The sequence below is a fragment of the Ailuropoda melanoleuca genome, chromosome 13 (genome assembly GCF_002007445.2).
Source record: "Ailuropoda melanoleuca isolate Jingjing chromosome 13, ASM200744v2, whole genome shotgun sequence".
NCBI lineage: Eukaryota > Metazoa > Chordata > Mammalia > Carnivora > Ursidae > Ailuropoda > Ailuropoda melanoleuca.
In genome coordinates, this window is record NC_048230.1 from 12,162,835 (window position 1) to 12,234,011 (window position 71,177).

The 71,177-nt window shown below is 50.1% G+C and overlaps 1 protein-coding gene across 1 annotated transcript; it reads left to right on the forward strand.

Annotated features, from left to right (window-relative positions):
* The first annotated feature begins 32,952 nt into the window (after nt 1-32,952).
* TBX4 (T-box transcription factor 4) lies at nt 32,953-58,493 on the forward strand. Its single transcript, XM_034641831.1, is given in 10 exon segments — nt 32,953-33,072; nt 33,074-33,099; nt 33,101-33,140; nt 33,925-34,019; nt 42,061-42,180; nt 43,477-43,624; nt 53,912-54,064; nt 55,024-55,099; nt 55,246-55,494; nt 57,831-58,493. Coding segments are annotated over 10 exon segments (1,647 nt in total). The 3' UTR covers nt 58,451-58,493.
* Nucleotides 58,494-71,177: the final 12,684 nt, after the last annotated feature.

The following is a 71,177-nucleotide window of genomic DNA, read 5'->3' on the forward strand; positions in this document are numbered from 1 at the left end:
TGGGGGATCCAGGCCTGCTTCCTGTGTCTCCATTCTAATTTCTGGCTAGGTCCTGCTGCCAGGCAATGACATGGAGGGAAGTGAATGACCATGTACTCTGGGCAGCCAGGGACCTGAGTTCAAATTTCAGCTGCCCCTCTCTCTCTGTGGCTTTGACCCCTTAAGCCTTATATGTCCTCATCTCTAAAAAAAAGACTTGTGTCTACTTATTCTGTAAAGGGCAAGAGGAAATGTGGCTTCCTGATTGCCACACAAAGAGGGTGGGGAATGGCATTGCTCAGGTTCACATACAACAAGCAGACCCAGGAGGAGGGACTGAACGCAAGGCAGTCCCCATTGTCTCATCCAGCTTCCCCTGGAGCTCCTTGCTCTCAGGATTCTGTGAGGTCCCAAGGAAGCATGGCCCGGTCCCCTCCTTCAGGTTGCCCATAGGCAGGCATAGGATAGAACAGGGCAGACGGCACCTGGCTGGCTCAGTGGGCGGAACATGTGACTCTCGATCTCAGAGTTGTAAGTTCGAGCCCCTCATTGGGTATAGAGAGTTCTTAAAAATAAAATCTTTTGGGGAGCCTGGGTGGCACAGCAGTTAAGCGTCTGCCTTCGGCTCAGGGTGTGATCCCGGCGTTATGGGATCGAGCCCCGCATCAGGCTCCTCCGCTGGGAGCCTGCTTCTTCCTCTCCCATTCCCCCTGCTTGTGTTCCCTCTCTCGCTGGCTGTCTCTCTCTGTCAAATAAATAAATAAAATCTTAAAAAAAAAAAAAAGGAAAGGTTATCCTTTACAAAACTGTAACCCATCTCCGCCCTCCCCACTCCCCTCCTCCCCTCCTCTGACTGTTGTCATTACTGACATCTGACACACTATGCATTTTTTACTTTATTTATCGCCTCCCCTCATTCGAGCGTGACCTCTGTTTTGTTCATTGTGTTGTTCCCAGCACAGCGCCCAGCACATAGCACCTGCCTAACAAACGTTCGTTGAGTAACACACAACTGAAGACATGAATGGCACTGTGCTGGACACACAGGGGAGAGTATGGTGAAGCCTCAGAGGGGTGCCCCGAGTGTCACCGAGCTTGGACTCTGCCTCCACATGTCAGATCTGTGATGGCGGCTCAGCCCAGACCATTCATGCTCTCACCCTCACCAACCAGGTTAAGGGGGACCGAACCTCTTCCCTAAGCTAGACAGAACGTGTGGGAGGCAAGTTTGTCCACCATGCAGTCATTACAATAGGCCCACCTGTCAGATAGGACACTGTTGATAGACAAGGCAACAGTTTAGTCAAGGATTTGAAAGGTAGGAATTGGAGAGGGCGGTAGACTGTGACATCAGTGCCCTGCATCGGCCTTGTCTGTCCCCCTCCAGGACCCAGTCTGTCTCAGACCCTGGATGTGAGAGCTGCTTGACAGGAGAGGATGTTGGCTTTTCCCATGCCAGGAATGAGGGACAGACCATCCCAGCTGCAGAACCGACCCAATGGGTCTTCTATGGTCTCACCTCAGCTGGCCTCTGGGCACATTAGTCAGGAATCCTTCTGTGGCAAGAGACAGAAATCCAGTTCAAGCTGAAGAGAAGGAGCGGTTCACTGGAGCATATGGTACTTAGACGTTCAGGGGAGCGGGCAGCCAGTCTTCAGAATGCTGACGGCCAGAGACACACATGTCCTGGGCTCTCGTGCTCTTGGGCTCCTCTCTCATTTTTTTTCCTTTGCATGTCGATTTCATTCTTTCCTACCACAGATGGGCTTCTTCATGGGACAGGGAGCTTGGCTATGGAAATCAGCTTAGTGGCCCTGCTGCTCTCCTCAGAACAACCCAGAGAAACAGTTTGACTGGCCCAGCTGGGATCACATGCTCACTTCCTTCATACACCTGCACGAACAGTCCATTCCCATCTGCCACTGAGAAAACTAGGCAGGCTTGTTAGTGTCTCACAGGATGTCTGCTAGGTGCTAAGTACTTTGCAATATGATTTCTTCTAACCCACACGACTGCCCTGCAGAAAGATATACTGGTCAGGGCTTTTTTCGCTCCTACTGACAGAAGCCCAGCTCAAATTAGCTTAAGCCAAAAAGGGAATTTATTGTTCACATAACTGATAAAAACAGGAGTGGACTTTAGGCATAGCTGGATCCAGGGAGCCAGATGAGTCTGGGCTATCTCTCATTCACTCCAGCTCTTTTTTTTTAAGTTTATTTATTTTGGGGGGGGCATCTGGGTGGCTCAGTCAGTTAAGCATCTGCCTTTGACTCAGGTCATGATCCCAGGGTCCTGGGATTGAGCCCCACATCAGGCTTCTGCTCAGCAGGAAGCCTGCTTCTCCCTCTCCCTCTGTGCCTCCCCCTGCTCGTGCTCTCTCTCTTTCTCACTCTGCTCTCTCTCAAAAAGATAAATAAAATCTTTTTTTTAAAAGTTTATCTTTTTAAAAGTAATCTCCACATCCAATGTAGCACTCAAACTTATAAACCCAAGATCAAGAGACACATGCTTTTCCAACTGAGCCAGCCCCACATTAGCTTCAACTCTTTATAATTTTTTTTCTTTTTTAAGTAGGCTCCACACCCAGTGTGAGGCTGGAACTCAGGACCCTGAAATCAAGAGTCATATGCTCTACCGGCTGAGCCAGCAGTGTGCCCCTTAGCTCCAGCTCTTAACCTGACTCCCCTCTCTACTGGCTCAGGCACGTTCTGCCCTCACAGATGGAAAGATGCCCAAGGCATCCAAAGCCCAGATGGCCTTTACAGTTCTCGTACCAGAGAAGAGAGGGCCCTGCTCCATGTGTGCAGAGCAGACTACCTGGGGAGACTCTGACTGGCTCCCGTGAAGGTCACATACCTACTCAGTGGACAGAGGAAAGGCAGCTCTAATTGGCCAGGCCAGGTCACATGCCCACCCCTGCAGCCAGAAGATAGGATAGACCTATGGGCAGTGGTGCCACCAGAAGTGGGAAGGAGCAAACAGATTGCATGGCCAGCTATCGTTGGCATAATTTTCCTATTGTACAGATTAGAAAACTGAGACATACGGAGATTAGGAAACTTTTCAGGGCTCTATGTACCAGAGATTCAGCTGGGATTCAAACCTATGTCTGTCCGCTCTTCCCAGAACATTATCCTGCCCCATCTTATTTTATTTTATTTTTATTTTTTAAGTATTTATTTGTTTATTTATTGGGGGGAATGTTGTGGAGCAGAGGGAGAGAGAATCTCAAGTGGACTCCACTCCCTGATGCAGGGCTCAATCTCTTGACCCTGAGATCATGACCTGAGCCGAAACCAAGAATAGGGCATTTAACCGACTGAGCCACCCAGGAGCCCCTGCCCCCTTTTAAAGTGATATTGAAACATCACCTGAACAAATAGATTCTTGTTGACAGCAATGTTGTTCCCAGAACTCCTCGCAGCAGCTGTCACAGAGAGGATGTCCTGGGAGGAAGGGGGTGGCCACATGCTCAGACTAAATTTTGTTACAAGCCCTGCTCCATGATTGAAAGAGCCTCTGAGGTCATCAACTCCTATCGCCATACTCAGTAATCCAGCACCTGGCCTCTGTTTGGACATTGCCCATGACAAGGAACTCACTGCCTCCCAGGGTAGGTAACTTATTCCAGATTTGAACTAGTCTAATGGTTAAAAACACCCCCAATGGTTCGATACAGAGCAGTTTGGGCTGGCTCCTGATTGTTTGTCTTCATTCATCTGTAGGAAAGCTTATAATGCAATTATAAGTGGAAGAGTAGACAGAAAGGTAGAGGGGGAGCCATCCAAATACTTGAAAGTTGTCATGCTCCCCTTCCTGTAACCCACCCAGTCATCTCTCCAATTTCCTTAACTGCTCTTCAGTAATGAGAAGATTAGTGAGAATATAATATCAATAATAATAAATTATTCTATCCCTAAGCACAGCATCTATAGTCTCAAGAGCCCTCTAGAAAAATGTGGGCCTCAGTGAGTAGAGCACAGAACACAGGGGCCTCTCTCCTGTACTGGTTTAAATAGAAGCCAGCATCACTTGGTTTTGGCAGCCGCGAAGCACTGTTGGCTTAAACTGGTTCTATGCGGTCTGCTGTTCAGCCACATCACCTCTCCATTGTGCACAGGTGACACTGACATTTTTTTAAATCAGAAGTGGTGGGTCAGCAGTGGCTCAATCATTAAATGTCTGACTCTTGATTTTGGCTCAGGTCATGATCTCAGGGTTGTGAGACAGAGCCCTGCATTGGGCTCCATGCTGGATGTGGAGCCTGCTTGGGATTCTCTCTCTCTCCCTCTGTCCCTCCCTCCACCCCTTTCTCCCTCCCTAANTTTCCCCCCCCCCAAAAAAAAAAAAAAAAAAAAAAGTGATGGGTCAATGGTGGGTTTTTTTTTGCAGAAATGAAAAAACCCATCTTAAAATTCATGTAGAATTTCAAGGAACCTTACATAGCCAAAAACAATCTTAAAAACGAAGAAAACTCATGTTTCCCAACTTCAAAACATGCTACAAAATTACAGTGATTAAAACAGTTGTATTGGCATTAGAATAGAGGTATAGACCAATGGGGTAGAACTGAGAGCCCAAAAATAAACCTTCACATCTGTGGTCAATTGATTTTCCACAACAGTGTTGAAACTATTCAATAAGAAAAGGACAGTCTTTTCAACAAATGGGGCTGGAAAAACTCGATATCCATATGCAAATAATGAAGTTAGACTTTTACCTCATATTGTATATAAAAATTACTCAAAATAGATCAAAGACCTAAATTTAAGAGCTAAAAATATAAAACTCTTAGAAGAAATCATGAGGGAAAATCTTCATGACTTTAGCTTTGGCAATGGTTTCTTCAATAGGATACCAAAGCACACGTGACAAAAGAAAAAAAAAATAAATTGGACTTCCCCAGAATTAAATACTTCTGTGTATCGAAAGACACTATCAGGAGAGTGAAAAGTCAACAAGCAGAATGGAAAAAAATCTTGCAAATCATATACCTGATAAGGGTTTAATATCCAGAACATATAAAGAACTCCTACAGCTCAGCAGCAGAGAGACAAACATGCAATTTAAAAATGGGCAAAGGAGAGGCACCTGGGTGGCTCAGTCGGTTAAGCATTTGACTTTTGATTTCGCTCAGGTTATGATCTCAGGGTGGTGAGATGGAGACCCCCCTGACAGGCTCCACTGAGTGCTAAGCATGGCGCCTGCTTAAGTTTCCCTCTCTTTCTCCCTCTGCCCCTCCCCTCCCGGCACACACATGTTCTCTTTCTCTCTCTAAAAAAAGTTTTTTAAATTAATTAATTAAAGGGGTACCTGGGTGGCTCAGTTGGTTAAACATCTGCCTTTGGCTCAGATCATGATCCCAGGGTCCTGGGATCGAGTCCCGCATGGGGCTCCCTGCTCAGTGGGGAGCCTGCTTCTCCCTCTGCCTCTGCTGCTCCCCCTGCTTGTGCTCTCTCTCTCTCTCTCCGTCAAATAAATAAATAAAATCTTTTTTAAAAAAAGCTTTAAAAAACTAATTAATTAAAATGGGCAAAGGATCTTGAATGGATACCAAAGAAGACATACAAATAACCAGAAAGCACATGAAAAAAAACCCTCAGCATTATTAGTCATTAGGGAAACGCCATTCAAAATCATATTAAATACTACTTCATACCTTAGGATGGCGAGAACTAAAACAAAGCAAAACAAAACACAACCAAGTGTTGGCAAAGATATGGAGAAATTGGAATGGTTGCATATGCGTTGGGAATCGAAAATGGTGCAGCCCCTGTATAAAACAGTTTGGCAGTCCTTCAGAAACTAAAGAATTACCTTATGGACCAGGAATTCTACCCCTGGGCATATACCCCTAAGAACTGAAAACAGGGTCTCAAACAGACACTTGCATACCCATGTTCATTACAGCATTATTCACAATAGTTGAAAGGTAGATACAGCCTGAGTGTCCATCAACAGATGAATGTATACATAAACTACGGTTCATATGTACAAGAGAATATTATTCAGCCATAAAAAGAAATGAAGGGGGCCCCTGGGTGGCTCAGTTCGTTAAGCATCTGCCTTGGGATCAGGTCATGATCCCAGGGTCCTGGGATCTAGTCCCACGCTGGGCTCTCTGCTCCGTCTCCCTGCCACTCCCCCTGCTTGTACTCTCTCTGTCAAATAAATAAATATTTAAAAAAAAGAAAAAAGAAAAAAGAAACGAAGTTCTGATGCCTGCTACAACATGGATAAAACTTGAAGGTATTTAACTAAGTGAAATAAGCTAGATACAAAGGGACAAATGTTGTATGATTCCCCTCCTAGAAAATATCTAGAATAGGAAAATTCTTAGAGACAGAAAGTAGGATAGAGGTTACCAGGGGCTGAGGGAAGGGGAAATGCGGAACTATTGCTTAACAGGTGTAGCTTCTGTTTAGGATGATGAAAATGCTTTGGAAATACATATTGCTGATGGTTGTACAAAATGTGAATGTACTTAATGTCACTGAACCGTACAATGAACAATTATTAAAATGGTAAATTTTACATCATCTATGTTTTACCACAATTAAAAAAATTTTACGTGATTAAAATGGCAATTTTTATGTTGTATATATTTTACCCCAGTTAAAAAAGGGGGGGGTCAGCAGTGCTACAAGTTCATAAAATACCTTGGAGGTGCACTTCAAAAAGGGTTTCTCTTCCTGTGGGTAAAATTGAGTGGAGTGTCTTCATTTCAGCTCCCATTTAGTCCCTCAACCTGTAAGATGCACTTGGGGAGCGAACAGACTGCACAAACATACACGATGACCACGTGCTTGATTTTAGACTTCATGTCTGTTGGGCAAGAGCCTGTTGAGTCTTCATTTTGTTATCCAGTGCGCTTGCCATCTCCCCCAGCTCTGTGACACCTACTGGACTGAGACTACGCCATCTTCCACACCATTGATTGAAAGGTCAAACTGGGCAGAACTCTGGGGCTCCTCATAGAGACCTCCTGCCAGATTTGCGCTGACCTGTCAGCTGACACGCTCAGAGCACGACCGTCCAACTGCCCCTCGTCCTACCTGTGCCTGGAGTACCTGAGGAACTCACCATCGTGCTGTGTCCTGCCTCCTTCCTCATCAGTTTCCTCCACATTTTCCCACATTGTCCTCAAAGATTTCTTAAGAAGTAGACCAAAGGCTTTACTGAACTCCACAGACAGGGTATCTCCTTCGTCTGCCAGTCTGGACAGCCTATTACGAAAGAAAATGAGATTATTTTGGCCTGCCTGGATCTTGGAGGGAGGGGGAATAACGCGGGGCAATGGTTTTCCAACTTGCGCATGCATGAGGACCTCCTGGAGGGTGACTGCTAGGCTCTGCCAACAGGGCTCAGAATCAGGAGGTCCGAGTGGGCCCCAGCACTTGCATTTCTAGTAAGTTCCCAGTGATGCTAAGGCTACTACTGGTCCAGGGACCACATTTTGAGAACCACTGATGTATGGGGACAAGAGCAAATGCTTTGATGTCAGGTAGACCAGTTTGAGCATCAATTTCTTTGAAATCAAGACAATAATCCCACCTCGTGGGGTAGCTATGAATTAAAGAGGGAATGCATGAAAACACTCAGCTTGTGCCTAGTACATAAGGGATCAATGAACATTGACTCCTAGTGATATGACTGGGAACGAATCGGTGCTGGCTGCTTTTCTGAACTGCTCACAGACCAGAGCTGGGTCACCCATATGCACACTGCTGTAGGGGTTGGTCAGTCACCGGTTCTCAGCTTTTCTTGGGTTCATCTGGGTAGTGGGTAGGTTTCAAAATTGGTCACCTGAAGAAAGCAGATGGATCACTAAGGAAGAATGAAGAGAAGAGTATACATCCTTCAGGTGGGAGGAAGGAGCCCTGGCTGAACTGGGGAAGGTCCCCTCTACCCACTGCGTCTCTCTTGCCTCTTAGCTCGTTACCTGTGCTGCTGTCAGAATCTTACTTTACGCGGCCCATTCACAGATACCAGGTGAAGAAGACAGGCGCCCAGCCTAGCCTGGCTTCCAGGCAGGGCAAACCCTTGACCCCGCCGGATGGGACTCCCAAAGCAGCCCCCAGCTGCAGGCCAGCCGCACCCTGCACATCCTTATCCCTGCCACACCTCAGATGCTGGGCTTTCTGCCCTCTTGTTGAGATGCATATTTCAAAACTGAGATGTCACCTCAGCTTCTATTCCCAAGATTCTGTGCTGGTTCCTGCCTGGTCCTCTTGCCTCAGTGGCAGTCCCCAGGCTCAAGGGTTGAACAGGACTGATGGACAGAGCCAGCCAGACAATAGATTCACCTGCTTCCACTGCTCCCTTTCTAAGCCCACAGGCCTGGACCTGAGAGGCCCCTCCCACTGCTTACACCCTGACCCCCAACTCTCCCAGGCCCTAAAAGATGTCCAAGAGCTCCAAGAACCATAGGGGCAGAGCCTTCCCTGGGAGGCACTTCTCCTCAACACCTGCCACAGGGAAAATGGTGCAGTAGTTCTGGGGCTGGACTGCTTCTTTGTTGTGTAACCATAGATACGTTCATGATGCTCCTGGTACCACGCTGGGTATCCTCCCTCCTTTGTCAGATTGAAGCTAATGATCTTACGTGCCTCAGAATTGCCAAGATTCAGTGGGATATTTTATGGCTAGTGTTTAGGACAGATCCTGACACATAGGAAACTCTTAATAAAATTGACTTTTATTACTATTCGTTCCTGGGCCAGAATTTTTTTTTTAAACGACTGGTATTTCACCTTTTGTAGTAGGTTCAATAATGTCTCCCCCTCCCAAAGGTATGTGAAGTCCTATCCCCTGGTAGCTGTGAATAGGACCTTATTTGGATAGGCTCAGTTAAATATCTCAAAGTGACAGCATCCCGGATTTAGAGAGGGCCCTAAATCTAATGACTGGTGTCCTTACAAGAGAAAGGACACAAAGAGAGACACGGAGGCAAGAAGGCCACATAAAGATTAGGTCTATGCTACCACAAGCCAAATTACTAGAGCCAGTAGATGCTGGAAAGAGGAAGGAAAGTTTCTCCTTTAGAATTTTCAGAGGTAGTGTGGCTCTACTCCCAGCTTGATTCCCAGCTCTGGTCTGCAGAACTTTGAGAGTCATGACTATACTTTATAAAAGCCACCAAGTCTGTGACGAGCTGTCATGGCAGCCCTGGGAAATGAATACACCTTTCTTTCTGATTGTCCAGAGGCCCTGCCCAGGCTCACTCTCTTGGATGGGTCTGTTCACGTTTCTCTCTCCTCCTAGCAGAAACCCCCACCTCTCAGGGAAATCTACCTGGGTGTTAAATGGGGGGGGGGATGATAATTTAGCTAAAAAGTCTTTCCCTCTGAGCATTAAAAACTTTCCCTTACACACCTACATTCCAAATGAAGCCTTCTTGGTGGAATGTGGGTCTGAAGGTTTACAAGGGCCCCTCGGTCTCCCTGGCTGGGCTGGCTCCCTCTGCAGAGTGCACTTCTGCCGAAACGCTGGCCACACCAAAAAGGGCTCATGAGAGGCCTCTCTGTCCTGCTTGGTCTGCAGGGCAGGCTTGCCACATCATTGTCCAAATAAAAGTTTATTGACTTAAGGGATGGGGGGAGGGCTTACTGATGTCCCTACTCTACCCTAGTCCTAGAAAATTCCATGAGAAGTGAAAACAGGTCCATACAGAGTTGTACACAAATGTCCAGAGAGGCTTTATTTACAACAGCTAACGCTGGAAACAATACAAATATCTATCAAAAGGTGACTGAATAAACAGACTGTGGTATATCCATACAATGGAATACAACTCGGCAATAAAAAGGACTGATCAACCCACGCGTATTGACACACCTCGAAGTCATTATGCTGAATGAAAGAAGCACAAAAGAATACACACTATACTATTCCACTTACATGTAATTCTAGAGAACGCAAATTAATCTTTTGTGACAGGAAGGCTAGAAGTTGCCTGGGGCTGGGGTGGAGGGGAGACTGGCTGCAAAGTGACAGGAGGGGACTCTTGAAGGTAACAGACATATTCTGCATCTCGACCATGGTCATGGTTACACTGATGTATATACATTTGTCAGAACTCGTCAAATTGATAGTTTAAATGGGCTCAGTTTATTGTGTATAAATTATAGCTCAATAAAGTTGATTAAAAAGAAAATTCTAGGGGCACCTGGGTGGCTCTGTCAATAACGCAGCCTGCTCTTGACTTTGGCTGGGGTCATGATCTTGGAGTCCTGGGATTGAGCCCCCTGTCTGGCCCCGGGCTCAGTGGGGTCTGCTGGAGGATTCTCTCCCTCTCCCTCTGCCCCTCCCCCTGCTTGCACTCAATCTCTCTCTCTCAAATAAATAAATAAATCCTTNGCCCCGGGCTCAGTGGGGTCTGCTGGAGGATTCTCTCCCTCTCCCTCTGCCCCTCCCCCTGCTTGCACTCAACCTCTCTCTCTCAAATAAATAAATAAATCCTTAAAAAAAAAAGAAAATTCTATGATGCTGTGGACTTTACAGACCACACCCTTTACTTCAGTAAAAATAGGATATGCGTCTTGCACGTGGAGAAGTCGATCTGAGAACTTATTTAGACAACAGGCAAGTATCGAACACCAGCGCAGGGTGGGCGTCTGGTTGCCACTGGTAAGTCCACAAGGCAGGGCGCGCCCTCAGGAGGCCCAAGGCTATAACACAGTTTGCCAAGTTCTCAGAGACGAGCTAAGATGAAAAGGATGTGCCAGGAGCAAAGAATAAGAATTTGGGGGGGCGCCTGGGTGGCACAGCGGTTAAGCGTCTGCCTTCGGCTCAGGGCGTGATCCCGGCGTTATGGGATCGAGCCCCACATCAGGCTCCTCCGTTATGAACCTGCTTCTTCCTCTCCCACTCCCCCTGCTTGTGTTCCCTCTCTCGCTGGCTGTCTCTAACTCTGTCAAATAAATAAATAAATAAATCTTTTTAAAAAAAGAATAAGAATTTGTGTCCCCAGTGCTTCCTTGCCAGAGACGCTTGTAACAAATAGTAAAAGCATCTGGGCCCCATCCTTGACTTACTCAGAATTGCTGAAAAGGCCTGAGAATCTTTATTTTTATCAAGTGTCCCAAGTAAATCTTCACATAAGGTGAATTTAGAGAAAGAGCTTGACTGGATCTCCATTTCAGGCATAGGTGGCAATCACTGTCTCCAGCCAATTAGAAGACTTTGAACTAGAAGGGCATGTGAAGGGCAACCCACCCACCTACCTACCTCTTGCCAATGAGAATCCACCAACTTCTCCTTCCTCTCTATTCCGAGAGTCTCAGCCTGAATGCCTGAAGTTCCCCTAATTAACTCTCTCCCCTTCAGAAGCTCCTGGCTTTTTGGTCCAATCTGGGAAAAACAGAAAAAAGCTCCCTGTCCCCAAATCCCGCCATCTTTCAGAAGGGTAAAGGTTTTATTAAGCAGTTCTGCAACTTGGGTCAAACATATTGGTCCTTTGATTAGACAGTGTTTCTGCTCCTCTGGCCTGAGAATTCAAGCCTAGTAAACCTAGTGAGCACATTCCCATGCTGAGAATGGTGGGTGCGAAGGTGTGCACGTGGTCACCATGCCCACGAGCACTTTCTACTCTGCAGGCAATCATTTTGTTTTCATGAGCAAAGCCCCAGCATAACAGAAGGATGTGTGGTGGCACTGGGGATACAACATTCAGAAAAGGTCTTTGTCACAGCTAGAGATCACCCAGTACTTCAGGGTAGCAGCTAGACGCCCTTCCCAAAGTTGGCCAGGTTCCTCCCCAGGATGCCAGGACTTTGGGCAGAGTTCAGGCCCTAGCTGCTGGAAAGAGGAAAACTGTCCTCTCCTTGAGAACATGCCATGGTGACCATATTTTAAAATCCTAAATCAGGACATTATGCCTGACAAAAAATTTGTGGATTGATTGATGTGAAAAGTCCCTTAATGGTATGTAAATCAAGTCACAGTTACATACTGAATAAAGTATATTTCTGGAAAAGAATGCAATCAAGGCAGCCCCTGTCCTGAAAAATCTAGGCCAGTGGTTTTAAACGGGAGTGATTTTTGACTCTCAAGGGACATTTGGCAATACTTGGAGACATTTTTGGTTTTTACCTCGGGTGGGAATGAGACCAGGAACGCTGCTGAACACCCTACAATGTGCAGGACCGCCCCACGACAAAGCACCGTCCAGCCCTGAACGTCAGCCTGTGTCCAGGCCGAGAAACCCTGGTCCAGGCTCTCTGGCGCTGTACCTGTGAACCCCATGGTGTAGGCCCTGGCATTGGTTTTTGTCCTACCTACTTCGGTCCTGGCCTTGACATTGTCATCAGAGGGGAGACACTTGGGACTCCTCCGCTCTCTTCTGCTTCCTCTCCTGTCGGCAGATGTAAGGAGACAACTGCCTTTGAAGCAGGGCCCAGGCACCTGCCCCAGCACGCTGAGAGTCAGGCAAGCTCTTGAGTCGGAATCTCCCACGAGGAGTGTCCAGAGCAGAGAGCAGCTGCAGCAAGGGGTAGGGAGGAACACTGGATTTGAAGGGGGACACTTGGGCTCTAGTTCTGCTTGACTCTGCCTCTGACTTTTTTCACTTAATGTCTGTGCCTCAGTTTCTTCATTCCTCCTCAGGGCAGCGGTGTCTGCTCTTGCCTTCCTCACAGGGCTGTTGTGAGGGTCAGGGGAGATGAAGGGCGTGACTGGGTTTTGGAAAACTCAAAGGTTAGGGAGCACCAACCCAGAGTAGTCTCCTGTGTGTGAGGACATAGGGGTTCCCCAGGTGGTCAGCAGGAGGCAAGAGGATAACTCCTGTGGGCTTACGAACAGCCAGGTACCACTGGAGCGTGGAGAAGGAGGGGATGGGGAGTGGCGGGCAACATGGTGCTGGGCAACACATGGAGCTTTCCTTTGAGGATCCTGCTTTCTTTTGTAGCCCTCACACAGAAGGGACAGGAGCTGTACAGCCGCATAGAAACCCAGAAGCTTTTAGGGGCACCTGGGTGGCTCAGTCAGTTAAGCGTCTATCTTCAGCTCAGGTCATGATCCCAGCGTCCTGGGATCGAGCCCCACGCTGGGCTCTCTGCTCAGCAGCAAGTCTGCTTCTCCTTCTCCCTCTGTGATCTCTCTCGCTCTCACTCTCTCTCAAATAAGTAAATAAAATCTTAAAAAAAAAAGTTCAGAAGTGTTTAGGAATTGAGGAGTTTGGAAAAGATTTTTTTCCACTTACAGAACTTTTCTCATTTCTCTTAATCTATAATCTTTGGCTATGGTTTTCTCTTCATGCACATGTGTGGGAGAAAACATCTAGTTTGTTCCCACAAGTTTTTGTTGTTAGGTATTTAATTTTGTTCCAATTAATGTTTATTACTGGACATTTCAGTTATTCCAAATTTGTGCTAATATGTACAACATAGAGAAGAAATAGCTACAAAAGAATTGGAAATTTTAAAAGTAGACTTAGGGGCACCTGCATGGCTCAGTCACCCAGTTAAGCATCTGACTCTTGGTTTCGGCTCAGGTGGTGATCTCAGGGTCGTGAGCCTGAGCCCCGTGTCAGACTCCGTGCTCAGCACGGGGTGTGCTTGAGATTCTCTCTCCCTCTGCCTCTGCCCCTCTGCCCCTCCCCGCACTCGTACTCATGCTCGTACTCGTACTCTCTCTCTCTAAAATAAATAAATAATAAATAAATAAATGCAATCTTTTTAAAAAGTCATTTAATAAATAAATAAAAAATAAAAGTAGATTTAAAACACCTTGAAAAGATGGACAGAAATGCTTAAAGATATCCAAAGGGTTGCAAAATCACTTGGAAAGGAACTATACATGTGAATACTTCCAAAACATCAGCTGTGGGTGTAAGTGTTCATCACTTCACCACCACGATGCGAATCACCCTGCACTGGGCCAGGTTAGAGCGCGCTCCAACATCCCTTTCCCCAGGCTAACTTCGTACAGCACATGTGACCCCTGGACTCTTGAACTACATGGAGGTTAGGGGTGCTCACCCTTGCATAGTCGAAAATCTACCAATAACTTTTGCCTCCCCCCAAAAACTTAACTATTAATTACCTACTGTTGGCCAGAAGGCTTACTGATAACATAGTCAGTTAACACATATATTTTTTTAAGATTTTGTTTATTTATTTGAGAGGGAGAGAGGGAGCACAAGCAGGGGGGAGCGGCAGGCAGAGGGAGAAGCAGACTCCCCGCTGAGCAGGGAGCCTAAAGCGGGGCTCGATCCCAGGCCCCTGGGATCATGACCTGAGCTGAAGGCAGATGCTTAACCCACTGAACCACCCAGGCACCCCCGCCTATTTTGCTTGTTATATATACTATATATTGTAGTTTTACAATAAAGTAAGCTAAAGAAAATGTTGCTAAGAAAATTGTAAGGAAGAGAAGATAGATTTAGAGCATTGTGCTGTATTTATCAAAGAAAAACAAATCCACGTACAAGTGGACATGCACAGTTCAAATTCGTGTTAAAGGTCAACTATATCAGTATGCATGTGTGTGTGCATTTTTTTTTCAAGGAGGCAGTGGACTCTAGTGGCCATATTTTCTGCCCAGAAGTTAGAAAGAGACCCTTACTGACCGGCAGTATAACTCTGGGGCTATTACTCACCTTCTCTTGGCTTCAGTTTTCTCATGTGTAAGAGCTGGATAATAACGACGGGATGTCAAAGGGACAGCAAGCCAGCCAGAGGAAGAGCGCCCGGTGGTCAGAACTGGAACAATCTGAGGGACAAGATAAGGAACATAGAATTGGGTTTTAACTCAAAGTATAAAACATGTATCCATGAGGTGGTACTAATATAAGTGACTGAATATATAAATAAATTGAGGAGAATTTCAAATAACATATGTAGATGCACTTCCCTCAAGGAGGCGAGCATAATCTCACTCCTGACGCATGGGCTGCGCGCAGTGACTTCTTCCAGCTACTGCAGGGGAGGGGATAAAGGAGGAACTTCACAGTCAAAACCTAGCAAATACCACCTCAGCCAGGTGGTCAAGGTCAACATCATTAGTGAAAAGTCATCTTGATAATATAAACCTTTGACAGGATGCGATGAGAGGGGCACTTCACCTTGGGGCCTTCCTCCCCCAAACCCATAAGCCCAGTTTAGTCATGAGGGAAACATCAGACAAACCCCAATCAAGGGATGTTCTACAAAATACCTGACTGCACTCCTTCAAACTGTCAAGGGCGCCAAAAACAAGGAAACGCGGAGAAAGGGTCTCAGCCAAGAGTGGCCTAAGGAGACATGTCTACATGTGATGTGATATCCTGGACAGGATCCTGGAGCAGAAAGAGGATATTAGGTTAAAATTAAGGAAATCTGAGTAAAGTATGTGTGGACCATAGTTAATAATAATATAGCAACATCAATCCATTAGTTGTAATGACGACACCGTATTAATGTAAGGTGTTAACAATCGGGGAAACTAGCGCGAGCTGTATGGGAAGTCTACGTACTATCTTTGCAGCTTTTCTGTAAATCTACTCTAAAATAAAAAGTTTGTTTTAAAAAGTGGATAATAGTGGGGCACCTGGGTGGCTCAGTTGGTTGAGCACCTGACTCTTGTTTTCCACTCAGGTCATGATCTCAGAGTCGTGGGATCAAGCCCCACATTGGGCTCTGTGCTCAGTGGGGAGTCTGCTTGGTATTCTCTTTCTCCCTCTCTCTCTGCTCACATGTACACGTGTGTCCCCCCCCACCCCAAGTAAAGAAATAAATCTTTTTTAAAAGGTGGATATGGGCATCTGGGTGGCTCAGTGGGTTAATTGTCTGCCTTCGGCTCAGGTCATGATCCCAGGGTCCTGGGATCGAGTCCCCCATCAGGTTCCCTGCTCAGTGGGGAGTCTGCTTCTCCCTCTCCCTCTGCTGCTCTCTCTCTCTGTCAAGTAAATAAATAAAATCTTAAAAAAATAAAATTTAAAAAGTGGATAATAGTGTTTATGTTATGTCGTCGTTTTCAGTAAGGGAACTTATATCAAGTGTTTAGCATCCTGACATACGGTGTTTACAATTAGCTATTAGTTGTCATTATTGTTCCTATTTCTCTTATTAAAATAGCGAGACATACTCATTATAGAAACATTTACATGCAAACCAAAGAAAAACATAAGCCAAAGAAAATAAAGGAACATCACAATCTTACCCTGTCTGAGACAACTGCCAATAACACCTGGCTGTGGGTCCCTGCAGATATACTTAATTGTTTGCAAAATTTCAATCACACCATACATACACTATGGTAAGTGTCCATAATTTAATTAAGTAACATTTCTGCTGTTCCAACTCTTTGCCCTTACAAGTAGTCAAGAGCATAAGTAATGGACTAAATATCAATTAGGGAGAAAAAAGAAAATCCTGAAAAATTATGAAAATTGGGCACCAATTCTTAAAGTTACACAAACCGTGTTCATCAAAACAACCCTCATCTGAAAAACCAATGACTGACTTTTCTGATCTGTTTTGTTTTGTAATTTAAAACATATATATATTTTTTTAAAGTAAAGAAAGAAAGAAGGTAATCTGGCAAAATGTTGACAGTGGTTATCTCGTTTGTTTCCTTCGCATCTGGCTGTGGTTGCCAGATGCTCTACAAGGAGGATATTTGACTCTAAAGCAGCAGGAGTGGAATCCAGGATGATGGCAGGGCTCTCTTCAGCCTCTTAGCTGGGCCCCTGGGCTGCTAAGTGAGTCTCAGACAGAGCCCCCCGGGACAAGTCCCCTGGGTGCGTGAGGGCTCCAGTGGTGCGTGGGGGCTTGCTGGCAAATTTTAGTCACTGCGCAAAAGAGGAAAGGATGATATAGAAGACCCCCGCTACTGCTCTTTCCAGAAGCCCAGAGAAACCAGAGCGCCTGCCTCTCTTACTTGGTGGCCCCTCCTCGTTTACTAGAGCCAGCTCATTTGATCCTCCTACAGTCTGGGAAGCAGGTAGCTGCCTCTCCCCTGCACTTGATCTGCTCTTCCTAAGGTCCCAGTGACCTCGAATTGCCCCCCTCCCCTAATCATTTACATCCTCCTCCTTAACAGTCTTGCCAGTATTTTACACTGCTGAACTCTCCTTTGCTCTGAAAAAGTTCTTTTTCTGCCAGGACTGCACTCTGTCTTGGCCAACTCTAATGGACTCTTCTTAGGTTGCATCGCTGGTATCCTTTCCTCTTTTCCACACCATCCAGACTCTCTTCTTGGTCTCCTTCTTTTCTCTTTCTATGAATTCTTCTTTAGTGGCCTCATCAACTACCAATATAACCCCCCGCCATGCATCGATGTGTTTTAAATCTTCAGCTCCTGTATTTCCAACTTCAGTCTTGTCATGACTGAAAAGAACCTCTGGCTGGCTTAAGCAGAGAGGGGTTGTATTGGAAGCACGGACCCACTCACCAACTTGTAGGAAAGGCTGAAGATCCAGGCTTAGAAGTGATGGAGGCTGGAGCAGTTCTGGGAGCCAAGCAGTGGGTGCAGGTGAATAACTCCTTCAGGGCATGAGGACTGCAGAATGTAGTATAAGAATGTTACCTACCAATCTTAAATGATATGTACAGGTAAGGAAGCTGAGGCCCAAAGATGACTAAACTCACATTCCTTCCTTCTTTCTGCCATTATGCTCAAGATTAGAATTCTGGGAAGAGAGCATCTAACATGGTCTTTCTTGGCCGGGGATGGACAGAGCCCCTTCCCTGACAGTCCCACCAAAATACTCAGTGGGAATGATTCTTTCCCCTAAAACTATAAACTTTTCTGAACATGAAAAAGGGGAGTGGACCCAGAGGGTGAAAATGACAAATGTCTCTCATATTCCTGCCCAGAAATGTGCTTAACTTCTGCTCTGCCTCTTTCCTACTCCACTTCTCCTAAATACTATTCTAATCATTTCCCTGCCTTCATAAGCGGTCTCCCTGCTGCCGCTCTTCACCTCAGAATCTTCCCACCCACCACCACTAGTCATCTTCTAAAACACAAGTCTGATCAGTCCAGCCCTGTTCCCTCCTAAAAATACTTTACGGCTTGCCATTGCCCTTAGATAGAGGTGGTTTTTTGTTTTTTGTTTCCAACTGATTTCAGATTTTATTACCCTCAATATATGCAGTTGTGTAGACAAGAGCTTCTTATCAGCTAACTATATGAAAAGATAAATACTGTTAATAATTCATGTGATCCAAAATGGGCAAAAGCAAAAGACTTCCCCTCAAGAAGAAAAGCTCCAGACTCCTTTTCATAAAAGGACAATACGTTTTAAAAAATTGTATTTACTTAGAAGCATTCAGAGTATCAACAAAACAGGGGCGCCTGGGTGGTTCAATTGGTTAAGTGTCTGCCTTTGGCTCAGATCCTGATCCTGGGGTCCTCCGATTGAGCCCTGCACCCAGGCTCCCTGCTCAGTGGGGAGTCTGTTTCTCCCTCTCCCTCTGCCCCTGCTCACGTGCCACACTTTCTCTATCTTTTTCAAATAAATAAATAAAATCTTAAAAAAAAAAGAATGTCAACAAAACAGCGGCAACTTTTTTTTTTTTTGCAATTACAGAGTGAACAGAAAAACAATTATTTCATATAAACTACATCAGAAACAACTGAAGATGAAAAAACTATCATTCCTGTATATATCTGATTTGGGCTGTGCACCAACAAGAACCTTCTTCGAATTTCCATGCCCAGACTGCACCTAGGGTGCAGGTTAGTAGCTATTGAAAATACCATGGGGACAAGGCTAGCTAAAGACACATTCGGTAGTGTGTAAACTCTATTTAAAAAAAGACACCATACAGTTTAAAAACAAATCTTACACAGCTTACAATTTTTTTCATTAAAAGGAGTGAGTGGGGTGCAGGGGGGTTAAATGCTTTATGGACAAGAAAAAAAAGCTGTGCTAGAACCAACTTTTCCACCATCATCATCATCTTCCCCGCCTTCCTTCTTTTTCTTGCTTTTTTCAGCCCCGGATGACTCCCGTTTCTGCCTCCCTGCAGCTCGATATGCGGCAAGATCCTTTCCCTCCTTTTCCTTCAGCTCAGCAGCTGTCTGCTCAGGAGGCACCCTGTCATCTGCAGCAGCGTTACCCCACATCTCTCTCAGGTCCTGTGCAACAGCACCAATGGACAGGCCCAGATGTTCCCCTTTGATTTTTGGAAGATACTCAGAACAAAACAAGGTGGAGGTCACAGGAGGCCTCTTGGATACATAGGGATCCTTGAACTTCCCTATTATTTCCCCTTTAGGAGGTACGGGTACAGGTTTTCCTGTCTCTTTCATAATGCGCCTTGTCAGTCTTTGCCATGTGTTCAAACTCCCCCTTCTCTTTAGAAGCCATGTCTTCCACTCTGAGCACTACTTAGAAAACTTTCAGAAGTCGGCGGAAGCATCTTTGCACTTTGTCTTGTACCCCTGCCAGCAAGTTTGCAGAAAGAATGCACAGGATGTTTTCTGCCTCTCAGGATCCTTCTTAGGATCTCCTTTGTCCATGTTTAATTATTTTTCCTCCGTGAGGCTCAGAGTCACCCAGTGCCCATCTGGCTCTCAGGTGCCCTGGTGCTATTTCTGTGAAACTCAATGTACCGCAATGGCTGGTAGATAAAGTTATCAACATGCTTTCCAAGGTCCTTCCCACAAAGCCTCATTTTCTACCACTGCAGCCCCACTGCTCCTCAAACATGTCCTCTGTGCCTTTGTACAGGTTCTTCCCTTTTCCTGAAATACCCTTTTCACATTCTTCCTCAGGGTCCCATACATATTCATCTTTCAAAGATGGGCTCAGATGGTATCTGCTCGAGGAGCCTTCCTCAACGAGGCAGGATGAGTTGGTAACTCCCTCTTTTGCACTCTCATCATACCCAATATGGACTTAGATTACAGCCCGGGGCACATTTTATTACTGCATTTGTTTGCAAGTCTGTCTCTAGTTTGGGAGTTCCACCTCAGTAGGGCCTGGGTTTTCCTCTGCTTCATTTCTGTAGCACTTAGTCCTGTGCCTAGCATATAGTGTTTGGTGAATCTTAAATGAACTATACAAATAAGAAAACTGAAGCCCGAAGAGGTTAAGTCACACACCTAGAACAAGGAACCAACCTGAGGGAAATGGATTTGGAGAAGGAGATGTGATACATCAAATGGTACTTTTAATAGCTTAGGCAGTTGCTGAGGACCTTTTGCCCCGCACTCCCGACCTCCCACCCACATACAGGCTGGTGACCACCTATTTATTCCCTTGGGAAATTTCCCTTTGGGAAAATTGGGCTTAAACTCAAAATAGGACAGATTTAAGTTAAAGAAGAGTAAGGCTTCTTGCTCCTGGGTTCTTATAGAGAAAAAAGTGAACTGACTCAGAATGCATGGACTTGACCTATGGGGGCTTTTAAAGACAAGAGAGACTTTATCAGGAGGACTAAGTCCGAAGTCCTGTTAGAGGCAGACAAATGGCGGAGCTGACGCCTGAAGAGTCTGCCTCTTGAGGAGGCCCATGAAGAGCAAAAGAACCAGCCAGAGAACTCCGGTGTCTCCAACCATGTTCCCATTGAGCTCAAGGATGTTTGGGGGAGGGGAGACAGATGAGGGAGCCCTTGCTAATTAAGCCTCAACCCGTGAGCGAATGTGAGGCTAATAAGGCGGCCCCATTCCAGGGCACCTCCACACCAAGCCAGCCGGTCTGCCTGTTTATTGCCCGTATGGAGATCATTAATGCCTCCTGACACTGGGGTCACTCCTGGGGTCAATCCCTGAGCCCGTTCTGCAAAACAAGGGGAAATGAACTTCCCAGCACATGTGGCTCAGGCTTGGCGGGGAGGGGGACTCCTGTCACCCCACACCTCAGCTCTGGGAGAGATCAGCACCCCAGGCTGTTAGACTCCCCAACACAATCCCCTCTGCCCAAGCTGGACTCTGGGGAAGTGGTCCTGGGGAAGGGCGAAGGGGAGCCTTCGTCTGGGCTGGGCCAACCCCCACTGAGGTTGTCCCAACCCACAGACGGACACTAATCCCCTGGCGACGGGCTGGGGTGGTGTCTGGGAGCTGCAGCTGCAGCTCGACAGGGGCCAGGCCCCGGCCGCAGGTGGTGGGAAGGCACAGGTCGGTGGCCACGTGGGCTCGAGCTGTGGCCTCACTCCACCCTCATCCGCTTCGCCTGTGCTGATTGGGCCCCTTACCCCTCCAGATCCAAGATGGCGGAGGGGGGAGGGGTTCCAGGCCAAGCAAAGCTGCGATTGGTGAAGCCCAGGCCTTCTGACCTGAAGGACGGCCTCAGTAGCCACTCAGGGAGCTCTTGGCGGTGGTAGTGGGCACTTAGCCACTTTACCTCACTCTTCAGCAACCAAAGCAGTCACACAAATCTCTCTCTTGCAGCCTGGGAAGGGCCAGGGTGGGTGAGAGGAACACCGAGATGGTCCTCTGGGCAAATCCATACCAGTGTGGGGCCTCGTCCTCGGTAATGACCAGAACTTGGGATCAGCCCCTACAGACCCAGGAAGATGTAGAGAAAGCCCCCAACTGGCTTGGAGGAAATCAATAGGATTATGAAGTTAATGCCACAGCAGGCTGAGTGACAGTTACCAAATAAATGATCTCAGGAAGACAAGGCCGAGGTTAAATGAGGCCCAATAAATAAAGGGACATGTTCAAAGGAGGAACTTCAGAAAATGCATGGACATGGGGGTTGAGCCTGGGAACTGCTCTCCCCTTCTAGGGTCTGTTGAATTCTAGGGGAGCCACAGCCTCAGGCCCTGCCTCCCAGGAATGCAGACCGGGGTCTGTGCCCTGTCCAATGTCAGCATAGCATAGCTCTTAGGCTCAGGGTTTCTTGGACAGCTCCATCCACCCAGCTTTGGCGGCTAACATGAGGGAATGGCAACTCTTATTGTGAAGGTCTGACCAATTAACAGAGCCCCAGAATGCCTCTGATTCCTTAGAGACAGGAAACAGACCACAACTGCAGCAAGAGGGGTTGAAGCTAGATGTTAGGAGCCACTTCCGAAACATTAGCTAGATGGAGGGAGCATGTGGATCTTGGAGGCAAGGAAGAAGGCCTCTTATAGAGGATTTTATTCCAGATAAAAGCACATTTATCCTTATTCCCATTTGTGCCTGGGTTAGTGAACATTGCCTTTTTTTTTTTTTGACCAAGATGGTGTTACCAGCTAGAAGGGGCCATTGGCACCATCTTTGCATAAGAAAAGCTTACAGTAGAATCTGTATGCGGTGCTCTGCATCCTACCACCAGCGCATCCTGGTGAAGGAGCAGCCCACTTTCCTGAGTCCTGCTGACTTTCTCAGTGGCCAGCTTGGTGGGGGTCAGTGGGAGACAGAGCATGATGTTTCTGGGACCATGAAGGATGTACTATGTCTTTGGGGGGGGGGCTTGAACTCACCACCGTGAGATCAAGATCTGAGCTGAGATCAACAGTTGGACACTTCACCAACTAAGCCACGCAGGCGCCCCTGTACTATGTCTTTCTTTGGGAGTCTAAAGAGAGATGACTAAGCCTTTGGTCTGTAGGTAGGTATTTAATGTTTTAGAAAATGAACAATAATGATTGTTAAGATCTTGGGCTCTGGAATCTTAGATGACCTCTTTACTAACCATGAGACCTTGGGCAAGTTCTATTTACAATAATGATAATAGTGTTATTATGTGTCAGGCAGTATAATACACTTTGACAACAGCACCGTAGGGGAGGTACTGTTATCCTTCTTTAACAAATGAAATGAGCCTAGTTAGGTTAAATGACCATGGAGTAGTATATTTAAAAGCACGGGCACTGGAGATTCAGACTAATTGGGTTCAAATCCTGACTTCATTTCCTGGTTGTATGATCTTGGGCATATTACCCAAATTCTTCATCTGTGAAATGAGGACTATGATAGTACCCACCTGATAATTTGGTAAGGTTGAAATGAGGGTAAGCACAATAAAGCTCTTAGAATCATGCCAGGCACATTGTAGGGGCTCAATAAATGTTAGCTATTGTTGTGAGACCTTCAGGCCCTTCTATCTATGTGATATTGCTTCATCCTTTCTACTACCCTTTGAGGTGGCTGTTACTATTAAATTCATTTTACAGATGAGGAAACAGGCTTTAAGTGAATCATGTTCTAGGTCCCTCTGTAAACAGCCTGCTGAGGACCTGAATTCAGGTTTTTTTAACTTCAAATTCCAAGGACTTGCTGATAGCTCACATACTCTCTCATTCTTAGACAGTCCTAATTTGTTCCAGCCCCTCATTCAAAAAAACCCTCGGAGGACCCAAATACAAAAAACTGCAAGGACCCAGTTTTGGATAGTCTGTGCTTAGGAAGAATAGAAAGGAGAAAGAGGCCGAAAGAAAAGGGGGGTTGGATAATGAAATGAATTCTCTGACTTAGGCCTATTTTTTACCCAACCCAACACTAGTGGAGATACCTTCCTCAGACAGGTAGTAAGGGAAGTGTGTATTTCAGAGCAGTTGTATTGGAGGAAATGGAAAGAAGTGGCAGTGCAGGAGCAGGAAACATAATGGGGGAGAAAGTCTGATAGGCTGACAATCTACCCATGGCTAAGGACTCTGGAACAGAAGGCCGAGATTGCTAGCCCTGACCATGCGGAACCCAGACCCGACCATTCATTCCTTATCTCTGCAGTGCCTCAACCAAGAGTTATAGGAAGGACTCACCTGGTAAGTGGTAAATCACTGCCTCTGTCCTCAGGCTTGAGGGGGCTCAGGCCAGCCTACCTCACCCAGGTCAGGGATCAGGCCAGCCCAGTCCTCAATTTCTTCTAACTGGAAGTTTCTTAATTCTCTTTGTGGGAGAAGGCCTGGGAGGCCAGTGTGAGAGGTCGGGTGAGCAGAACTGCACCTGGGATATGAGGGGAAGCACCTGCAGCAGCTGCCACCTACTACCCATTCCTGTTGCTCTATCCTCCAGTTTCCAGAATGAGCTCAAGCTCCTACTCCCACCCCAGTTGTCCTGAGCTTGAGAATCCTAATGGGATGTGGACTGGAAAATCTAGAACCAAGATTTGGGGCTACTGGGAACACAGTGGGATAAAGCCACAGGGGACAAGTGAATTCCCCACTGCCTCACCCATCCTTTCCTTTTGGGGGACTTAATAAGGACTCCACGCCTTAGGTCATAGCACACACTAAATAGTATGGCTGGGAAAGGGGTGTGGAGGGAGGGATTTTGTGTCCTGGATCTGAACAGGAAGGTACGTGCAAATGCACAAGGATACACACAAACATTCAGATATGTATCTTTCATGATGGAGTGCCTAAGGACTCACTTAGCACGGAGTTGGGACCTCTGGAGTGTATTTGGCCATAACAGTGACCCAGACTAACAATGATGTCAAGAAATAGGCTTATTTTTCTCACTTTACAAGAAGCAGTCTGGCACTGGTTTACCTGCTTATTGATGCCATCAGTCTCCTTTTTGTTCTGATATTCTTAGTATATTGGCCTTCATCCTTGCATCAGGGTCTCTAGAGGGTGAGAATTCCAGGGATCTCATTGTTAGAAGTAAAGAAGAGCATGTCTTCCCCTTTATCGAGAAAGCAAAAAATTCCCTCCCGACCTTCTTCCCGCCAGTCTTCTGTTTAGGCCTCCTTGGCCAACATTGGATCATGTGACCACTCCTAGCCACAGGGGAAACCAGGAGAGCAAGGAACAGGATTTCCATGATTGGTGTACAGCAGTGATTTTCAACTTTGATCCTATCCTCAGAGATTCTGATTCAGTTGGTCTGGGGTGGGTCTTGACATTGGTATTTATGAAATACTCCAAAAACCTAGGTTTTTTTAAAAAAAAAATGTGATTTGCTTTTCACCACACTATGGAGCCAACTCAAGTAATCAACTCCAACCAAAGCTCCCCTCGCCTCTGAGCAAGCCACTTTACTGCACTGACTGCGATTCTCCAGTTTATCCTGCAGCCCCTGCTCCCCTTGGGTTGATTATTTAGGTGATTAATTAGTAAGAGTTTGCAGGTCATTCATTAGTGAATTTGTGGTTAGTAACTGGTTAGCCAGTCAGTTGACTAACTGATAGAACTAATAAACTAATCAATTAGTTGGCCTTTCCTTTTTATGTGTCTGGCACATAGTAAGCACTTGAGAAATATTACTTTGGATGAATGAATCCATAAAATGGAGATACAGTGGAATTAATACTGCATCTGATGAGACAGTAGCTATGAACCACTTTGGAAATGGTAAGACACTACACAGACATAGAATAAAAATTGACATGAGAAACTACTTTAAAAGTTAGGGTCAGGGGAGCCTGGGTGGCTCAGTAGCTTAAGCGGCTGCCTTTGGCTCAGGTCATGATCTCAGGGTCCACAGATCTAGGGTTCTCTGCTCAGCAGAGAGTCTGCTTTACCCTCTCACTCTCCCTCTGTGCTCTCCCTTCTCTCTCTAAGAAATAAATAAAATCTTTACAAATAAATAAATAAATAAATAAAAGTTAGGGCCAAGAGAAAGTTTGTTCCCCACCCTTCACCAAAGAAATACTGTTTCCACACTTCTGAAGTGGAAAACGACCATTTTACCCTGTTGCTGATAAGCCAGATTTTGCTCTCAATTATAGCAACTTTGTCAACACTTGGTGATAGCATGTATTCTTACTTATTTTTCCTTAATCCTATTTCATCTTTTTACTTGTGCTTTTATTAGCTTATTTTGGTTATAAACCATCTCAAGCCTTTTTGGAAAAGAGGTGGTATAAAATAAATTTTAGAAATACTTGGGGGGGGGGCGCTTGAGTGGCTCAGTCATTAAGCGTCTGCCTTCGGCTCAGGGTGTGATCCTAGAGTCCTGGGATCCTAGAGCCCCAGCTCCTCCTCTGGGAGTCTGCTTCTTTCTCTCCCACTCCCCCTGCCTGTGTCCCTCTCTCACTGGCTATCTTTCTCTCTCTCAAATAAATAAATGAAATCTTAAAAAAAAAAAAAAAGAAATACTTGGGAACTACATATTAACTACCTACCACATGCCAGGAATTTACATGCATTAACTTAGTCAAACCTCACAATAAACTAGTAGGTTGGCGTGATCATCTCCATTTTATTTAAGTGTTAAGGGACTTGCCCAAGGTCACATAGCTGCTGAATGATGAGCCAGGATTCAGAGCCAGGTTTCAAAACCAAGGTAAGCCTGACACCCAACCTGAGGGCTTTCCCCTAAGCCAACACAAGTTTGTGTGATAGATGGTCAACTATTCACTTAGCTAGTTGAGATTTTTTGTACTCTTCAAATCCATTTTGGACAACAACAGCAACAACAAACAAACCACTGGTCTTTTTCTTTTCTCCATAGGCCATTTATCAACAAATACACCTTTCTATTATTTTATGTACCACTAAGAAAAAAAAATACTAATTAAACTACAACACTGCAATGCATTAAACTACAATTGATTCTAAAATGCATCCCCATTTCAGAGATGTCAAAATGTGGAAAGAAATGTGTGTGTTAGAATCAATGAAACAGGGGCGCCTGGATGGCACAGCGGTTAAGCGTCTGCCTTCATGCTCAGGGTGTGATCCCGACGTTCTGGGATCGAGTCCCACATCAGGCTCCTCCTCTATGAGCCTGCCTCTTCCTCTCCCACTCCCCCTGCTTGTGTTCCCTCTCTCGCTGGCTGTCTCTATCTCTGTCAAATAAATAAATAAATAAATAAATAAAATCTTCAAAAAAAAAGAATCAATGAAACAAAGAATTCCTATTAATGGAGGATGTGTATACACAACCTCCCTCTCTCTTTTACTTTGCTAGCTGGTTTGCCCCTTCATTTTCATCGCCAAACCCTTGCCTGTCCCTTCTATATCTCATTTCTCTATGTCATCAAGAACCAGTTAATACTGATTTGGAGTATGGCTTGTGAATCTCCAGAAAGCCTCGCACTTATAGAAAGTCTCCACTCTAGTTTCTTTAAAGAGCAACTCTAGAATGTCTCATTATGAACTTCCTCCAATGATAGTCAACCAATTCCTTCTGGAGTCTGGCCTAAATGTAGTCTTCCCATGGTACCTGGTGATTCACTGCCCTCCCTGTTCACCATTCCACACAGTAGTTGGTTGGTGCATCTGTACACTATTTATTTGCAAGGGATTTCCCTACAGGCTGTTGGAGAAGGCATGGGAGGGGGCTTGGGAGCAGAAGCTGAGACGTGTCATCCAGTTCTCCCTAACGCAGGAAACATGACTCCCCAGGCGTCTCTGAAACACCAGGTCCTTTCCTTTCTCCACTCCAGGAGAAGGCAGGATTGGAGGAGGATTAAGCTTCTCCATCCCTTAGACCTTACTTCCCCTTCCTGATTTGGGACTCTATGAGACAAATTGTGAAGGGAAGATGGGGTAGCGGAATCTGGTACTGCTGAGGGTGATAGGGGTTCTAGAGCAGTGGCTGCATTGTGGGTCCAGGCTCCTGACAGCAGCAGCCGGCTTTTCTGAGTTGGTGTTTTGCTTCCACCTTTGAGGGCAAGGTAGTGGGGGACGCACTGATGCTGGCTTTCCATTCCTAGCATTAGAAAAGGGACAGATCCACCCAGGGAAGGGATTTCCCTGTCCTGTTCCCTTCAATCTGATTTTGAGGTAAAAGTCTGGAAAGGAACAGAGGCTGATTGGAACTGTTGGGGACACCAGTGGAGGCAGGGACGCAGCCCATGCTGAGGACGAAGAGGCTAATCTGGGAATCCTGTTGATAGGGGACTCTGGTGGGCAGACTTAGCCTAGCCTCAATATTCTGGGCATGTGACAGGCTGTGAGGCTCGGACATGGGCGAAGGTCCACATGGGTCTGTCCGCCTGTCCAGCTGAAGGGTCCTGTGGCAAGGTACAGACAGACACAGAGAAAGAGAGGTAAGTGGAGACAAAGGGAGTGGAGAGTCAGGCAGGGAGGTCTAGACAGGGAGGGGGCCTCACGTTCTGAGGCACAGAGGCCAGAGAGCTCCCAGCGTAGTGGTCTAAGCTTCCTAGACTGGAGCAGGCATTGGACTTCCTCCTCAGCTTTCTGGGATTTTGAGGCTGCTGGCGGAGTCTTGGCCCTCGCCGCAGTTTCCCCCAGAGACTCTGCCAAACCCTGGCACCTTGAAGCCCGGGCCTCGGCTCGGATTCAGAAGCCGGCCCAGCACTTCCCCGCCGCCGCCGCCGCTCCAGGCCCGGCCGCCCGGCCTCCTCCCCGCCTGAGCGAAGGGCCTGCCCTCACCCGTGACCTCCGCGGCCGACTCCGAGGCGCGCCAGGCCGGGTCTCCGGCCGCTGCCCGCCAGGCCCGGACGAGCAAGGGGGCCGGTGAGCAGAGGGGCCGCGCCCTGGCCGTCGTGCCCGCGCCGGGAGCCCGGGAGCAGGAGCGCGCGGGCCGGAGCGCGTAGGTGTGAGAATGTGTGAGGGGCATGGTCGGTGGCCGAGTGCGGGGCTGTGGGGCGCTGCGCGCCCGCCCCCAGGGCCGTGGGCTTACCGAGCCGCTGCGTGCACGGCCGGGAGCGGGTCCCGGACGGAGGTGTGTGCGGGCGCCGCCCGCGGCCTGGGGCTGGGCGGAGGGCGGCTGTCTGCAAGTGGGCCTCGCCCGGCCCGGCGCCGGCCGCACGGCGCCCCTGTGTGCGGGCCGCGCCACCGCTCGGGGCGTGCCGTCCTGGGTGTCGAGTCTCGGTGCGAGTCGTGCGGCCCGGCCCGGCCGCGCTCTCTCTTGCCGCCCCTCTAATCTAAAACATGCGGGGCTCCCAGCCCCGGCCCGGCCGGCGGGACCCGAGGGCCGCAGGGAGGGCACCAAGCCGCGCGGTGGGGGAGCGCGAGGCCCGCTCGGGGCTCGGGGTCCTGGGGCCGCTGAGCCAGGGGACCCTAGAGCCCCCCTCCCCGGGGGGCGGCGGGCACAGACTGATTGACAGCGGCGACGTCAGCGCAGGGGGGTGGCGGCCCCGGAGGCAGGGAGGGAGGAGGAGGGAGCTGAGGCCCCAAAGTGCAGCGTCGGAGATCAAGGGCCCGCTCCAGAGCAGGGATGTGTCCGGCCTCGAGGGCGCGGCGGGCAGCGGGACACTGACCCAGCGGCCCCGAGTCGGTGCCCCAGCGGTCCCGCGCCCCTCGGACCCGAGCCTGCAGTGGACCTCGGGCCGCAGGCGCCTCCGCATGCGGCAGAGCAGTTAGGGTGAGTGTGGGTTCCGGCGGGGATGGGGGTGAGCCGGGCGTGCGGGACAGGGGCCACCCTGAGCCCAGGGTTAGGCTGCAGGGCAGTGGAGGATGAACTGGAAAGAGGCGAGTAACGGGACCGGGGTAAGAACCTCAGGGACCCGCAAGGCTGCAGGAGGGTGGCGAGATGTGCTTCAGATCAGGCTGCCGCCTCGGCCCGACTCCCAGCGTTTAGGGTCGCGAGCCCTCATCTCCTCTGAATAACAGTATGAATTGGGTGTAGGGACCCAAGGGCAAAGAAACGACAGCGCCAGCGCCAAAGGAACGAGGTTAAGCCGTGACAAGAGGAGCGGTGGTGTTGAAAGTGGTGTTTGCAGACTAAGAAAGGCCAAGAAGAGGGCCCGGGTAATTACGGCGGTATCGATGTAGAAGTGTGTGATCCGAAACCCGGACTTCAGAGCCTTTGATGCAACAGGCTCGTCAAAATTAAAGCAAGGAGCATTATATATAAATAATTATCGATGATCAAGAGTTATCACAATGTGAGCAATCACGAAATAAACCAGGCTAAGCCGCAAAACTAACAGTGCTCACACTTTAAAACAAGAGTAAAATAGTAGTTACTTTCACAACCAAGTGAAAACTGTAACCGCAAATTTAAAAGGATTATAGACAAAGTAACTCCAAATATAGGAACAGTGTGATAAGAACCACTGTATTAAAATCAATAATAATAGTATAGGAAATAATAACAAATGACAAAACTGTAGGAAAAAAGGTGAACAGTTGAAAATACTATTAAGGGAAATACTACTATTAGTAGTATTGAGGGAATATTATCATATAATTTATTATTGATACTATAATGAATTATGAAATATTAACCAAAATCTTTGCAATTATTAGAGCAATACTAATACAAACAAAGACAGCAACAAGAATTGCTGGAAAAATATGACAATTTATTACCAAGGTATTAATAGTCCCAACAACATTATAAATAATGATAGAGTAATAAGAAGTATCACACCAATGTGATGAAAAATAATCAGAGTATTAGGAACTACAGCAATATCGCAAATTATGACAAAATAACAAGCAGTAATGATGTGATGAAAAATAGCCAGTGAATTAAGATCGTAACATTACAAATAATGACAAAGTAACAAGATATTGTAACGATGTGATGAAGAATACCTGGAGTATTGTGAACAATTCTAACAAAACAAATAATGACAAAGTAACAAGAAGTATTAAAAGGATGTGAAGAAAATTAACGTCAATATTGGGAACAATAATATTACAAGTTATGGTAAATAACAAGTTATTGAAACTGTGACAAAATACAGAGACCAAGGAGCCAGCAACGGAAGCATTTTAGGGGTACAGAATAAAAATTAAAATAACAATAGATTACAATAACCTATTGAAATACTATATCTAATAATTACCTGACTATTAGTAACAGTATCACTAAGGTACTAGGAGGCCCTAGAATGATGGACAGGAAAGCAACAACATATTTAATAATGATGAATTAACAAATCAAACCAGTACTTTAATTTTACAGTATTAAAAATTAAAACTGCTAATATTTTATGTGCTAGGATATTCTTCATGTCATTGAACTGACCAGAATACTGCTCTGATAATAGAGATAATTAAAATATTTAAAATAACACAAAATGTTAATTCCTCCAGTGCAAGAAAAATATCACCAGTAATCTAGAGTGAAAAATAAAATGCTCTTCTCCTTAGAAAACGAGTTGGCTGAAAGTGACGGACTGGGCAGAAGGGCGCCGAGCCGGCGGGCCGCGTCCACGGAGGGTACGCGGGACCGGCGAGCACGGAGGCTGCGGGCCGCGCGGGCCGCGGGCTCTGGCTGGTGAGGAAACCGGCTGTGCAATTCGTTTGCGCCGGGGGCTCGGGGTACGAGGGGACCCACGGGGACGGCCACTCTGGGCCAGCCGGGAGGGAAGAAAAGGAAATTAGCGGGGAGCTCCAGCGAGGGAGAGGGCCAGTTGTCGCGATGTCGGGATGTGTCTCGGTGGCGGAGAGAAAAGGAAGAAGCGAAGGAGAGCACCGCGCTGCCCTCATCCAGAATCGGAGCCGTGGGACTGGAGTCAGTGGATGCCGGCCGCGACCGTGCTCCGTGCACAGGACTGAGAGCGCCGGGCGTGAGTCAGACGGCGGACCTGAATGGCTCCTGGTGTGACAAGTGTCCCATAGAGGACCCAGTGCCCAAGACAGCATTGCGCCAGGCGGCGCGTCCTTCTGGCCCCGCGGTCCGCCGCACCTGGGACTAGCCGATCGCGGGGGCCCATCCCGCTGACCCCAGATACAGTTGGAACCAGCGTGTTGGGCCAGAGAGTGCAACTTCCCTTGTTGAGCAGTGTCCCCTCGCCGGGGGTGGGGGGTGGGGTGTTCCGGGTTTCCTAGGCTCGGCTCAGAACCCGCACGTGGCCCAAGGCGGGCACTGGCGCTAGCCCTGCAGGGCAAGATTTGTTTCCTGCTGCCTGTGGCCGGAGGACTGGGAGGGCTGTCCGCTTTATCTTTATGGGCTTTTCCCAGCCCCAACTGGCCCAGGCCCCTTTTTATCTCCCTCGGTTGCACTTGGCTTGTTTACTTTGTGAGGCCCTGGGAGCCAATGTCTAGGACCTGGGATGGGGAGGCCAGTGGGCAGGATGGTCAGGGGCCTGGGACTTGGGATGCTCAGGGAGACCCAGGAGAGAACAGAAAGAAGACAGGAAGAGAGGCAGCCAAGCATATAGAAAGACCCACCAGATGCAAAAGAAGGGAGAGGAGCAGGGAGGTGGAAAGGAAAAGCAGAGATAATGCAGGGCTGCATCCATGATGGAGGCAGGAAAGGCAGGTCCTGCAGCCTGGGCTCCCATCCTGATAGCCCAGGACCTACTTCTAGAATGGAGTCGGCACTTGGGGCAGGCTGATGAATAGTTCTAGACACTTGGGGAAGGATGGCTGTGCCTGGGAGCAGGACTAAGTTGTGCCTGTGAACTGGACCCCCAACTGGCCCAGTCCTTAGCTGGGAAGGGTCTCAGTCCTTTGCCCCAAAGCAGAGCCCTTTGGAGCCAAAGTGTGACTGAGTGAGCCAGGGAATGTGAATGTGTGGGCAAGGCTGTGAGGCCCCTAGCTGAGTTCTGGGCCTGAATCAGAGCTGCCCTAGGAGAGTGTGGTGGCTTGAGTGACTTAGAAGGCTCTTGGGTGCTTGTGTCTGGGTGTGAGTATATGTGTGCCTGTGTGAGGGACCCACAGGGTATCTGTGGGAGTGAGAATGTGCAGGAGTGAAAGCCTTTGGTTCAGGAAGGCTTTACCTGACTGCTGTCTAAGGGAGTGGGTGCAGGCAGACGGGTGAGCAGGGGCCTGAGGGACTGCCCAGCCCTAGGCCCTTTCTGCAGGTGTGGAGCCCTAGGCCCGGGCCCTGCCCTCCTGGCCTGACTGTCCTCTGGTGCCTACCCAGGAGGTGTCCTGGCTGCCCTGACCCAAGAGCGAGCCTGGACCCCAGTTATTAGGAAACAGCGAAAAGAGATCCAGGCCTCAGGCTCCACTGGAGCCCAGCAGGAGGGAGGGACTGGGGGTGCAGCTGGGGCAATGCCGAGAGGGCGGTCCTTCCCCCAGACCTGCTCATCACACAGCCCCACACCCAGAGGCAGGCAGACCTTGAACCGCACACAGACCCTCCCAGGTCCAGAACCCAGAGGGAGGAGACCACGGCCCTACCCTCCGCATTTTCTCCCTCCCCCAGCTCAGAAGGGGGCGGTGTCCACGTGCGCCGGGGCGGCCTTTCCCTCCCGGCCCGAAGTCCCCAGGCTGGGCTGGAGCGGGCTTCGGGGCCTCTGGCGAGTGTGGACCCGGGCATGTGACTCGGTGTGTGCTGTGCCCGCAGGAGATGCTGCAGGATAAGGGCCTGTCGGAGAGCGAGGAGGCCTTCCGGGCCCCGGGCTCGGCTCTCGGCGAGGCCAGCGCTTCCAACGCCGCCAACGCCCCCGAGCCCGCGCTGGCTGCGCCGGGGCCTCAGCGGAGCCGCGCTCGGCAGCCCCCGGCCCCGGCGCCGACACCGCCGCCGCCGCCGAGCAGGTAGGGCCCGCTGGCCGTCGGGCAGAGGTCGGGCGTGGGTCTGTCTGCAGGGCCGCCTGCGTCTGCCAGTCCGCGCCAAAGAGGACAGGACTCGATTCCCGGGGGACCTGGGTGCGTCCCGGACAGCGCGTTCTGCTCCGCGGGGCAGGGCTCAAGCTCTCTGCTTCGTGCCCTCGGGGCTACTCTGGGACAGGAGGGGGAGGGCACCCTTGTGGCTGCGGGGCGAGCCCGGGCCGGTGTCCAGCAAGGGCGACGCTGAGAGGGCGGGGGCGAAAGCCTGGCACCGGGAGGGAAGAACGGATCCCAGCCGGGTGCGAGCGGGGAGCCGCATCGGGAACGTCGCTGAGAGGGTCACAGTGGTAACCTGATGATCACAGTGAAAGGAATCCGTCTGCTCACGCCCTCGGCCTGCGTGGGTCTGCGTAGCGTCTGCGGGTGCGTGCGTCTCTCCTGTGTCTGTGTGTCTGTCCGCAAGCCTGTGGCTACGTCCCGCCACGTGGAGTGTTAATGTTTGTGTAGTGTGCCATCTACCCTGGCACGGTCAGTATGTGTCCTCTGCGGACCCTTATAGGTGCAGCTCCGAAGCAGTGGGTTTCAGCTACCGGTTAATTTTGAAAAACTCACCAGGGGTACAGTATAATTTTACGAAACGAAACCTTCAGACATGGGGTCCTGGGGCTGGCAGTCCTCTGCATAGTTCCTTGGCTCTGTGTCCTCCGTCCTGAGGGCTCCGCGTGGAGCCGTGGCCCAGGCCGACATACGTCCCCTTCCCTGTCATCCCTAGACCATCGAGAACATCAAGGTGGGCCTGCACGAGAAGGAGCTCTGGAAGAAGTTCCACGAGGCGGGCACCGAGATGATCATCACGAAGGCGGGCAGGTCAGCGCTGGGGCGTTTAACGGGGGTGGAAGGTGACTCGTGGGACCCGTGGGGATCCCCAGGAGCTCCCTTACCAGTCCTCTCTCCGGCTCCAGCCAGAGGAATGACGGGCGTCCTCTTGGACGTTCTGGCCTTAGCCCGGCGTCCTACCACGGTTTGCGACTGGGCAGCAGGATTTCACGCCGGGCATCCTCTAACGCGTCCCGAGGGAAGGAAGGATGGGAGGGGCAGCACTATGCAAATAAAATGCAAATAAGGACCGTGACGCCGAAGGTCCCAGTTCCAGCACTGTGGGCCCCCTGGGGGGGCTGTTTTGTCCTTCTCCTTTTGGGGACCTGCCCGGTTTCTCAGGATTGCATTGACTGGGGACCCGGAGATGGCCCTCAACAGATGGAGGAAGGGGACCTGACTGTGTGTTCCTATTTCCATAACTTTCCCGCGGCATTGTGAACCCCAGATCTCTCATCGCAGGGGTGCTGGTCCTCTATTGCCAGCACCCGCCTCAGCCAAGGGAAAGGCACTGTTGGGCCCTGCGTGTGTGTTGTTTAGGGAGCAGCTCTCGGGTGGCTGCCAGAAATAATGATTTATAAAGTGGAAACATCTTTAAAATGCGCTGGTGTCTGTGGGAGAGAGACTGGAGGAGAGGGTGAGAGGAGGGAGATGCAGACAGGGCAGGACCAGAGATATTCGGTGGGGCCAGGAGTTCCGGGAGGGGCAGGAAGGCTAGGCCAGCGGTTATCAGTGAAGGGGGATTGCTGCAGACAGAGAAGCGGGGAAGTTCAGGTGTAGGAACGACCCTCTCCCCACTTACTCACATTTGACTTTGGTCCCTAGGGGACAGGGTAGGTGTGAAAACATGCCATTGCCTGGCCCATAATGGGGTTTTCCAAGGAGTAAGGTGGTGAAGCACCCAGGCCAGGGATGGGGGGGTCAGATTTCAGCAGCTTCCAGTGCCACTCAGCTGCTGGGTCTGTGCACCCCTCAGGCAAGGTGCTGTGGGGTCTCTGCCCTCTCCTCGTGCCCCTCTGCAAAACCATACTTCGGTTGTATGCACAGCACTTAGCATAGCTCCGGGCACATGTAAGCGTACCATAAAGGCTGGCTAAAATTAATTGTAATTAGAGAAATATCTGGCACCCACTCAACATTTTTCTTCTACTTTTTTTTAAAGAACTCTGTTGAACTGCTTAGAGAACGGTGGGCTGTTCAAAAGAAACAAAAAGCTGGTCGTTTGCAGTGTGTGGTGTAGGTCTGCTGTGGGCCCTCCTGTCCACTCCCAGGCAGGCCTTGCAAGGTTTCCTTTGTTTTGTTGAGGTCTGGACACTTGGCCACCCGGCCCCGGTAGGTGGCAAGGCCACCTGGAGCCTCTCTCAGAAGAAGAAGCAGGGGGATATCCAGGCCTGAATTTGTTGCATTTGGGAGATGGGGAAGGAGGCTGCGTAAGGGGAACCTGGTAGAGGGTGCCACTTGGAACCGTCCTTGAGGACAGTGGGGAGCCAGGTGTCACAAGCCTTGCCTCTTCCTAGCTGAGTACACTTGGGCAAGTCTCTAAGCTTCCTGTGGCTCTGTGGTGCTGTGGAAAACAGAGCTGGTGACTGTAGACTTACTTGCCATCCTTCCTTTCTCGGTTACTGTGAGACTCAAACCAGGGCTCCTGTGAGCTATGTATGGCAAATTGTTGAGCGGATTATAGGTGTGAAGAGGGGGAATTTATTTCTTGTGACTGCTGGGGTGGAGGGAAGGAAAGAAAAAAGAGAAAGATCCAGAATTTCCCTTTTTAGGCAGCAGAAATAACCTTGTCTTTTGAAAATAAATGGTCAACGTGTTCTTGGGGCAAACCTGGCCTCTGCCATTTAAAACAAAAGGCATTTGTGATTCTCCTCAGTGGGGTTTCCTGCATCTGGATGGGTCCTCCTCCTTCCCTCGCCCAACACACACACACACACACACACACACACACACACACACACACACTTCCAGAGGTGACTAACATCAGGCAGATGTTTGTGCCCAATCCTAGAGGAGGCTTAGAGATGGGCCTCAGGGAATGCTGATGATAATTTTTAAATGGCTGCCATGAAGTAGCCCAGTTATGGTTTCATCACACTCTTCCATTTCTCTGGTGGAAAGTTATTCTTGCAACAGGTCTAGTCCTTAAGAAAGTCACTAGCCTCATCACCCGTCCTCATGGTTCTCACAGACCCTCTTTCATCCTGCATAGGTGCTCACTGACCTCAGAGACCAAATTCAGGGCTCTGATCCCCATGGCCTGGGCAGCCGCAGGAGGCAGTTTGCTTTGCTGGGCCCCTGTGGACTCCCAGTTCTCTTCTCTGTGTCTCTACCAGCACCCTTCCTGGGACACCTGCGTTTCTTAGCAGATGGCCTGGACCCTTCTCCTGAACCTTGAATCACAGATTCCTAGACTGCTGGAGCTGGAGAACTGAGGGAACACAAACCTGACCCCAGAGAAGGGAAGGCACTTGGCTCTTATAGATAGAAACAAGATTAGGCAGTTGCCGGGTCTACACAAGCCAAGCAGATGTAATCCACCCCAGGACAAAATCCCAACTTTGAGAAATTCTCGTTATGGCTTATTTACAAGGCCATTCAATGTGGGGTTGTTGCTCTACCTTAGGGACCCTGGCGGGTTAGGGGCATGGTTTGGTTGAGGGAGAGGCAGGCCCTGGAGAAGGGGAACCAGAATGTTCTCAAGCTAGTTTGAGTCTTTGGGTCACAAGCCTCTTGCCTTAAGCCCTTGAAGGTCCGAAGGCCAAGGACAGAATAATCCCCTTCATTGGATAGTGGCTTTGGACTCTCAAACCATTCAGTCTGGGGAATAAAATGCCAATCACATCAGAAGACATCAATTTCTGAATGCTCAGTAACCCCTGATGTCAGGTGTAAAATGGGGCCAGAATCCTCCCAGCCAGTTTCTGTCCCTCTCAGGCTCCAGCACTCACAAGTTTTAAGCCATTTACTGCAAAGAGCAGACCTCTCCTCTCTCTACCTCCTTCACATCCCTGCCAAGCTTGATACATGTGAGAAACTGCATTTTCTCCCAAACATAGATAAAAGTGAGCTCCACAAAAATTTAAATATAAACCTCCCAAAAATGAAAATTTCCTAACCGTTTGACTGCTCTCCTCCTAGGTCATGGTTTTGCCACCAGATAAATCTCCACTATCAGCCTTCATAGCCTGTTGAGTTCAATGTTGCTTGTGTTAGTGACAGTGAATTTGCGTTTGAAAAATGAACTACCGATGAGAACTCCTGTTGAACCTGTATTGTTTGTTATTCTGAGGCAAGGATTTGGCCCAGCTTAATCCGGGGCTTCAAAGCCAATTGCCCTCGCTCTGTATACAGAGCGTCAGAGCCCAGTGGCGTGGGTGATAAGACAAGTAAGGGTTGAAGACACTGGGAAAGTAGGTTGGGGAGAGAGTCCTTTGATCTCTTTCTAAAGTATTTTCTGAAAGCAAAAGTCTATCAGAAGGAAGTGTCTTTAAAAAAAAAATCTGAGAAGCAACTGATCTTCCAAAACAGCGTCCATTCCACACACCCTCACTCCTGCCCCCCCCCAGGGAAAATATTTCTTAAAAATGCTTTGAGTGAATTAGAAAACTGTGTGTGTGTGTGTGTGTGTGTGTGTGTGTGTCTAAGTGGAAATAAATTATGAAGCTTTGCCATTGCTCTCAGAAATCATTCAGCTCTAGAAGGTTTGGTCTCGGTAAGGGCAGCAGCAGCAACACTCCCCCCACCCCCCAGCAAACTGAGCCTTGGTTGATGGGCCTTAACCTCTTCCCAGCATATTCAGAAATCTCTCTCAAGATTCCCAGACACTAGGGATAGAAAGAAGAGTGGGGTTTTCTGTGGACCCCCATCCTTTGCCTGCAACGGGTTCCTTTCAGACTCAGGGCTGCACTGCTGGTGTATATATATATGTGTGTATATGGACAGCACACATATGATATATATACGGGTATAATTTTCAATGTCCATTTTATCGAAGTGGAGTATTCCTGCATAAAAATGAGCAAATCTTAATTGTACAGCTCTATAGACTTTCACAAAATGAGTACCTCCAATCAAAGCTCCACCCAGATAAAGAAACAGAGGAGAACCCTCCTGTGTGCCTTCTCACCCCCCACCACTCCCCGCCCCCCTCGAAGCCCCTCTCTGGACCTCTCATCCCTTTGATTTGGTTTTGTGCCTGTGTTTAAGGGAAGGCACATTTAGCTTCTCCTGGGGTTTCCGGGCCCCCAGAGAAAGTCGGGTGCCTTCAGGTTTCGGGTTTGGTGGCCTGGCTAGGTGGAGAGAATCTGGCTGGTCTCCTAGGTCCGGCTTACTCCCTGCACCCCCCCCCCCCATCTGGATTGGTGGGGGACTCGTAGGTCAAGGCCAGGAATTTGGCGACGGCTTTGGCTGGGGAGCCGGGAGCCCCCGCGGCTCTCGGAGCCCAGCTGAACTTGCACGTCCCCCCTCAGCAACGAGCGAGCATTTGAGGGGTCGTTGCCAAAATCACAGCGCCCCGAATCCCTTGCCCCAAGCCCCGCAAGCCTCCCACGCCGAGAAACGTCCAAGGAAGCTTATCTTAGCAGTTCATTCTAAAACCATTTCCGAGTATGAAGTAGATAAAGGCTCCAGCCCGCACCCTTTCAGAGCCTGTTTCATGATCAGAGGAGAAACCCCCGGCTTTCATCTCCTCTCGGGCGGCGGGGCGGGCGGCTTGTTTATTCCCCGGCGGAGCCGTTTCCGCGAGCGCCCGGAGCGCCTCTCTGCCTGCGGGGCCCGGAGCCCCGAGGGGGCGCCAGGGACTCAGCCGGGACGCCCGCGGGGTGCAGGGAGGGAGTGGGGGAGAGGGCTCGACGGCGCGGGAGCGGGGTAGGGGGGGCCCCGCAGGGTGTCCGGGACCGGCGAGCCAGGGATTCCGGGCCAGCGCTGGTGGCGGGGCAGAGTGGGAGCCAGGCGGCGCTGAGTCCTTCCCTCTCTTCCTGGCCCTCCCTCTGCGACCCACTGAGGTGTTCATTTCCCCCACAGTGGTGGTTTTCAGGTCCATTTATGTCCTAAGTCACAGAAACAGTTACATGGCGCCCGTCCTTTCATGGATTTCAGTAGAGAGGGCCTTTACAGTGTAGGGGGAGCCCCGAGGGTGTCACAGCTCCCAGAGCCGGCTTGCCGTCTGTGGCAGGAGTCATGCCCACCCCTGAACGCTCCCGTGCTGGGCCCCTGGGCTCCAGCTTTAGTCCCTTCTGGAACCAAGGGCAGATGCCTTCAGCCGGGGAGGGGGGCTTACAGGCGGGGTGGACCTGGTGCTTCCCCTGCACACGCAGCTGGTCCCCCACCTGGGTGTGCCCTTCATTCTACTGAAGTCCGCAGGTGGGGAAATGATAGGGCCTTCCCCAAGGCCGGGGTTCTCAGGAGCGGTCACCAGACTGGACCCTGACAGGGAGGCACCTATTCCCGGGAAAGCTGTGGAGCTCGTGGAGCCTGAGTAGTTCAGCCTGGAGCAGTGGACCTTTGAACTCCCCTTTCAGACCCGATATCCCATCCCCCTCCCTGCCTCTAAGGGCCGCTGCCCTTGGAAGAGGGGAATTGGTAGGCAGTGGAGGCAGAGGCTGGAGGATCCCTTTCTTCCCTGCCCCAACTCTTGGCAAAACCTTCTTGAGGGTGTTTGCCATCAGGAATCCCGTCTATGGTCAGCTTCTAAGAGAAGCCAAATCACAGGACCCCAGTTCCGTGCCTTGAGGAGCTGAGCACAGGCTGCTTATAGGCCCTTAGCCAATGTCAGCCTGGCCTCCAGAGCAGCTGAGATGAAGTGTAGTAGGGAGTGGGAGTAGGGGAGGGGCCGGGGCCTTCACCCTCTTCTCTGCCTAGCTTAGGAAGACTATTCAAGTGGCAGGGATCCATTTTCTCCTGGCCCCCTTTGTAGATACTGGCCTGGGGGGCAGCCATATCTGCCCTCTGCCATTGCCACCTGGAGGGCCCCCGTGCTGGGTCAGCCCAAGCACAGCCAGGCCTGCCCCATTTCGTGGCAGTTTCTGTAGCAGTTACAAAATGGTGGCCTGGAGGGGACAGGATTCTTGGCCTTCCCCCAGGAGGAGGGGAGGTGAGGCAGCGGCTGCCTTCCCCACTTCAGCTTTAGGCCTATCAGGGAAGAGGCTGGGCCAGGAAAGAGGGTGGTGCAGACCCCAGCTGTGCCCCCAGGCCGGGCAGGGGCTGGTAAGCAGGAGGCAGGGTTGGGTTCCTGAGCCCTCTCACTTCCCCCATTCCTGGAGAGGGGGTGGGGTGGACATTTGAAAATGCTTTCAATTGACATCTGAGACAAATTCTTCCACACGGTTTATAAGTCCCTAGACTTGCAGCTAGAACTTCCCTCCTCGCTCCAGGCACGCACACATGCACACATGCGCACTCCACTGTGTACTCCCGTACATGCACTCCTGCATACGCAGGGCCACACACCTCCCACGTCCCTGGCCCGCTGCAGTGCTCTCACGGGCCTTTCCTCCCACAAGAGAGAGGGTGAGCAGACTGGGGCCGGGCCAGGGGTAGAAGGGAACTCTCTACCTCCGGGTCCTGGCCGGGGCTTGCTATAGGGTCTGCCGGCTTGTGGAGGCCTTGATCCCTTCGGGAAGCCCTGTCCTGTCCAGGTAAGCTAGAACCCCTGTTGACAAAATGGGGGGTGGGGTGGGCTCCAATCATCTGTTTGAGGTGCCAGGACAGCTTCTCTTGAGATTCCCCTTATAGTCTCTCAGTTCAGTGAGGAGGCAGATGACCTCTTGATGGCTTTCCTCGAGGGGACTGGTTGGGCACTGTCCCAACTCAGGGGATTTGGTTCCTGACACCTTAGTGTCTCCAATTAGGTTTGGATCGGCCTCTCTCTTGGGGGAAACACCTTTGTGGGAGATCAGCTAGGAGGGGGTGGGGGTGTCCGAGGAGGATTGTGAGGAAGTTCTCTCTGCCCCTCTGGGGAGGTTGAGCGTCAGGGACCTGGTGACCAGGGGGCAGAGCTGTGCCCCTGCAGGTATGTGTACATGCTATTGTTCATGTGTGTGTGCTGAGGGGTCTGGGGAAGCCCTTCCCTAGAATATTCACTGAGCCTCAGGGTCCCAGACAGTCTTGGCATGGGCTGTGGAAACTGGAAAACTTACTGTTTTTTGGTGAGTCCATTTTCCCAGAAGTTGGTCATCCACCGATTTGTGGAGGGAGGAGTGCAATGAGGGCCAGTGGTAAGAGTCACAAGTGGACTCAGTGAATCCACACACCAACATATAAGATAGGTAGTAATATCCCCATTTTAGAGATAAGGAAACCAAGGCACAGAGGGATCCAAGCAAGTTGCCTAACACCTCACAACCCATGGCACAGTGGTTCTAGAATATGTGCTTTTCTCCATGAGGCTCCTGAGCTGACCTCGCCTGGTCCCCCATTAGTGTGCACAGGCCCAGGCAAGGTCTTCACACAGTTAAACACTTCTGCTAAACACCCCAAAGGAATCCAAAGACCTAGCAGCACTCTCCTGTTTTCCTGTGAGTTGGTTTGAGGCCTGACGGTTTCCACAGAGGCAAGGCCCAGAGGAAACACTCCATTGGTTACAGAAGCAGCTGACAGGGACTTCGAGATCTTTTGCTCTGGCCCCTGTAATGGCATCCCAGAACTTTAGTTGTGTATGGACTGACAAAGGACAGGAGGGATATTAAGCAGCCAGGTTGGTGTTGAAATCTTCTCTCATGACCCTGAGGGTTTCTGTGCTTTAGTTGCTCACGACTGGTAGGCCTAAATATTAGGGGATCGTGGGGGAGAGGGAATTGTATTGGGGAGGCCAGGTAAGCCCTCTTCCTAGACACAGCTCCTGGGGCTCAGAGTGGCTAGTGCAGCCCTTCCCTTTGGGGGGGGGGGCTGAGGCCAGAGAGGGAAGGGCCTTACCAGCTCACACAGTTCTGATCGGGGCCAGTGTCTCTGAAGGCCTTCTGTCCCCTCACCTCTGTGTGCCATCTCTCCTGGTGCTGTCTGTGCCTCTGCCTCACACCTTGGCTTCCCCCAGGAGGATGTTCCCCAGCTACAAGGTGAAAGTCACAGGCATGAACCCTAAGACCAAGTACATCCTGCTGATTGACATCGTCCCTGCGGATGACCACCGCTACAAGTTCTGTGACAACAAATGGTAAGAACCTGGGACCCTCGCATCCCCCGTCTTCTCCCCACCACCTGATGTTTGGTCCAGGGACTCACCAGTTAGTTCCAGTGTTTGCCCAGACCTGCAGCCTTGGGAACCGAGCCCGCAGGAGCTGTAGGGTTGGCAAGTGTCTGCCCACCGGCTGCAGATGGGGCTGGGGCTGGAAAGGAGCTTCAGTGTTTGAGTGTTTGGTGGCTTCCAAGAGTCTGTTCTCTCCCTAGAGCTGTGGACAGACAGGATGGGTGACCATGCTGTGGGGTGGAAGATGGACACCAACACTGGATGGATATAGGCTCCGGTCCGACCGCACTGGGGAGGAGGATGGGAGCTGTTTTCTTGGGGGACTTTGATATCGGATGGTTAGCACCCAGGTGCCTGGTCCGTGGCATCTCTCTGCTACCTTTCCACTTGCTCATTGTCTGGCTGTGAGCCCTCCCTTTAAGCCGTTGATCCACAGTGAGGGGCAGCTGCCTGGTGGTTGGATGACGGGACCCTCTGGCAAAGGCCAGGGGGGAAACAAGTGGGTTGTAGGACAAAATGGGGGCTGGGTAAATAAACACTGGGCTGCTTTTCCTAAGGCGAACTCCCCTGTACCCTGTCTGTCCCCAGAGCCCAGGACTGCGCTCCAGAGGAGAGAGAGAGGGATTGAATGAATTAGCAGCCAGTGGATGTGGGCTCCACAGGGGTCGGTAGTAAGGTCAGCAGAGATTGGGCTGAAGAAGCAGGATTCAGGGGCCAGGTCCTGTCAAGGGCCGTGTTTCTCTTTCTTCTCTCTTTGGGTTGGATTATCATTCAGAGCAGGCTCTGGCTGAGGGGCGATTGCCAATTAATTTCTCTGGGGACAAGCACTCTGTTGCAACGGGACAAGCAATTTGAAAGTTGTCTAGGTCCTCTGAGAAGCTCCCTCCAAATAAAATAATTTAAAACATCTTAAAATTGAAACTAGAACATGTACAGAGAAGTGCCTAAATCTCCCCACAATAGATTAGTGATTAGCCCCATTCTCGGAAGTAAATAATCACATCTGTCTGCACCTTCCTTTTCTCTTTCTACTGCAATCAAATAAAAGAGGTTCAGGATCGCTGCCCCTCCTCAGCTCGCTCTCCTCTGACCCTCACTCCTGCTCACAAAGTCCTAATCTGAGAGTATAGGATGAGCAGTGATTTTTTTTGCCCCCCTCAGGTTTATGGGGATTTGCTCTCAGAGCAGGCAGGGAATCTGGGCTTTTCCAGACCCAGATTCCAGAATAATCAACTAGTATGGTTCTATCTACTCTGCCGGCAGGATGGTGGCAGGGAAGGCGGAGCCCGCCATGCCAGGAAGGCTCTATGTCCACCCCGATTCTCCTGCCACTGGGGCCCACTGGATGCGGCAGCTGGTCTCCTTCCAGAAGCTGAAGCTTACAAACAACCACCTGGACCCCTTCGGCCATGTAAGAAAGAGGCTGTCTGGCCTTGAGAGCTGGCTTGGGGGGGTGGGGGCTGGGTAGAGGTGAAGATGTGGCGCATCCACGGTGGGGATCCCGCTCCAGGCTTTGGCACTCCCCGGGGCCAGACTGTGGAAGGAGCACAGGGTCCGAGGCCCACAGCCACACATCCTTCCCCTCACACTTGCCGGCTGGATAGCTTTGGGCCAGTTTCTTGGCTGTTTTGAGCCTTGGTTTCCTTATCTAGAAACCTTTCACGGTTGTGAGAATTAACAGAGAGAATACGCAGGAAGCCCTGTGCACGTGGGAGGCTCTAAATAAATGACGGCTGTTGACAAGCCAATGATGATGGGTCAAATCTCTCCACTTCAGTTTCCCCAAATTTGGCCTTGCTGGAGCCCACAACATGTTAGCTTTCTTGGGAAAGAGTCGCCGATGAGTTCTGAAGCCTCTCTTTGGCGTGTGCCGTCTGCCTGGCCTGGCAGCCCCTGCCCTCTGGAAGGGAAGGCCTCGCTCTGGCAGCTCCTTCCTGGCCTTGCCGGGGACCTGGCTCTTGCAAGACAGACTCTGAAGCCCCAGGGATGCTGCTGCTGACGGCCCGTCCAGGCTGCGGAGGCTCATTCTTTCCCATCTGGCTCTGGCAGGCCCACAAAAAACATTTTATGTGGAAATTCTTAGCTCAAGTGTGTGGCAAACTGAAGCCTGGGGACCTGGTATTATCCGCCAGGGCACAGGCCTGGCCCCTCCCCGCTACCCATCGTTACTCTGGAAGTACAGGGTGGGGTGGGGTGGAGCACGGGGGCAGCAGAGGCCGCGGGATGCTGTTGCCCAGGCTGTACATGTAACACTCAGGGTGTGGCTGGTGGTAGGCGATGCAGGGGTGGGGTTGGGTGGGGTGCAGGCATGTGCCTCTTTTATACCTAAGTTCTACTCCTGCGGGGTTGCATGCAAATCAGAATCCTGTGAATCATAGTTCCTCATGGAAAATGCCAGCAATGGGTCGTTTCTGATTGATTGGTCTATAAGACAAGCAGCTCTTAGTTCTAATTTTCTGAGTCCGTTCAGTTCTCTTCTGAGTTGGTAACTTATAAACAAGCAACTAGGAGAAAGTTTAATTAACGTAATTAACTCCTGACTTTTCCGTTTTGCAAGGAGCACAGGTTTTTCCATGCAAGGCTGGCAGGTGCCATGGGGTATGTGCAGAAAGGTGCAGTCCCAACTTCTCGCGGGGGCGGAGGCAAGACACTGATCTAATGGGAAGGGTGGGCCAAGCCCCCACCTCCCAGAGCACAGGACCTTTTAACTGAGGGACAGAAGGGCCTCCTGGGTCTTACTGGGCACTATCCTGGCCAAGACTGTGCTCCCCGTTGGCTCCTACCTGGCCTCCTCTGCTTGTCCAGGTCATGGGACCACCTGGGAAATGTTGGCGAGGGCCTCTATGGCGGGAGTTTGGGACTAGCTGGCAGGCACGTCTCTGCCCACCCCTGTGCACAGGGACCCCACGGGACAGACCACTGGGGTGAGCACAGAGCTTGGCAAGAGCTGATCTTTGAGCAAGGGGCCAAGAGTACCCAGGGATCAAAGCTCTGGGGAGAAGGTTGGATGCACAGCTTGCTATCATGGTTCCCCAGCTGCAGGGATGCCTCAGAGAATTCTTCTACCCACCCCCCCAAACCCCTGCAGAAAGTGGCAGGGGAGGACTCACGTGTTTGAAAAGCTGGGCTTCTTAAGAAGCGGGAGAGAGACCTGGCCTTCATGGCCCAGCAGTAGATTTCCCCAGCCTGACTTGCCTCTGTGGTGGCTCTGCCGGAGTCCGGAAGGGGTTTGCAGTCATCCTGCTTGCAGTCTTGAGTCTGAGCTAGTGGGGCTGCCTGAGGGGCTCGTGATGTCAGGGGTGCCCCTGGCTACACTCGCCACGCCTGCCTGGAGCTCACCTCTCCTTGGCAATAGGGATATTCCCCATACTAACTCAGCTCTCTCGAGCATCTTCCTTCTCCCCCCATCCCTGCGTCTACCCAGCACGAGCAGCCTGCTGGTTACAGCAGCCCATGTACGGTGGCAGGACCCAGAGATGAGGTGACTGTCTCAGGAGCTGGGTGGGAGTAAAGGAGCCGGCTTGGACCCATACCTGTTCCCAGCCCAGCATTCTTTGGTTTTTCCACCTGTCTTCCTGTACCCAGGGCTTGAGCTGTCATATCTTCAAGTATGTAGAGCATCACTGGAGAGGGAGAAGCTTTTGACCATGCAGGCGAGGGCTGTGGAGGATGGATTCCTAGATAAGCCCTGTGGACCAGGGCTTTCTGCTCCTGGGCCTGCGCCGGCGGGAGTGCTGAGCCCTTCATCACCCTGCCCCACTTCTCGGCTTCTCGGCTTCTCGGCACAGGAGCTTGGGAAAGAGCCATCTCGGGCTACAAGTCTGTCCCAAACAAACCCTTCCTTCTGCACTGCTCCCCTCTACAGTTTCAGTTTTCCCTAAAATCCCCCAGACCTCAAGGAACTTTCTCAGCCAAATGAACTTTGGACTTTTTCCCTTGGGTCTAAATCCCTTGGGGATTTTAGCTGTTGCCTTTCATTTCAACCTTCCCCAGGAGAAGGGTCCAGGGTCCCAGTGAGGGTCTGGGCTTGGCAGCTGGTGCTACAGACAGGGAACAGGGACCCCTCAGACCACATGTCCCACAGGTTCCAGGACCGGGTTCTGCCTCGAAAACTCCTTGCAGTGTTTGCTGTGGTTCAGGAGGGCCCTCTGTTCCTTCCTGGGGGGGGGGGGGTTCAGGGTATGACCACTGGTTTCTGGGAGTAAGCCCAAGGCCAGAGAATGGGCAGAAAGGATCAGGGGGGCTGGGCAGGACTGAGCTGCTGCCTTAGGGCCCCAATTCAGCTCCACTTCTGTTCTACTGCCTAGAGAGGGGCAGGCCCCCCTTGCCTCCTACTTGCACCCCCTCCCACCCCCGGCAGGGTTCTGGGCCAGGTAACCATGAAATGGTAAAAGAAGCCGCTCCGGGAAATTGAGGAGGGCCTCACCGAGGTAGGACCTGCCTCCTGCTGCAGGACATAGAGATGTCTGGGTCTTACTTTTCTCCTGATCTGGAGGCAGGGAGGCCATGGCTGCAGTGGGGTGTGTCTGTGTGTGTGTGTGAGAAGAGAGATGGCCCTCACCACCTCTTATGTCCCAGGACCCCCAGATTGCTGACCTGGAAGACCAGCTTATGATTTCTGGCATAGTAAGTCTAACTGTTCCAGAGGCTGGGTTAGCTCCAGCCTGGGGGTGTGGGCTGCAGCTCTTTGGCCACCAAGTGGCACATGCATTGGCCCCTTGGTGTGCTACTTCCTCCTCTGACCACAGGCCTCTTCACCTAGTTAGTTACTGCTGAGCCTTGGGATCCAAGCTGTCCCTCTTTGGGGAGGCAGTTCAGGGTCCCCATTACACGCTCCCAGAGTGCCACGCACCTTTCTGTCCTAGTACTTACCCCGGTTAGGATTGTATTTATTTAAAGATTTATTGATTTATTTTAGGGGGGAGGGGTGGAGGGAGAGGGAGAGAGAATCCTACACAGACTCCGCGGTGAGCACAGAGCCCGCCTTGGGGCTCCATCCCATGACCCCGAGATCACAACCCAACCCACAGTCGGATGCTTAACCAAATGCGCCACCCAGGCACCCCCACAATTTCATACTTATAAATCAAATTTGTTTTTGAATAGGTAATACAGTCCCATGTTTTAAAAATGAACCAATGAATAAATAAAAATGTCTGTAATGAACCATTTTTCTCCTGTGGGTCCCCATCCACCCAGTTTCTTCCAATCCCAGCCATAGGCAACCACTGTCACTCGTTTCTTTTTGGCATTTCTTTTTGCATATACTAGCAGAATGCAGAATCTCAGTCCTTTCTTTTATACGCAAAAGGTAGCATACTATAAACGCTTTTGCCCCTTGCTTTGTAAACAGTGTAAAATGGTTATCAGGCTGTTCATCTCGAGCTTCCTTTGATTCCTTTCCTTATAGCCGCACAGAATTTCATGGCGCGATTGTTCCGTTAATCACGTAGCCAGTCCTTATGGAAGAAGTGAAGATGCCTATTTTCGCTCTTTCAGTTAAACTGGTACATATATCATTTTACACCTGTGTCAAGCATCTGTGTGGAGAGTTGCTTGCTCAAAGGGTGTTTGGCTTTGGAAATTGTGGTTTCGCCCTCCATGAGTTGTGCTGATGTGGGTTCCCGGCACCACTGTAGCCTCCCCAGTGCGCGGTGGAGACGTGTGGCTTTTCCCAGTCTGACCGGAGAACTCTAGATAGCTGTAGTTTCCGTTTGTATTTTCTTTATTCTGAGTGAAGGTAAACGTCTTTTTTCCTCTTCTGTGAACTGCTGTCCTTACCCTTTGCTCATTTTTCTCTCAGATTTTTGAGCACTTACCCATTCTAGGAGTGTGTATAAATGGGGAAGACTTAGCCCCTCTGTATGATAGGAATTGCTCGTATGTTTTCCCAGTTTGCCATTTGCTTTGTGACTTTGCCTATAATGTTATTCCCACACAGAAGTTTTTGATTGACTATATTGCTCTTTTCCTTATGGATTCTGGATTTTGAGTAGCTGAAAGCCCTTACCCACTCCTCACTTAGAAGGAAAATTTCTTGTGTTTTCTTCTAGTAGTTTATGGATTTATTTTTACATTGAAACCATTGATCCTTTTGGAATTTATTCTGGCATTCAACAGAGGTGTGAATCCAATTTTTTTTTTTTTTTCTAAAGAGCTATCCAGTTGTCCTCACACCAATAATTGACTGGTTCTCTTTCCCCCCTGGCTTCAGATGCCTTATTTCTGTAAACTAAATCCCCATATGAATTTGTGTCTCTTCCTGTGCCAGTGCCTTTGCTGTTGAGACTATGATAGGTTTTAGTGTCTGGCAGGGCTGGTCCCCCATTGCTCTTCTTTTCCAGAGTTTTCTTGGCTCGTCTTATCTATTTTTTCATAGGAACTTTGGATCAGCATATAGTATTGAAAAAGACACTTATTTGTATTTTTATTACAAACCCTCGAAATTATAAATTGACTTAAGGAGGATGGATAGGAATGCCTTTCTCTTTGCTGATGCCTGCTTTTTGTCTTTCAAATGTGTCTCCAACTTTTCTTCATCAGGACCTACACATTTTTGGTTAGGTATTTCATCTTGGTCATCACTATTATAAATGTAGTCTTGGGAAGCCGGGGTGGCTCAGTCAGTTAAGCGTCTGCCTTCGGCTCAGGTCATGATCCCAGGATCCTGGGATCGAGTCCCACGTCGAGCCCCTTGCTCAGCGGAGAGCCTGCTTTTCCCTCTGCCTGCCGTTCCCCCTGCTTGTGCGCTCTCTCTCTCTCTCTCTGACAAATAAAATAAAATCGTAAAAAAATTGAAGAAGATAGAAAGTTGATAAACTTTAAAAATTAATAAATAAATAAAAAGATAAATGTAGTCTTTGTTCCAGTACCTTTTCTCACTACTTACTTTTGCCTGATTTTTGGATGACTGTGTGACTTCCCTGCTAGATAGGAAACCACGAGGTTTTAAATCACCATTGTATCCTAGTGCCTGGCACTGGGCCTGGCATAGTGGGTGCTGGTAAACAGTAAGTGAATGACAGAACCCGCTGACGGGGGTGGGATTTAGCCAGAGAAGTCATGTCCTCTGCCAGGGGCTGACCTTCCTCCAAAGCTTATGCTGTCAACTTGTCCATGGGGACCCAGGGCTATTGATCTCCCTCTTTTCCTCTTTGTCTCCCACATTTGCTGCACCCTGACAACGTGTCAGACCCTTGCAGTGTGCGTTGGGAAATACAGATGCCCCGTACAACTCCTGGCCTGGTGCTCCCCAGCCAGGTACGTGTAAGAGCTCAGCCTCAGGAATTAGAACCAGTTCGACCTCTGCCTCCCACTGGCTGGCTGAGGTGGGGCAAATGCCTTCACCTCCCCGAGCCACAGTCCCGCATCTGCACTGAATGCGCCCCTACTTTATAGGGTTGTTGTAAAGAGTACTTATTCGACAGGCGTATGCTCCTCCGCACAGGGCCTGGCACATAGGCTATGCTCCGTAAACATTGCAGTGTCTGTGAGAGAAAGCAGAAAGCTTGCCGGGCCCCTGGGCTGCTGCCCTGGGAGTGAGGCCTGAGGCATATCTGGCCAAGGCCCCGTGAGTTGGCTAATGGGCGGCCTGACTCAGTTCTAGTTTGGATATTCTTTCAGCCAATCGCTTACCTTTCTGGGTCTCCGTGTTTTTCTTCTTTTTGTGTAAACCATAGATCCTGTCTCTGTCCTTACCTCTTTGCACGACTGGAGAGGGTAAGAGGGATGATGGAGAAGGTAGTCTTAGGAAGTAAAATTCTGATGCAGGGGAAAATCTGGTTTTAATCTATAACAAAATGGACATTAGCCACACTTGGGTGGCTAGCATCCAGATACACTGTGTTCTGTGATGGACGTTAGGGCCTGGTGAATCCTCATCTCTGCGGTGTTGGGTTGACACTTTATTATTAATTTCTGAGCATGTTGTTGTGTGCAGGGTGTGCTCTCTGAAAGGCCATATGGAATCTTCTCAGGATTCTGTCTCCAACCAGCTGTGTGTTCTTGGGCAAGTCACGTTCCCACTACGACGCTCCTGTCCTCGTCTGTAAATTAAGAGGTTGGACTTGAATGATTTCTGTGGTCTGCCTCTCCATGTCCTAATGTTCTGTGATTCTAATGCAGATAAATCTGGACCTCATTGGCCAAGCACGCTAGGGTGATCTCTCGAGGAGATGGATGTCTGGCGCTATCACAGTTGTTAAAATAGAACAGGCTTCTGAATTGTAGCCAGAACATAATGAATCCCATTTCTGTAAAACAGTGATGGGACCAGTCATGTAGTGGGGTTTTTTGACGTGGCTGGTCCATTTGGCCCAACATCCTCTGCCACAAACATAAATGTGAGATTCTGGCAAAAGAGATTAATGTGGCGCCTGAGGAACTTCCGAGTAAAGCCAGGTGTGAGTCACAGAGTTGGTTTCACATTCTCCTGGGCTGTTGGGGCTGAGGCGCCAGTTGAAACTTGCATTGGTTCCACGAGTGGGACTTTCTTCCAGACACCTGTCCAGCTTCCAGACTGTCCGGGTTAGGAGGGTGTTTGGGACCACTTCTTAGGCGAAGGCCTCCCTTTACAGATGGGGACCCCAATGACTGGAGGGAAATAGCTTGCTCAAGACTTGCAGCTGCTGAGCAGAGATCCATAGAAGCTTCTGGACCCTTCCTGACTTCTCTGTGTCTGGGATGCACCCCCCTAGTGGCTCCTCCCTGCCCCTGCAGGTCTGGCACTTTCTCTCTTCCCAGGTTTCCCTGCCAGCCAGTCTGGGTCCCTCCCCTAGAAGGTGTGTTTGGCAATCTCTCCACCTCAGTCAATGGAGGACCTTGTCTGATAGGCTAAGGAGTACAGCCTTTATTCCAAGGGGCAAAAGGAAACCATCAAAGGTGGCATTATGAATATAAGACATTTACTGAGCTCTGAATGCTGGCAGGAATGGGGGAGGAGAACTTGGGAGGAAAGAGGAGGAAATACAAAGGAAGCGGATAATTTTCCTGGATGAACTGGAAGGTTCTAAGCAGCGGAGTGACCTGATCTGATGTGTAGCAGGTGAAAATGGAGATGGAGACAGGGAGGAGGTGGTCCCAAACCCAGAGAGAGATGAGGGGGCCTGAATCGGGGCTGGACAGTGGGAACGGAGCGGCTTTGATCTTGTGGATGGAGTCACGGGACTTGGCCGTTGACTGGACCTGGAAGTGAGGGACCGTGAGGAGCATGGAGTTGATGATACCGGGGCTCTGGCTGGACCAATACAGCCCAGGACCCCCAGGTGGCAGAGGAGCACGGTGGGTGCTGTGACCTGTCTGAAGGCATCCTTAGGGGACAGTCCCCCTCACTGTGTAGGTGCCTGCGTCTGCTTAGGTCTGTTAGTCCACCGTCTGTGTTCTCCCCGCCCTCAGAGAGCCGGAGTGGCCAGGGCCTGGTCCTGCGCGGGGGGCCACAGCATGCCGGTGCTCACCGAGAGGTGGTCTGTGCGCAGGTTTAATCTCTTGTTTTGACCTGAAAAATGCCTTAGAGGCTACCTTGTCTCTAGCGAGCAAAGGAAGGTAGGAGAGGAAGGGACAGAGAGTTTGCAGTCATGTCCCAGGTCTTCCCACTCCTGTAAGCCTGCCTTGCACTTACTAGTTCCTGTCTTGGGGTAAAGGAGCCCAGAGGTACAAAAGGAGTAAAAGATATGGCCCTTTCTCTTTTTCTCTTGAGGAGTTTACAGTTTAATTGAAGAGACAAGCAGAAACAGGAAACCACTAGGAAGCAACACGACAGCCAAATAGACAATGTGTGGGGAGGAAGTTTCAGAATCAGGGGTTCACAACAGGACCCGGTGATCTGGGAAGGCTTTCTGGAAGAGTTGGGCCTTGAGATGATAACCCTAGAAGGTGAGAGATAAGGGGAAAGGAAGATCAAGGAGAGGGAACTGCATGTGAAAAGGCCCAGAGGTGGGACTCTGGGGACTTCTGGAGGCATCTAGGCCACCTCCCGGGTATTTAGTTTCCAGGTCTTCTGGGAACTTGTGTCCTTTGTGGGCTCCTGCAGCTGGGGGGCAGTGTGGGGTGACAGAGTAACCTAAAGGGACTGGGAGGTGTTTCCCAACACTCATCCCCTCTCCCCAGCCTCCTGGAAATGGATGTCCATTGAGGCCTCCCAAGGCAGAACTTATGTCCACTCTGAGTTTGTTTATCTGGAAGGCTCCCAGTTGGGCAGTGGGTCCCCAGTTAAAGGACATGGCTGGGGGTTTGGGGTGCTCTGTACCTGCCCCGAGAGGGTCCAGAGATTTGTCTCTGGGGGCTAAGGGGGGGGCACGGCCCGTGCAGAGGGCAGAAAAGCTGGTTCCTGCTGGATGGGGTGACCCAGCCAAACCGAGGAGCCCAGGGAAGGCCAGAGGCCACAGCCCAGCTCCTGAGCCCCTTACTATCAGCCGCTCCTGCCCTCTGGGCTGTCTCTGTCCCCAGGCCGTGCTGAATGTGGCACCTTTTCCCAGACTAGCGCTTCTGCCTTGGCCTGCCCTGGAAGAGCCTGGTTCCGGCCCTTCTTTTGGCACTCTGGTCACTCAGAGGTTTAGTCTGGGAACTGGGAAGGGTGGGCTAGCCCAGGAAGGGGCACTCCTAGAAGGAAAGGAAGGAGAGAAAGGAGCTCAGAGAGTATTGGGGCCACAGGGCCAGGCCAGCCTTGCCCAACCAGGATAGGAGCCAAAGGGTTAACAAAAGCAGCGGTGCTGATAAAATGCCCCAAATTCCTGGTCCTGCCTCCAATGGAGAGGGTGTCTGGCAAATGTCAACGATAAAAAATACATTTTAACGGCACCTGATGCAGCCACTACCGTGGGGCACAGCCGAATGGAGCAGGTTTGGAGCGGCAACTACTGTGTGTTTCTCTCAGGGCTCTGGGGCCAAACGTCCTGGGCTCTTCTGGCCCGGTGCGGCGACGCCTCCCCAGCCCCAGGCACCCTCAAGGGCCCATAGGTGCGTGGGGCCTCTGGCCATCTCTGGCATTATTTCTGGAACTTTGCTCTCTCCTCCCTTGCCACCTGGAACTCGAGCCCATGGTGGAGCTTCCCTCTGGGCGGTGAGCAGCCTTGAGCAGGTCTGAGGGCGGGAAGTGCCTGGGTCTCCCCGAGCCCCTTCAGCAGGCCTCTGCAAATGTGGAAACGGAAGAAAAAAGTTGGAGCAGGACACTTTGCTCAGCTGCTCCCCCATGCTGCATACCTGCGCAGGCATCTCTAGGAAAGGCAGGTCACAGGGCAGTGGGGGGAGGAGGAGAGGCAGGAGGAGAGCAGGAGCAGGGTGAAGGCGCAGCTAGAGCGGGAAACCCGAGGGAGGTTAGTTATGTATGAGGATCCCCTTTTACAAAAATATGAAAACCGAGGCTCAGAGAAGTCCACTGACTTGCCTGAGGTCACACAGCAGGTCAGTGACACGCTGGACCTTTGCCTTCAGCTCGGAATTCCACCTGCTACACTGTGCTGAGGTCTTGGGGCCAGGCATTGGTGCTAGAGCAGAAAGGCTGAGTAGGGACCATGGAGGCTGAGCTGGGGCCCAGGGACCTGCTTCTTCGCTCGGGAGCATTAGCACCTTTCTGGCCTGTCCCACTGTCAGGCCCTGGAACCCAGGCTTTTAGGAGAATGAAAGCCAGCCCAAGGCCAGCTGACTGAGACCAGGGACAAGAGGGTGCAGACCCGGAGCTCAGAAAGAGACTCTTCTCTTGCAGATCATCCTCAACTCCATGCACAAGTACCAGCCACGGCTGCACATTGTGAAGGCTGATGAGAACAATGCTTTTGGTTCCAAAAACACAGCCTTCTGCACCCATGTGTTCCCGGAGACTTCCTTCATCTCCGTGACCTCCTACCAGAATCACAAGGTACAGCCCTCCCCAGGCCCCCACCACTGACCCTGCCTGGCATTTCTGTGCCACCACAGAGAGACTGGAAGGGAAGCCCCCATGCTCGAGGTGGAGGGGCCTCGGACACCTGGACTGTCCCCCAGAGGAGTGAGAAAGCAAATGCTGAGCAGGAAGAGAGACCAGACCCCTAAATCTCTAGTGTGAATAACTATGGGGAAGGGACAAAGTTGGCAACCGTTAAGAACCAAGAGCATGGAGCTTGCCTTGTGGCTTGAGTGTTAGGCCATTTCTTTCTATAACTTTCTTCACCCTGGTGGGATTCAAAGGTCAGATTTTGGGCCTGCCAGGAAAAGGGGAAAGAATGGGGAAAGGAGCCTCAGGGCACGGTCAGCTGTGTGGGGGCCAGGAGACTGAGCGTGTCAGCCGGTGGCCAGAGGGGTCTACCTCCCACCCCGCCACGGCCCTTCCCCAGCCTGACGGCCCCAAATCGCCTCCGGATCCCTGCACGGGCGACTCTCCCCTGTCTCTCTGCCTCTGCCCAGGCTGCCTTTCTCAGGGAGCTTGTCACATCGTGCAAGGGACTGGCCAGGTGGGCTGGGGGCGTGAGGAAGGGCCATAGGCTGTGGCAGATTTCAGCCAGAAGAGTGACAGTCAGATTTGCATTGAGTACGGCCCCTCAGAAGCTGAGGTGGCCGATGCACTGGACGGGGTGACACAGGTGGGAAGCTGTTAGGGGCGCGCAGGTAGCCCGGTGGGGCAGGAGAACAGGAGACAGAATCAGGAGGTCTGCAGGGAGTAAAATGGATGGAAGCCAGCAAGGAGCCAGCCGTGAATGGGGAGTGCAGGGTGGCCGAGGGCTGGGGTGTACACCTTCCCGGGACCCTGCCAGAAGCTTCGAATGGTCTGGGACAGGGGAGGAGGGCCAGCAGCCAGCCCAGTCCTCTACCCCCGCGACTCTGTGTGTCCTCTCCTGACAGATCACACAGCTGAAAATTGAGAACAACCCTTTTGCCAAGGGATTCCGGGGCAGTGACGACAGTGACCTGCGTGTGGCCCCGGCTGCAGAGGTGGGGCTGCCTGGCCTGGGGCGGGGGCGGGNGGGGGCGGCTGGGGGTGGGGTGCAGACTGGGTTCAGGCCCACAGACCCGGTAACCCTCAGAGTATCTTTACTCTCCTCCTGTCTCCCTGTCACTGCCCTCCCCACCTCTCCAGCAAAGAGTATCCTGTGATCTCCAAAAGCATCATGAGGCAGAGGCTCGTCTCCACCCAGCTCTCAGCCAAGCCCGACGTCAGCCCCCTGCACGGTGCCCACCAGGCGCTCCAGCACTACCAGTATGAGAACGGGGCTCACATGCAGTTTGCTGCGGCAGAGTCCCAGGATCTTCCCCTCAACACCTTCCCGGCCCAGAGGGACTCCAGCCTCTTCTATCACTGCCTGAAAAGACGAGGTAGCTCTCTCCTAGTCTGGAAGCCCTAGAGGGTCAGACGCGCGGTAAAGCTCTTGCTACAAACACTTTCCACCATACGTGTGAACATGCATGGGTGCACGCCTGTGTGGGCTCGCACACACACACACACACACACACACACACACACACACACAACCTGGTTATCGTGTGGCCTGGGAGAACAAGCCCGGAGGGTTAGGGGCCGTGGCCAGTCTTAGTGCCGGGATGTTGATTCTTAATTTTAATGCAGCCTTCAGAATCCTCACAGACAGCTTATGGCTTTGGTGTCCCCAGGACCCCGGTCGGTACCCTTGACCAGTGCCAGGGGCTCCTTACAGCCACTGCTTTCAGAGCCTTCGAGGGGTGGGCAGATCACACAAAGTCAGGTGGGCTTTGTCTCTAAGCCTGGGAGGAGGCCGAAGCCTCAGGGTCCAGAGGTGTGGGGATTGGGGCTGTCCTTTATCAAATCACCCTCAATCCTAAAACAGGGGTGACCCAGAGTCATGAGAACAGGCTCCCCACCTCATCATACCGGGATCTGCATAGGCTTCTTGAGAATGGAAATCAGCTATGTGGATGTAGATTGGGGGCTGGGAAGCCAGGCAGAAGAACTGTTTTCTTTTTCTTTGAAGGAGAGGAGCCCTGAGCATCTATGCTCTGGTCTCAATTTCTCCATCTATAATACATATGATTACTGTTTATACCAGAAGAACTCTCAGGGCCCCTTAAATTCTCTTGGGAATGAGTTTGGGGACTTTTCCTTAGAATCTAGAATGTTCTTTCCACCTAGCTCCTAGGGAGCAGCTGGTAGAGGTCTGCGTACCCTCTGCTCCAGTCCTATTAGAACGAATGACCTAGAACAGGGGTCGGCAAACTATGGCCCTTGATCCAAATCTGGACTGTTGTCTGGTTTTGTTTGGCCTGTGAGCCATAAAAAATGGTCTGGGACAGGGGAGGAGGGCCAGCAAGAGTTGAAAAAAAAATCAAAGGATGGATATTTCATGATATGTTAAATTATATGAATTTCAAATTTTAATATCCACAAATAAATTGTATTGGAGCACAGACACACCCATTTGTTTACCTGCTGTCCATAGCCACTCTCATGTGACACCAGCAGGGTCAAATGGCTGCAAGATTCCATTACGGTCCATAGAGCCTAAAATATTTACTATCTGGCCTTTTCCAGAGCAAGTTTGCTCACTCCTGACCTAGAGTGACTGGGCCACTTTCCAAGTCCAAGAGCTTCATGTTCTTGAGAGAAAGGAGGAATTTAGAGAGAAGATAGAGAGGAGGGATGAATGAGGGATGACGAGAGAGCTGGGTAAGAGAGAGAGGCAAGTTCCTCCTCTTCAGGGGAGATGCTTCCAGAGGGGCAGAGGGGAGAGGTGAGTACAGGTCCACTCACCCCCAGGCCACCCGGCCCTGTATACACACACGGCGCCCAGAATGAACCCCTAGAGAAAACAGAAGGAGGGAGGCCAAGTGAAGCCATTGGACGAGTGTCCTTCAGTTTGTTGAGTGGGCTGTTGCCAACTTCTCAGGCCTGGGTCATCCCTGGGTCCCCCGGGGAGGATGTGCCACTCCAGACAGTCAAGGTCTCGTGGTTGAGGACATTGAAAGACACACATATGTGATTTGGGGCAGCTGATGACATCTTTCCCCAAAGAGAGTATCAGCTTAGCCTTAAAAGTCCAAGTCACCTTTTACTTATTATCAGCTCCATTTCTTGATTTTGTAAACACTGTTATGTTGGAATCTGTATAATAACAGTCTGCTGGGACTCCTTTGAACACATGTAGGGTTTACTTCCTCTTCTAAAAGCAACAGGAACATGCCTGCGAGTAGCTTTGGCTTGCTAAGGCCTTCCTGGGAGCTGAGGATTAAGGCAGAAACATTGTGGCTTTAATTTTCTGGCTAATTCAGACAGATGTGGCCTCTAGGCCTAGTTTGGCCTGGCAATTGCCTCCACTTTCCTTGGCCAGGGTGGGCCTCGCCTAAGAATGCCAGTGCACATTAAGGCCTCTTCCCATCCCCAAGAGTCAGGGTGGCGAAGGATGAAAGCTATACGCCGCCTGGCTAACCACATCACTCGGTGTCTATTGATGTGGTGTCCCCTGTGGCCTGTGAGCAGGGTCCATAATCTGACCACTTCTTGGCTGCTGCCACCTTTTAAAAGCTGTAGCTGATTAAAATGATTCCGGAAGTGCCATAGCCACATGGGGCAAGGGCAAGGCCTGAATGACAATGGTGGGCCGTCTCGGCATCCAAAAGGAGGGTTCCGGGCCCTGGGCTGGTGGAATATGGCTCTTGCTGAAGGTTTCCTTGTCTTCCAGCAGACAGTGCCCGCCATCTGGACTTACCCTGCAAGCGATCCTATCTGGAAGCGCCCCCTGCGGTGGGAGAGGATCATTATTTCCGTTCTCCCCCTCCCTACGACCAACAGATGCTGAGCCCCTCCTATTGCAGTGAGGTGACCCCAAGAGAAGCCTGTATGTACTCAGGTTCGGGGCCCGAGATTGCCGGGGTGTCCGGGGTGGACGACTTGCCTCCACCCCCCCTGAGCTGTAACATGTGGACGTCAGTCTCCCCGTACACAAGCTACAGTGTTCAGACAATGGAGACTGTGCCTTACCAGTCCTTCCCCACGCACTTCACCACCACCGCTGTGATGCCTCGGCTGCCCGCTCTCTCGGCTCAGGGCTCCCAGCCGCCGGGAAACACCCACTTCGGCGTCTACAATCAGCTCTCGCAGTCTCAGGTCCGGGAGCGGGGGCCCACCGCCTCCTTCCCCAGGGAGCGCGGCCTCCCCGCCGTGTGCGAGAGGAAGCCTCCCTCTCCACACCTGAATGCTGCCAATGAGTTTCTCTACTCTCAGAGCTTCTCCCTGTCCCGGGAAGCTTCCTTACAGTATCATTCAGGGATGGGAACTGTAGACAACTGGACTGACGGATGACTCCCCTGTCCGTCGACAGCCCCAGGACCATGTTAATCCAGTGTTAACCTCTGTGGGTGGCCTGCGCTACCAAGAAACACAGGAAGGTACTTCAAAGAGTGGGGTGTCTGCGTGTGTGCCTGCGTGTATGTGTCCGTGTGTCCGTGCGTACATTTGGAGAGCATCCACCTTCTGACATACAGCTGAGGCCATGACAAGGAAGAAAACCACAATTATCTAAGAAGTGATTTCAGCTGCAGGACCTGGGTCCACTGTTATCTCACATCCCTTGACAGGTGCATGGCTGGGACGGGAGTGGAGAGTTCATGTGAGTTAGAGGTTTTGATAAGATAATCTTTGATTTACTCAGGGGCCAGGTGGTGAAGTCTCTTTCATAGGGAAGGTTGGGGAAGACTCTCATTGCTGGGGTGGGAGGGCTCTGTGCACATCTTTGAGTTCCTGGCCTTCTGTTAGCAGGAGAAGCTGGAAATCTTGTCTGGGGAACAGGGGGCCCACTCTTTCGGCCTCTGGAGATTCTGTGAGAGGATCTGAGACACGCGCTCCGCTAAGCCACAAAGCACGCTCTGGGAGTGGAGCTGACGGCTCAGTCAGTGGCCTGGAAATCGATCCCTGGAGTCCCGAGGACTGAGGGATGACTTTCAGAGAAGGTCATGTGCTAAGTGCCACCTGATGGTATTAAAAAAATTTTTTTTTTCCTTCAAGAGGAGGGAAAATGCAACCAATAGCATCTCTGTCATCATTCAGGTTTTCTTAAATGGTACAAAGCCCTTCCCCTGAGCCCCCGACATGCAGTTTCTCGCTCTCTCTGGTGTACAAGACTCAGCCTCTCAGGCACCATCTGCATCTGATGACTGGCAATTATGAAACACACTTCACCTGGCAAAGTCCCCAGGAGACCACATTGGAGCTGCTGCCAGGCAGAGCCTGTTCTGCTCCCAGAAAATCCTCGCCTCTGGAGCAAGAAAGCCCAACAGAAATAAAAACCAGAATTGAGAAAACATTCATTCCTTCCAGTAAATTCAGCCAGTGAGCTCAGAGAAGCAAGGATAATTCTCCATGAGGCGGATCGTGCAGTCCCCAGCCCAGCTCTTTAGCGTTGAACGTCACCAGACCGTCCATGGGGCTGGTGAGAACTCTGTAATCAAATTTGGGAAATCACTAAACTTTTTGCATGCTGAATAGCTATTTATATATTATATAAATAAATCTCTCTCTCTCTCACAAATGCAGGCCACATGTCAAATTCAGCTTTGCTTTTTACAAATGAATAAACTTAATAAAATGAATGCTGGAGGGGGTATTTGGAAAGACATCTATTTAAATTTTTATTACACATTTGATGTTAAAAACTAAGAATGGTTTAGATAAAACATATAAATAAATAATAAATATATAAATATAAATAAATAAATAAGTAAATAAATATATATATATAAACACACACACACCACAGATTAAACTTTATTAGAAAACACAATAGCCAACAGGGGATATGGAACTTCAAGTGTTTTGTTATATAGCGTGGACATTTTATTTTACATATCGGAACATAAAGCCATTTTACAACTGTGAAGTGTGTGGATGCTCTTTACTACTGACTTGTCATTTCTTGGCTCAGCAATGGTCTCAGCCTCCCTTTTGCTGGTATTTTTTTTCTGTGCCTCTGGGCATTTGTACCATGGAGCCTCTGACCCTCGAGTGAAGGAATATAGAGCCAACAGAACAACTGTACCTCTGATCTTATGATATTCCCCAGATGACTCCAGGGCCCACAAAGACCCCAGAAGGGGAAGGCAGGCAGTACACCAGAATCTGTCCCCTTTTAGTAGTCAACACACAGCCTGGTAACTTAGGGAAGTTGGTCTTACAAGTAGAGAATTCTTGCTGGGATTTATGTGGCTTCTTCAGACAAGGAACTGAAAAGCAGTTTGGAGTGAGAGCCTGGGCCTTCCTGGAGAGGTCAGATGTCTGAGCTCATCAGCCACCTGCCCCCAGAGAAAGGAATCAAGGCCTGGCAGAGACCTCTGCTTCCCACTCCTCAGCCAGATCCCTAAAGCTTGGCCATAAGATGGAGTGGGAAAAGGGGAAATGAAATTCAGTCCAGGTTCACCCTATTAGATTAGATGAGAAGCTAGTGTGGGAAAGTGTGTTGGGTCTCCCCCCTTACAACCCTTTGCCTCTTGCCCCCTCCCCTCATGGCTCCTTTTCTAAAGCTGCTCATTGTCACCCACCGTCTCTACAGCAGGCTGGTCTGGGAAGCCAGGAGAAGAGAAAGCAAGGATAAGGGCGTTCTTTAAACTCTCATCTTCATCAGGATGAAGATGAGGTTTCCTGCTGGGTAAAAAGTCAACCTTGTCATCTATTTCCCCCGAGTCCTTTCCTGTGGCTGTAGGTCTGCTCTCTGGGGAGACTTCTTCCTGCAGAAGGAGGCCAAGCTCCTTCTCTCCTTGGCTGTTGGCTTCCATCTTGGGCTAGTTGGTCACAGAGAAAAACTTAACTGAACCTGGCTTAGAGTTCAGGGAAAGGGTGGGCTCTTCCTGACTCACACCTGCTTTGCTCTTTTCTTTCTGGGTGAAGCCTGCATTCCAGGATACCCCACACTTTCTAGAACCCCAGACAGAGGGCTGGGAGCTAGATGTGGCTTCCCAGGCTCTCTCCAGACACACAGTTGCCTGAGTCCAAGGTAAAGAAAGCTGTCTCTTAGGGGATATTCTGCCTCTAGGCAGCCCCTATCTTCCTACCAGCTTTCTGGGAAGCATGAGGTCCTTGGGCTTCCCCACCTGGGCATGGCTAGAGAGCAGGGCCTGCAGTGGGATTTGTGGAACTTTCCTGCCCCTCTGAATCAACAAGTCAATAAAAAGGGGGCACATGGGATACCCTGGAACAAAGGGCACCATTCAGTAGCGCCAACAGGTCATACATCATCGGGCCAGAAACCTGCCACATGAAAAGTGTCTGCTTCTACAGTGCCCTGCCTGGGAAGGGGGGGGAAAAAACGATGAATATTCAGCTGTGAGGCCATAGACAGGCAGCCCCCCCTCCCCCCAGGCACTGCTCTCCGGCCCAGGCCTGGCTGCTTGGGGAAAGGGGGCTAGGCTCTCAGCTGCAGCTCAGCTACCCAGCTGCCCTCCAACAACAGGAGAGCCTGGAACAACAAAAAGGAGAATGAAAGAGAAGCTGGGTCAGACTGACAAATTGTTAAAAAACCAAACCAACTTCCAGTCTTGGCTGGGCCTCAGGGGGTCAAGAGGCCTCGGCTCGCCCCACTAATGGAGCCTGCTGGAGAAGTAGCAGCCCCAGCCTTGCAGTGTCTTATCTTACAACATAAAATTAAAACCCACTTAAAAGGCCGGAGGGCATGTTAACATTCCCCCTGCTGTCTAATTGAAGTAGTTCCCAGTGCAAAGGATTTCACTTGAAAGATGTCCCCCTCCAAGCCCCAGTTCTCCCGCTTGGCAGGCAGGGGAAGGGAGCGGGGAGGGAGAGACTGTCATTTCAAAAGACCAGCACTAGCTCAGGCGGGAAAAGCATGATTCTGTTGGCTGTCCCCACCCAGGCAGCAGGTGGCGACAGCAAAGGTTAGGACAGGCTGGGTTGTTTTGTATTTTTTTTGGAAATTTACAAATTCATTAGCAGCTATGTCAGCAGAGGCCAGACTCCTGACAAGAAGCCCAGGTAATGATTCAAATATGGCGAGCTCTGCAGCCGAGAGCATTCTAGTCCGTCCCCCAACAACGCCATGCTCCCTCCTATGCAAATACATTACAGGTCTCCGAGGCATACGGAATCAATCAGGGACATCCTGTAAAGGTGATGAACTTGCACTGGCCATCCCGAGTAATGGGAACCAGTCAGCCTGCAGCCGGCTGGGACTGAAAGCCAAGGTGACAGCTATTAAGCAATTGTGTGCAGAACAAAATGGCAAAGGGGCCGGGTAATCAGTTCAATTTCGATGCGCAGCCCAAGCAACTGCAGCGTCTGTCGTCTGTCGCAGCTGATTAGAGAGGCTGGCCAGAGCTTTCAATGCGAGCCCATCAGAGATCAGAAACAGGCCCGGGATGAAAAGGGAAAGAACTGTCTCCTGAGAAGCAGGCGATGAAGGACTCTGTTTTATGTGACTGTGTTCTTCTTTCTCTCCTTGAAGAAAGAGGAGGAAAAAAGCGAGCAGTTTGGAGATTAGATAGTTTTCTTTTCAGCCATTTATCATTATGAAGGAAAGTAGACAGGGCAGGGGCAGAAAAACCTCCAGTGGGATTTCTGCGAAGTCTCACTAAGAAGGACCAGGTTTACACTTTGCAGCTCAAACAGCCCCTGCTTATTACCACAGCCTGACGGGGTCTGCAGAGCGTCCAGAGTCCCTCTTCTCTAACAAGGGCAAACAGGTCCCAGTGCTCAGAGGATCACAGAAATTCTCCTGCAGAAACCCCAAACCACCAAATTGTATCATTTGTGAAAAATTAAAGCCTGAGTTGGAATAATGGGGAGAGGAGGAAAATGGGAAAGGAAAAGATGAGAGAGTTGTACAAAGTCGCAACCGGTAAGGCCCCAGCAGCGGCCCTCCATTTCCCTGGGCCCAGGGCAGGGCAGGAAGGGCCCTGGCTGTGTCAGCCCCAGGTCAGCACTGACCCCAGTGTGATGCTGGACCCTGGCAGCCTGCTTGAAAATTTTAGGCTTGTGTTCGGTTCTCCAGGGCAGGGGTGCTCAGGGAGGCTGAGGAAGAGCACCCCCAGGTACAGAAGCCATGACGGAGACCGGGTCTGGGACCCAGGAGGGAACGAGAGGCTTGTGAGCCGATGGCAGGGACGCAGACCCAGGAAGGAGAGGGCCATGCTGGAGCCCAGGGTGGGAAAGAAGCATCTGAGGTAGGGCCTCGGTGAAAGAGGAAGGGCTGATTTAGAAATGGAGGGCCCTGGGTGCCCGTGAGCAGCTCCTTAAGAATTACAAAGAGATAATGAACTTGAACAAAGCTAACCTCATGAATCACCTGAAATGCAAATTAAAGTGATAAAACACCACTTTTATCTAACCAATTAATAAACATTTAAGAAAAGATACGGGGAGCACCTCTCAATCATTGCCAGTGGGAACACAGATTGTTACAGTCATTCTAGAAAAAGCAATTTGGCAAGTTGGACAAAGACTCTAAAAGTGTTCATATCCTAAAGGAAATAACCAGAAATGTGGACATAGCTTAATGCTCTATAATGTTCATTACGGTATTATTTTTAATAGCCCAAATTGGCAGAAAGTAAATTATGGTTAAATAAATTATGATATACTCATATTCTGGACTATGATGTAGTCATTGAAATTATATTTACAAAGTGTGTTTAATGACATGGGGAATTGATTTAATACTAAGTGAAAAAAGAGGATCATAACATAGAGTGTGATCTCAAGAATATTTGGGAATGAAAAAAACATATTGGTGCAGCCAAACTACAGACCATTAAACAGTAGTCAACAAGAGAACGAAATATATAAATATATAGCTCCACGATACATTGTGTGAAAAAAATTCTCTAAGTAATAGGCATGGTTTCCCATTTGTGTGAAATGCGAAGCAAAAAACGAACCTCTGTGTGTGCGCACATATGTGTGCATGGCGTGTGTGTGTTATGTGTGCCTGTGTGTGCATATGATGTGTGAGCCTGTGACATGCGCTTGTGTGTGTGTGCGCGCGTGCATGTGTGGTAGGGGCTGAGAGGTTTAGGAGTAATTTTTTCTGATAGTTCCCCCATACATCTCTGTTTTATTTGCCTTGTTACCATGATCATGTATTACTCCTGTAACTAAAAGATTTCATTAAGGAACAAAGAAAAATAAGTTGTGATTATAGAAGTGCTTGGAATAAAAGAGTCAACGAAACCGTGCCCAAATGCTAGGACAGTAACACCGGGAAGTGGTTGCAGCTGCCAGTCACGTGGACAGAGAGTGAGCCCCTAGGCCCCGTTCACCCCACTTGTTCCCATCCCGATTCTTGGGCTCTCCTTCTTAGACACCTTTTCTTCCGCCCAGGCCTTTAGTGCAGCTGTTGTTCAAGGACTGGGCCTTTAGCCACGTCTTCTCACCAGGTACTCTCCCTAGGTCTTTCACCGACACATGCTGACAAATCTCAAGCCTAATCCCGGGACTGTCTCCTGGATGTTTCGTTTAAGGGATGTCAGGATCTCCAACACCCCAGGTTCAAACCTGAACCCTCCATACACCTCCTTGGCTTCTCTGTTTTGGTAAACGGCACCACCAGCCAATGGCTCATTGCTCAAGTCAGAGACCTGGGCTCCAGTTCCCTACCTGCACACCCCCAAACACAAGCTAATTTAGGCAGATTCTATTTTCTAAAGCTCGCTTACCTCTGTCTGCTTCTTCTCTCTTTCGTTGGGTCTGGCAGTGTCCGCCATAGTGGCAAAGCCCTGGGTCTAGGCTGCCTACCTTTTAGTGTCAGCTGTGTGAGGCTGCAGAGCTTCGGGCTGTAGGGAGCAGCGCGCCAGGGCACTAAAGCATTGCTCGTGAGGTGATGGCTGTTCAGACATGGGAGCCTGGAAACTGCCAGGCAGAAGACAAGGGGCTGCCCAAGCATAGGAGTGCTGCTTTCACTGGTGCTTCTGCTTCCAGCTTGGCGTGGCCTGATTCCTCTGCTCCTGCCGCCACCTGGGTGTGGTGAGAGAGCAGGGCACTCCTTCAGCTCGTTTAGTAGGCTCACAGGCTCGCCCCCCGGGTCACAAGCTATCTGAGCACCCTCCTGCCCAGGAGGCCTGCCATGCGACTGTGGTGCTCACACCAACTCTCTGTTGTCTTATCCAACTGCTTGCTAGGGGCGAATGAGCCCCAAGAGTACTAGAGCGGAGCTGTTTCCAGCAGCTGCCCTCCAGGTCCTTATATCTCTTTCTCTTTCAGGGATTCCAAATTGTCCCCTCTCCCAAGCCCTTCTACAGGAGACCACTCAGCCTAAGCCAAGATAGGCCCAGCTTTGTCTCTCCCTTAGGAAGAGAAAACCCAAACAAAACCAAAGACAAGAGGCCCCCAAACATGGCTCCCTACATAAAGTACCCAGGACAGGGTGCATGCTTAGGAAATGATGTGCTCCTTAGTCCCTCATCCCTTCTCAGTGTGACCTCTCTCCCTAGCAGGTGCCTGTGTGAGCTGGGACAGCGGCAGAGGAGCCACTCACCATCCTATCCGAGAAGGTGAGTTCCCTAGAATGCTCTAATCTGAAACTTCCTTAGATTTAGGTCTAAGGAAGCTGGAGACTCCTCCAAATATAGTTTAGTAACAAATTTAGGGCACTTAGATTTATCATTGCCTCTACCAAACACAACCACTCACCACAGGCTGGCCATGAACTTGTTGCCCTGTACCTCACCGGGGGGTGGGCCGTCACTGCATTAGGTCTCATCCTCTCCGTGAGGCTGGGACAGGTTGGTCCAAACTAGCAGAGTCAGTAAATAATCTAGGTAGCCCTAAAACAACTGTTTAAAGAGTTTGGGGGATGGCGCCGAGTCCTACTTGGCTTGGGTGGCAGAGCCAGGGTGACTTTTCCTTGCTTTTGCAACTCCTGGTGGCGGAGTTCCTCCTTGGGATGATCTGGAAGAGACTCATTCTGGAGTCATTGTTCTTTACACCAAGAATTCCTAGCTAGGTTGCCTGAAGCAAGGGCTGGGTCCGTAAAATGACGTGGTTCCATTAGGAATGGTGGAAACTATGTGAGCTGCTTTTAATCACACCAAATACAGCACAGTACAGCCTTCCTTCCCTTCGACCCCACATGCTGACGGCTGGGTCTACATGTTCTGTGGCCCAGACTCAAAGCGTAGGGCTGTCTCTTCAGGGCAGTTGATGGACCTGTATTTACTCCAAACTCGGCATGGAAGGTTCAGGCATTAAGCTATGGCCTGTCACACTGGAGACCAGAGTTTTCTAGCCCAAGAAAATGAGCTTTTGGCTTCTTATTATCAGTGTAGAGCAGGAAAAGAGCTTGGGACTGGCTGTGAGAAGATGCAGGTTCTAGTCCCAGTTCTGTCCCTCGCCAGCTGTGTGACTTGCCCTCTTTCTGAGCCTCCTTTCCTTTCTTCTGCACAGCTCCTCATAACCCTTGCAGCACTGTAAGGTCTATAATTCCATGAATAATGTCTGCAATCATGAATTACTTAGTTATAGCCAGGACTTTTTCTGAATCTATAGCAGGACTCTCTCCAAAGAAGCGTAATGGAAGGAAATACAGAAACTTGTTTTTCTATTTATATTTATCTCATCCTTTTCAGATATCTACCGTCTAGATTAGTACAGTAGTTAATATGTCTAATTAATAAGCAAATTTATAAATAATAAATAATATCTTGGCCTATGTGCTTGAAAGCTTTTTGCTGAAGAGAGGTAAGATTTTTTAAAAAGTATGGAGGGATGCCTGGGCGGCTCAGGTCATGATCTCAGGGTCCTGGGACTGAGCCCTGAGTCAGGCTCCCTGCTCAGCAAGGAGTCTGCTTCTCCCCTTCCCTTTGACCCCCTTCCCCTCTAGTGCTTTCCCAGATAAATAAATAAAGTCTTTAGAAATTTTTTTTTTAAATTATGGAGGCCAAGGGGTGCTAGAGAAGTCCCTGTGAGGGTCTGGGCTCTACATGACCTACCAGAGATGGAGAGGCACAAGGAGGTGGTGGAGAGAGAATGGACCTGGAGCCCTACCACTTATTAGCTGTATGCCTAATCTCTGTGAGCCTCTATCTTCCTATATGTTAATTAGGGGCAATAAAATGCTCCCTCTCTTCCAAGGTTGTAGAAAAGATTAAATGAGATAATACAGATGAAACTGTGCTCAATTAATGTTGCTTCCCTCCCCCAACATGGGATGCCAGTCTGCAGAGTTTTCATTTTAGATGCTGAAAAGATGTAGACTTTTTTTTTCAGGGAAATTCCTTTTATTGCTTTTCCGGACTTTATTGCTTCTCCTGTCTCACAGTTAAACCTTCTTTAACAGATGCCAAAACCTCTGAGCAGTTAGGTATAGAGTGCCAAGGGGAGTGGAAGGGCCATGCTAGGAAGAATCCTGCCTGGTCTTTCCAGCCCTCTGAGCACCTCACACTTCCAGGGGCTTGGGGCTCATCCAGGATTCAGGACAACATTCAAGGACATTTAGGAAAAGGTATCCCTCCAGTGGGAGAAGCCAGCCATCTTCACCTGTGCCTCCAGGAAGAGACAGTTTGAGCTTTCTGCTCCTTTATTCAAAGCTCCTTGCCATACTCAGTGACACTGGGAATTACTCTATTCCTGAAAGAAAGTTCCACCTCTGCCACTATTTTGTTGGAGGTCCCTCAGTCTTCCTTGGCTTCGATTTCCTCTTTACAAAGAAGGATGAATACTACCTGTGCCGCCAACCTCCTAGGCTTGCTTCATGGGCCCAATGAGATGCCCTGGATGAAAATACTGAGTAGGAAATGAAAGGGATTGCAATTATTATGCTTCCTGTTGGTCCAATTAGTACCAGTCCGTGCTCATGTTTGCATTTTCATGAAAAAAAAATCACTGTTTTTTTATAGACTAAGGAGGGGGAACGGTTGGCAAGGTATCGAGCAATCTCCTCAGCTCTGAGAGGTGGACGATCCGGCATCATCACCTGCCTTATCGGTGTCCTTGCCCTGCCTGCATCCTCAGCTTTTGACGAGGTCAATTTCCGGCACACACAGAAAAGCCTGTGGCTGTGATCGGGAACAACCGGCCACAGTGCTCCTCTCATGCTGTTGATCCCTTCATTTCCTCCAGCAGACTCCTGCCGGGGGACTAAGTTCTAAATTTTATGCCACCCATTTGGACTAATCATTTGCAACAGCCCTAAGCACCCAGCCCTTCTCTCACTTTTGCTGTCCAGCTACCGCTCTGGATGGCAAGATTGTTAATTGGGACATGATCCCAGTAAAATGGCAAGAAAGATTCAAGGAGCTGGTTCCCTGGACCTGAAATATCCTGCCCACAACTTTACAGCTCAGGCGGCCACGGAGGAAGCATGAGTCATACCCAAGAAGTGAGGCCGCTGCCTAGGGAAGGCCTCGGCAATGACATTTTTCACGCTTTTAATAAACCTCTGTATTATTAGAACTCACCAAAGCTGAATTTAATGCAAGTTTTAGGCCCCAAGGCCTGAATTTTTCTTTTGTATTGCAAAATGAAACTAACTGGTCCAATTGAAATTAACCCCAGAAAATGCTTAGACTTTAATTATATTTCTTTCATTCTTTTCCCTTTCTCTCTTTCTTTTTCTCTCCCTTTCTCCCATCTCCCACTGTCAAATTTTGCTGGGAATTACAATGTACTGGATGAAAAGGAAAGGGTACAGGAAGAGGAAGACATAGGACACTAGAAACATATTCAGAGAGTCACAAGTTTCTCTACGGGAGTCTATAAGAAAAGTTACTGCTCAGTGACACAAATTCAGATGAGAAGTGAATGAAAAGGCGAAAAATACCAGGCCCTCTCAATTTGTACCAGAGAGGTCATGCCATTGAAATGCAATGGGATGCGAGCTCCTCCAGTTCGACCGGGTAGGCATTGCGGGCTAGCAGGCAGCGGGGCACCATGCTGGTGCCACAAACACACACGGGACCACTCCAGGAAGATGAAGAAGCCAGGTCCTTTATTTTTGCCATTTCTGGGGCTGAGCCCCCGGGATCTACCTCGGGGGAGGGTGGGGTTCGCGTGCGGCGGCGGCGGTGCACCTGGCCTTCCACTGCCCAGAAGCTCGGGCGGCAGGAAATCGCTCGGAGGCAGCTTCGTCTGTGCAGGAGCTCGTGAAAAGACAGCTTTTTTTCCTCTCGCAGCTACCTTCGTAAACAAATGTGCACTCTCCAACCCTCACCCCAATTTGGAGCATATTTACCCCATAAAGTAGGCCTTCAAATGCCTCCTTGTGCCTGGCGGAGCCGGAAGGCACGAGCTGGGCGCCGCTAGCTTCGCCGCCGGCGTGGGGAGCGCGCTCCCGGCCCTGCCGCGGGGCGGCTCGGCCCGTCCTCCGGAGCAGGGACCCCCACGGAAGCAGCTGCGCCGTAGAGCCGCGCGAGAGGTCGGCGAGGGACACTGCTTCAAATGCACTGTTTTCAGCGTCAAGGGGGCAGGCGGTCGAGGGGGGCTGGGGAAAAAAAATCCGGGCGCAGAGCTGCCTTTGTCTTAGCCGATCCCTCCTTCCGGGAATCAAGCTCCGCGCCGATTCCCGCAGGGAAGTCCCTGCTTGGCATGCAGGCTGGCCGCAGGCATAAGATCCTAATTATTTGAATGGTATTTGTTTTCATTGCTCTCTCTCTCTCTTTTAATGTGTCCAGGTCGATGGCATTTTAATGCCTTATTAAACGGGGGTTTTACAGCAGTCTGTCTGTTAAGTCTCTGGGCCCCTGCCTGTACTTTGTGAGCAGGGATTTTATCTTTCCTGCCGGCTGAAAATATTTTCCGAATTCCCTATAAAAGTTTTCGAAATTTCCTAAGACAAATAGAGCTCCACCGGCTCTAAAATGACCTCGATGCAGTCAGAATTACATTCAGACACATGCTCTCTCCCTTGTTTACACAAAGAACTGAACCTCACTTGTGCTCATTAGCTGTCGTGACACGTGCACCAAAGTTGCTCCACGAATGTGCTGGTGCGTGAAAACACAAGTATACCTGGGATGGCTCCCCAGAATCCCATCTTTGACGGGTTTCTTCCATCCTCTCAGATAGCAGCTCCGGCTTTGAAGGCAGCATCAAGAAAGATCAATAAAGCCTGTCCTGGATGAGGGGTTGACATAAGTGCGTGCAGCAAGCGCAGGCGAGGGGAGCAGCCAGACCTGCAACAGAAAGACGACTGTCCGGAAGACCACAGAGCCGCCTAGGAGAAAGTCAGCGGAGTCCTTTTGCTTCCTGGCCAGTGTTTAAAATCTTACGAAAATATGTTGTCCAGAAGAAAGCTGAATGTAAAAAGCCTCGAAATAAGCCACAGGTCAGGCAACTTAGTGTTATGGAAAGAACCAGGAATAGACATAGGTTCAAATCTCATGTCTGGCACAATGTAGCATGTGATCCTGGGCAAATAAAATGGAGGAAATTATCTATATCTGTCTCTGTACCTCAGGGTGATGGTGAGGATGGACATGAAGTAGTGTATATCAAACATCTACTGCAGCGACTGACACAGAGACTGTAAATTGCTACCACTCCTACTTCCTAAGGGTCTCGGGAACTCAGATGGGCAACAGCACCATCTGTGTGGACTCTGGCTTTGTTAAGTCTTCTGGAGTGGGAGGAGAAGGGAGGCCTCAGGGACTGGATGCCCACTCTGGGCCAGATAGCGCAATAACGGATGCAAACAGAATTTAAACCCAGATCTGACTCCAAAACTTGGTTCCACTACCCAAGTTGGGGAAAGTAAATATGGAGAATTATGTCAGCTGCCTGTAACACAACCTAAGCCTCAATCAGCCAGATGGGGCTTATTTGCTAGGTCGTTTTTTAGCATTACTCTCTTGGTGGTGTTTCACAAAAATGCCACATTTAGGGGCATCTCAGTGGCTCAGTCGGCTCAGGTCATGATTCCAGGGTCCTGGGATGGAGACCAGCATCCGGCTCCCTGCTCAGTGGGGAGTCTCCTTGTCCCTTTTCCTCTGCCCCTCCCCCACCACTCACTTGCGTGCTCTCTTTCTCTATCTCTCAAATAAATAATAAATAAAAATTTTTTTTTTAATGCCGCACTTAACAATTAAAACAGACATTT